We start from the raw sequence: 67,400 nt of genomic DNA, 5'->3' as shown, positions 1-67,400 counted from the left end.
GTTTCTGAGCAAATCCTAGAACCCCAAATCCTTTGTGCAAGCCTCTGCCATCTGACTCCTCGGCCCCATCAGAGCAGGCAGCCCAATCCTGCTCTCCTCCTTTTGAGTGACAGACGAACTGCTCATCTGCCAATCAGTTTCCCCTGGGCCTGGTGATGTGCTTGAGCATAAATCATTTTGGCCCCCCACCCCCTTTTTTCTCTCTCTCTCTTTCTCTTTCTGCCCCTCACTGACACATGCTTCTTGTAATTAAGAAGCACTGGGGGAGTTGGCCTCTCTGGTGATATGCTGGTTTCCACTAGCATATAAAATTAACTTATTAACTGACATTTAAAGGGCCCTTTCGAATGAGACATATCTCCCTCCACTACTGTGTTTCTTGTTCTCTGCGTGGCAGAACCAGCTGCCCACATTTTTCTGAGTCTTTCCCTTGTATTATTTTTAGCGGTTGCCAAGGAAGGGGGTGAGGAGTTGTAGGGAGGGTAGGGCTGGAGAGGTGAAGGCCAAGCAAAGCAGATCATCTGGCATTCAGCCTTTCAAGTGGAAAAAAGACAGTTTACCAAATCTATGGGCTGAAATGCCATTTCGTTTGGAGGGAGTTCCTAGAAGAGCCTGGTGAGACTAAAGAGAAGACAGGATAGGGTCAGGCAGACTCACTTATCCCAGCTGAGTCCAGTGGGATTTTGTTTTTTGTTTCTTTATGGTATTTTTTTAAGTGCTTACTATGTGCCAGGTACTGTTCTAATCCCTGAGGTAGATACAAGGTAATCAAGTTGGACACAGTCCATGTCCCACATGGGGCTCACAGTCTTAATCCCCATTTTACAGCTGTGGTAACTGAGGCACAGAGAAGTTAAGTGACTGGCTCATCATCACACAGCAGATAAGTGGCCGAGTCAGGATTAGAACTCAGGTCCTTCTGACTCCAAAGCCCGTGCTTTATCCCCTAGGCCATATTGCTTCTAGGTTGGGTTGGTGTGAGTCATAACCTGTTGCAGACAGCCACAGTTTTCATTTTCATTCTGCCCCTCAGTCGTTGGGTGATTAGGCGCTCTGGGCCTTGGTTTCCACCGCTGTACAGAGGGCAGCCCCATCTCTGCCCCCTACCCACTTCTCTGTGATCTGAGAATCATCAAGCAACTTTGAGAACATGTTGTCGAGCTCCTACCTCCGGGCAGGACCACACCTAAATTATCCCAGGCAATTGTCAATGGATTCTGTGAAAATATTCCCAAGAGGAATATTCCTCTGGTCACCTATTCTGGTGTCTATAACTCTCCCTGCTAGGAATCAATTAAAGGTATTTATTGAGCCCTTACTGTGTGCAGAGCACTGCTCTAAGCGCTTGGGAGTATGACAGAATTGGTAGACATATTCCCTGCCCACAAGGAGCTTGCAGTCTAGAGGGCGAGACACACCATTCGTATAAATACATTGCGGATATGAACAAAAGTGTTGTCAACACGTGGGTGGAGTGAATAAAGGGTGCAAATCCAAGTGCTAGGGTAATGCAGAAGGGAGTGGGAGAAAATGAGGGCTTAGTCGGGGAAGGCCTCATGAAGGAAATGTGTTTTTATTAAGGCCTTGAAGGTGGGGAGAGTGATTGACCATTGGCTATGAAGAGGGAGGATGTTCCAGGACAGGCAAGAGCTCTTAGGAAGTTCTTCGTGAAGATGTCTAACCTAGTCAATCTCTTATGCTGCAGCTGAAAGTCCATTTCCTCTGTTTCTGTCTTCAGAGGAGATAGAATGAATGAATTAGTTATGTTACTATGTATCAAGCACTGTTCTTTGTACTGGAATAGATTCAAGTTAATCAGTCCAGACACGGTCCCTGTCGCGTGTGGGGTTCACAGTCTAAGTAGGAGGGATAACAGGTACTGAAACCCCATTTTGCAATTGAGGAAACTGAGGCACAGAGAAATGAAGTGACTTGCCCAAGGTCACAAAGCAAACAAGTGGTGGAGCTGGGATTAGAGCCTAGATCCTCTGGCTCCGAGGCCCGGGTTCTTTCCGCTGGGCCACGGTGTTTAGAACACTACTGGTCCTCACACTCACAGACTTCTGATGTCCTCACCCCCACTGTACAGAGGATAAAGCAAGGGCCTGAAAGCAAGGACCCGACACACTCTTTCTCCAGGACACGGGATTCAGAGAGGAAGTTGGGTCCGGGCCTGACTTCAGTCTCCAGAAAACAACCACTCTCTCCTCCTTTCCGTCCCACTCTTCCTGTCTGTGGGGGCTGAGGCTGCAGGGAAGAGGCTTGGTTTTCCGCCTGAAGGAACCTGGCAGTCTCCGTGTTTTAAATCAAACGTCTCGGTTGTAAATTTAGACTCTGCACTTTGGGGGAGTGGGGAGACGAACCCGGGGATGTTTGAACACATTGCCAGCTCACAGTCTGCTGTTGTGATCTGACCTGCCCTATTATTTTGCCTCTCCCGCAGAGAGGAGGAGATAATCATGGATTCAGCTAGCGATAGCAGCACCGTGCCATTCTCTATCAAAGCCATCCGAGCACCTCGGCCCCCTTGACAGCTCTGCTATTACCTGATAGCGTGGAGCATGATTCATCCGCAGTGACATTTCAGTGACAGAGACAAGAGGATTTTTTTGGAGGGGATTGCATAGTTTCTGGTAGGCGGGGGTCTGTTTTCTGTTCGATGCTCTGTTGGTGTCTGTTTCACCGCCACCGCAGAATTAGGGGACATCTGAGGTCCTGCTTAGCAGCTGGGTTTCTGTCCTCTGCCCTTCTTCAGACTGTGAGCCACATGTGGGACAGGGGCTGTGTCTGAACTAGTTGTATCTACCTCAGTGCTTAGAACAGGGCTTGGCATATGGTAAGTGTTTAGCAGTGTGACCTAGTGGAAAGAACACGGGTCCAGGAGTCAGAGGATCTGGGTTCTAATTATGACTCTGCCACTTGTCTGCTGTGTGACCCTGGGTAAGTTACTTAGCTTTGCTGGACCTCAGTTCCTTCATCTGCAAAATGGGGATTCAATATCTGTTCTCCTGTTAATACCTGTTAATTAGACAGTGGGACTTGATTATCTTGTATCTCCTCCAGCACTTAGTACAGTGCTTGATACATAGTAAGCGCTTTAGAAATACCACAAGTATTAACAAATATAATAATAATAATAATAATGCAAGGCACAGGTCATATTTGATACCATTATCTCCTTAAGGGCTTCATATGATTGAGTTATCCAGAGGAAGGTGATAGACTATTCCTCCAGCTCTAAAGGGTGTTGAACGTGAGCAAACAGTCTAACAGCAGCAAGAAGGATCATGGTCAGACAGGAGGATGAACTTCCCCATTTTTTTATGGTACCTTTTGAGCACTTACTATGGACCAAGCAAAATAATAATAATAATAATTGTCAAGTGCTTACTATATACTAAGCACTGTACTAAGCCCTGGAGTAGATACAAGATAATCAAGTCCCTCATGGGGCTCACAGTCTTACTAGTGGGAAGAAGGGGATTGAATTCCCATTTTGCAGAAGAGGGAGCTGTCTTGGATCTCCTCCAGCTATGGGGGTAGCAAGGCCCAGCAATAGAGGTGGCTGAGAAAGAATCAGGCATAAGGAGAAGTCCTTTGTTCTCACTGAAACTACCAGACCGAGTAGCCGACAGAACACCAGCTGGAAATGAGGCCGGACCCTATTACAACCATCTGGGGCTTGATGGGGGCGGGCACAAGGATAGAGCATGAGCTTGGGAGTCACAAGTTCCTGGGCTCTAATCCTGCTCTGCCATACATCTGCAGGGCGACTTCAGGCAAGTCACTTTACTTCTCTGGGCCTCAATTACCTCATCTGTAAAATGGGGATTTTACATCACAGTGTGATGTAATGTAACCTGACTACTTTGTCTCTCCCCCAGAGCTTAAAACAGTTCTTAGCACATAGTAAGTGCTTAAAAAGTACCATACTTATTATTATTATTGTTATTACCCTCTTGTTGTTCTGTTAGGGCTGGGCTGGGCCAGGACTTATCTCATCCCTTATCTCAGAACTTGACCTGAGAGGCTGTAAGAGGTCCCTAAGGTAAGGGATGGGGCAGCACTGGGTCGCCTCAAGGATGGAACCCACAAAAGGCAGAGGGGAGATGGGCCAGGGAATTCAGAGGCTCAGGCCTACCTGCTTGTCTGCCAGCCTCTATGCCCACCTGCCCACCCTGGGGTTAGTGAGGCATGGTAGGCATGTTAGACCATAAGCTTGTTGTGGGCAGGGAATGTGCTTGTTAAATTTCTATATTGTACTCTCCCAAGCACAAGTACCGTGTTCTACACACAGTAAGCGCTCAATAAATATGATTGCCTGATTGGTCCTTCAGGAGCAGTCAGATGTGCTCTGATAACTTTTCCAGGCCACCCTGCAAACCACATACTAGGTAGAGAGAGTGAGAGGGACAGGTAGGGTGAATAATCTTTTTATAAGAATACTTACTGGATTAGACTGAAGTCTTAAATTCAAGGTGTTTTCTGAACGATGAAAGGAAGGAAGGAAACAAGCCCTAGAGAATCGGGGAACCTGGGGCTTAATGTTGTGCATGCCTTATAACAGGAAGGATTTAGGTTGGACTCAAGGAAGAACTACCTGATGGGAAGGGTGGTCGAGCACTAAAATGGATGACTCCCTCGAACTCCCTGGCTAGTGACAGGAATGATTCTTCCCTGAAAACCATACTTGCTCTGGCCCGCTTCTCCTGTAGGTCTATGTACAGCCAGGCATGGGGACAATAGGTGAGGAGGGGAGGTGGAGGTGGCTGTCGTTAAGCCGTGTTTTTTCTCGGTGAGCAATCAGTGTAAGGGTTCAAAGAGTTGTTAGGACAATGAGCATCATCCTGCAGGGAGAAATAACCATTAATCAGTCAATCATATTTATCAAGCACTTACTGTGTGCCGAGCACTGTACTAAGCGATTGGGAGACTACGATATAAAAGAGTTGGTAGACACATTATCTGCCCACAGAGAGCTTTCGGTCTAGGGCGGAGGACCTGGGGGAGGAGTTGGTGAGAGTCTTTGAAGAGCAGCCGAAGCAGGTTGGAGAGTTGGAACTGATGTGCCATTCAGGCTAAGGCACCTCCATTCCAATTCAGCCCTTGGAGTTCTGAGGAAGGTTCTCTCCGTGGGGAAAAGAAAGGATGGAAGGATACTCATCCTACCCCATATAAAATCCTCCCTACTTGATCTCCTCTAGTCAGACCCACCCCCTCACTTGGGAAGATTTGCTGTAAAATCTAGACAACTCTCAGGTATCCAGGACATTGTCATGGTCATCCCCATCACCAATGGTAAATCAATTGGTGGATTATCCAGCTGCTCCTGCTCCATATTTTGGCCTTTTTCTTGCCCACACCACAATATGTGGAAGGGGCAGAGAGAGTGGAAATAAAACTTTACAATCCCCAGACCCTTCTGAGTTTTCTTCCAATCTCCAGCAGGCCTGGGAGACATGGCATCTTCTGGCCCTGCTCCTGGCTTCAGGTCTCTGACTGTAGGTTTGATACCATTTGAAAACATCCCCAGGCATGCTCCTGGATTCACCAGGTCTGAAGAGAAGGACTCAGGAGGGTCTGTCTTCCCTCTTTCAGATGTTGTTGTCTTCATCTGAGGATTCTTATCCCAATTGGGTACAGACTACTAAGGAAGCAAATTTGGAGGTGAATCTTATCAATATTATTATTACTACTAATAATAATATTTTTTTCTTTCCCTCTACGCTGTAAGCTAGTTGTGGGCAGGGAAAGTACCTACCAACTCTTTCCCAAGTGCTTACAGTACAGTGCTCTGCATACAGTAAGCATTTAAGCATTTGCTCTGTGCCAAACACTGAACTGAGGACTGAGGTAGACAGAAGAAAATCAGTTTGAACACAGTCCCTGTCCCCCACGAGGACTCACAGCCTTGGGGGACGAAGGACAGGTATTTCATCCCCATTTTACAGGTGAGGAAACTGAGGCTCAGAGAAGTTAAGTAACTTGCCCAAGGTCAGCAGACTCAATCACCCATCTGGATGACTCAGGAAGGGAGGGTGGCTTGGGGGAAAAAAGAGCTGGGAATGGAGAATGGCTCCCTGGTGAGCAGGTGTGGTGTGGAAACTACCTAAGTGGACATAGGTTTTATTGTGTCCTTGTGTGAGTATGTGTGCGTCTGTTTGCATAACTGAGTATATAGTGTGTATATATCACATTATATGTATGTCTATGTATTAATTAATGATATTTATTGAGCAGTTTCCCCTCTCAGGGTCGCACCTGGAGAGTTTCCAGTACTCTACCAGTCTTGACTATGGGAGCGACAGTCAAGCAGAGGCATACCCATTCTATTCCTAGCTTGGGCAGTGGCTAATGAGAGCTAGTGGCTAGCTCGTTTACAAATCAAAACTCACCTGTGCTGGGCAGCAGCAGCATGGGAGAGAATCGAGGTGGAGATTCAAGTTGACTGAAAGGAAGGAGACAGTAGTAAATCACTTCCGTATTTTTACCAAGAAAACTCTATGGATCCACTACCAGAATGATTGCTGATGGACGTGGGATGGGAGAGATGTGTCCATGGCGTCGCTATGGGTCGGAGAGGACTCGGCATAAGACAAGACAAGAATTGAGCAGTTACTGTGTGCAGAGCACTGTACTAAATCCTTAGGAGAATAAAATACAACTAAGTTGGTAGACACAATCCCTGCCCACGAGGGGCTTACAGTCTACGGGAGTACATTAGTGTGTGGGTATGTAGTATTTCTGTGCTCGTGTTTTAGTTTATGTCATTTTGTGTATCAGAGTATGTCTTTGAGAGTGTAAGTGTCAATATGTAAGTGTCAGTGTGTGTCGTGTTGGGTATCGGTGAAAGTTAGAATGAGCTTGGGGAGCAGAAAGTGTCTGTCATGGGAGTATTAAAGGGTGTGAGGGAGAATGAGAAAGAGACTCATATAGAGCCTTGACATGTGGAAAATTACTCGTTTATTCAGTGAAGACAGGCAGTGAGGACCACTCATTTGGGAAATTCAGGCTCGAAACCCCTCTTTCTGTCAGTTTGCTGCTGCTCAACATGATGGGATGTCACATCTTGTGTTGAGGAGCCTGGTCCCCTTATCCTCTCTCTAAGAGTATGGGGTGATGGTTATGTAATGGGGTTAACTCTCCTTGTAGTGGATATTCTTGCAGTTATGCACAGGTGTGTGTACGTGTGTGTGTGCATTCCCTCTGCATCTATCTCCTTTCCGCTGTTCATTTATTCAGCTCATCTACATGTCTGAAAGAGGTTTGCAGAGTGGGAGAGAAGTGCAGACTCCCTCTTCAGTCGCCAAGCAGGGCTGGTGATTTCCACTCTCTAAATAGGCTGCTCTTTCCCCACCCTTCCCCATTCAGCAGAGGCTCTGGAAGAGAGAGGGAGAAAGAGAGAGAGTGTGTGTGTGTGTGTGTGTTTGTGTGTCTGTGCTGATGTGTGCAGGAGTGGGAAATGTCCTGGATTGCAGGGGAGAGGAAAAGAGACTCCTGGGATTTTAACCTCTCTCTTCCCAGGGAGAAGCCCAGGTGCTCGGAGAGGCAGTGAAGCTGAAAATAGCACCGATCAATGCTCTCCCTCTATATCCCTCCAACCCATCCCCCCACTCAGAAGGCAGCTGTCTGTGAATGTGACCCAACCTTGGGAACAAAATCCGGGGGGGAGGTTGAGGGGGTGGGGGGGGGGCGAGGAACCGTGCCAGGTGGTATTTCCAGCTTCTCGGTGGGTTAAATTAAACTTGGAGCCCGGGGAAGGAGCCTGCTCAGTGGACTGGTACCCTCGATCTTGGTTTATTCTTTGTTTCAGGGCCAAGTGGTGCACCGGATGTGAATGCTGCAGGATTGATGGAGCTCTGAGGGAAGGTAAAGAGCGGGCTCCCCCGGGAGCTTTCTCTGCATGGGGGTCGACCGGGTTGGGAGGGAGGTGCCAAGGAACATCCCCGGGGCAGGACGGTAATTTATAGGCCTCACCACATCCCTCCTCCTTAACTCCCCCAACTGTATTTATTTTAAAAGCTGCTACTCCCATCTTCTTCCTCTCTCGCCACATCTACCGCCGTCTAGCCTGCGTGACCCTCCTCCTCTACCTCGGCCTCCTTGAGGCCCGATGGGGGTGACAGAGCCCTAAAGCGGGTGGGGGGATGGACCACAGATGAGTCGGTGGGTCACTGGGCTCTGATTTCTCCTTCCTCCTTGCCGTTGCTGTTGCTCCTCTACTCTGTGTGTGGCTGATGGCCACTTCCCAGAAGAAGGCATCCCGGACCAGTGGGAGGCCCCGGAGATCCCACCATGGAAGTGCCCAGCATTAAAGACTTCCACTGGAAGACCCTCGCCCCCCTCCCCAGCCGGAGGGTCTACTCCTCCCTCGTCGAGGCCGGGGGAAAAGTGTACGCCATTGGGGGTTGCGATGACAATGGGTACCCCATAGACTGTTTTGAAGTCTACTCTCCCGAGGCAGATCAGTGGACTGCCCTGCCCCCTATGCCCACAGCCCGGGCTGGGGTGGCTGTCACAGCTCTGGGGAAACGGATCATGGTGATAGGGGGGGTGGGGGCCAACCAGCTGCCCCTGAGGATCGTGGAGATGTACAACATCGATGAAGGCAAATGGAAGAAGAGGAGCCTGCTGCGGGAAGCTGCCATGGGCATCTCAGTCACTGCCAAAGGCAAGGATTGGCCAAATGGCTCGGCGGGGGGGATCGTGGTCGGGGGGTGGGGGAGAAGAGGGAGGAATCGTGGAGGGAAAGAGATGGGAATAATCATGGTGGTAAGCACTGTACTTATTGCTGGATTTGACCCAAGACAACAAGTCGGATACAGTCTCTGTATTTCGTCAGGCTCATAATCAAAGAAGGAGGAGAACAGGCAATGAATCCCCACTTTACAGATGAGGAAACTGAGGTACAGTGAAGTAACTGGCCCAAGGTCACACAGCAGACAAGTAGCGCAGCAGGAATTAGACCCCAGATCCTCTGACTCCCAGGCCTGTGCTCTTTCCACTAGGCCACTCTGGAAGGGGCTAATGAAGGGACCAATAAATCAGTGCTATTTATTGAGTGCTTACTATGTGCAGAGCATTCAGGTTTTTCCTATACTAAGAGCAGGGAAGACCTGAATGAAGACAGGAAGAAGTATTAGCACGGCAGCCTCCACCCAGAATGCAGCCAATTCCACCACCAGGATTTTCGGAGTTTGGAAAATCAATCAGTGGTATTCATTGAGCGCTTACTATGTGCAAAGCACTGTTCTAAGTGCTCGGTAAAGTACAGTACAGCAGAAGTAGCAGACATCTTGCCTGCCCATAATGAATTTACAGTCTAGAGGATAAGGTGGGTTTCCATTCTCCTGTGGCTTTCTCTGGTTCTCCCCTTTGCCTGCTAGGCCTGGGGGAGAATCTCAGGGTAGAGGTCCCTGAGAACCTTCTTCTCGACTACAGTAGCCCCACTTCAGGGCTGACCCAGACCATTTTGACATCCTAGACTAACGGAAGGGACAGGGAAGGCATCTGAACTGGAAGACAAGGAGCTGAAGTTGGGAAGAGGAAAAAGGAGGACCCTAGTGGAAGAGCCCCTTAGGCAACCCCCTGTTTTTCTGATGGGATACTGAGGGCCCTGCCCACCTTGAAAGACACTGGGAAATTCCAACTAGGATAACATCTCAGCACCAAATCCAAATCTATGGAGTTTGGGCTTGGGGCTCTCAGTCTGGAGTTTGTCTTCAAGATTTGAGGAGCCATGAACTTCTCTAAGCCTGCTTCTTCAAGGGTCACACAGATGACGGCCTGCCCTTCTCCAAATCGGGCTATGTGCCCTCCAGGGGGAAGGGAATCCTGCTCCTGGAGTTGCCCTAAGCCTTAGAAGCAAACCACTCTCCCGGGTGGTAGAGGTGAAAGAGGAACACCTGGGCAAGAGCTGATGGGGGCAGAGAAGCAGAAGGAGGAGGAAGAAAAAGAGGAGACAGAGGAGGAGAAGCGGCATTGCCTAGTAGACAGGGCATGGGCCTGGGAGTCAGAAGAACCTGGATTCTAAACCCGGCTTCACCACTTCTCTGTTTTGTGACCTTGAGCAAGTCATTTCCCTTCTCTGGGCCTCAGTTATCTCATCTGTAAAATGAGGATTAAGATTGTAAGCCCCATGTGGGACAAGGACTGTATCCAACCTAAATAGCTTGTGTCTTCCCCAGCACTTAGAACAGTGTCTGGCATATAGTAAGAACTATAAAAACAACCATAAAAAGGAGGAGGTGGAGGTGGAGTCATTCTGAGACTTGGTCCTATAACTAATTAGATTCCCCCAGGTTTTACAAAACCCTGAGACAAGTGAGCAGAGCACTGCAAAGAATGGCTCTCTCATTACACAGCCTGCCCCTGGGATTCATTACCCAAAGTAATCCAGCCAGGGTAAAGGGAGAAGGAATTCCAGATATCAGTCAATGGTATTTATTGAGTATTTACGGTGTGCAAAGCACTGTATTTGGCACTTGGGGGAGTACATTGTAATAGAGTTGCTAGACATGTTTCCTACCCGTAAAGCACAGAAGAGCTCAGAAGTTTTCTGGCAGGAATCATTCAGCTCTGGGCCTGGACAAGGAGCCACTAAAGTTTTTGGATCCTGATTTAAATGGGATTGGAGCGGGAGGGATGGAGGTTAGACTTGAAGAGGCACCTCTCTTCCCATCTGTCCTGCAGGGAGCCTCAGGAATGGAACCAGTTCCACTTAGGGAAGCCACGTAGACATAAGGTGCTGGAAAATTTTAGTCTGAGGTACTGAGGATTAGAGGAATTCCCTCTGAGGGCAGAGACAGTCTCATTAACCCAGAAGGCCCTGGGGTAGTGGGTGTGCCCTTACCGCAGAACCGACAGCATGACCTAGTGGAAAGAGCACGAGCCTAGGAGTCAGAGGAACAGGGTTCTAATCCCAGCTCCCCTATTTATTTGCTGTGTGACCTTGGGCAAGTCATTTAACTTCTCCTGGCCTCAGTTTCTTCATCTGGATAGATTAAGTCCATGAGCCCCATGTGAGACATGGACTTTGTCCAACCCGATTAGCTAGTATCTATCCCAGCGATTAGTTCATTTGACAGATAACAAGAACTTAACAAACACCATTAAAAAAAACCAGTCTGTGGGGCAGCAGGCTTATTTATTTCAAAGCACTGAGGTCTGGCTTGTTTACACTCCAGGCTTCCCTCAGGGGCAGGGAAATGACCCTGTGTCTTGTAGCAAAAAGCGATGTCATTTCTGCTTTGCCAAACTGCTCTTCAAGGGGCACCCACTTGCCACAGGCCTAGATTGTGCCCCCAAGGACTTGCCTGAACTGCTGAGCCCCTACTTAACCCTCCCATCAATGGCCACCCCAGCTGTGTCCCCAGGAGCTAGATAAGACTGGGCAGCAAGGCAGCTATAAAGCTCTCTTTCTTTCTCTCTCTCTGTGTCTTTCTCTTCCCTCCGCCAGATTACCGTGTGTACGCAGCCGGTGGGATGGGACTGGATCTCCGTCCACATAACTACCTGCAGCACTATGACATGCTCAAAGACATGTGGGTGTCTCTGGCGCCCATGCCCACGCCGAGGTATGCTGCCACCTCCTTCCTCCGTGGAACCAAGATCTATGTGCTGGGTAAGAAAGGGCTGCCCTACCTGTCCACCCCTCCTGCCAGGAGGAGAGGCTGCCTGCAGGAAAGGGGCAGGGGGTGTATGGTGGTGTGGGGGGAGGCACGCAGGAGGAGTACAGCCACTTCTGTTATAATACACTCTTGTACAGTCATATTTATTATAATGAGCTGTTGTAATTGTATTTTTGAAGAACCTCTGAGGAAAAATGGGTTATAGTAAACATTGATTCGAATGAGAATTAACGGGTTGGGGGTCGCGTGACTAGATGATACCTCCAAGACTAACATTTTCAGTACAACTCTGCATATGATTTCTTATGTCCATCACTAGCAGAGGGCTTTATGCCTTTGCCACTCAATGTTCTTCACAGGCTATCATTCAGTAGTGTTTACTGAGCAACTACTTTGTGCAGAGCGCTGTGCTGAGTGCTTAGGCGAGGGCATTAAAATTATAAAACCAGCTTCCTGCTCTTAAGGAGCTTACAGTCAAGGGAGGCAAGTAGAAAATAATTACAGGTAGAAGAAAAAAATAGGGTACAAACATATCTACCCCAGCACTTAGCATAGAGCTGACAGTAAATGTTTAGCAAATACCATTTCCTCTAGGCTGAAAACTTGTTGTGGGCAGGGAACATGTCTACCAACTCTGTTATATTGTACTCTCCCAAGTGCCTAGTACAATGCTCTGCACACAGGAAGCACTCAATAAATACAGTTGACTGATGGCTGGATGAGTTGCTGCTTAAATAGTAGTTAGAAGTGTTACAAGTGAGGTTAAGTGTATAGTTGTTATATAGAGTGTTGAGGGGGTAGTCTTAGGGTTATAACCTAGGGAGAAGAAAAGTTGATCAGGGAAAGTCTCTTGTAGGAGGTGTGATTCTGGAAGATCTTTGAAGATCAGAACTGTGGTCTGGTGGATTTGAAAGAGGAGGGAGTTACAGGAAGGAGGAAGGGTGTGTACAAGGGGCCAGAGAAGGGCAAGATGAGAATGAGGCACAGAGAGGTTAGCTGAAAGGAAAAAAAAAGTGAGCCAGGACCTAGTGGGCGAAGAGAATGGAGAAGTAAGAGGGAGAGAGTCAATGGAACGCTTTAAAGCCAGTGGTCAGGAGTTTCTGCTTGAGGCCAGGAGGATGAAAGCTTTTGAACCAAGGAGTCGTGTGCAGAATCTCTAATTAATTGATTTTTAGAGGTTCTGATTGGTGGGAGCTTTTGCAGCTTTACATATTTAATAAATGTTGTATTCGTTAAGTGCTGACTATGTGCCAAGCACTGTTCTAAGTTCTGAGTAGATACAAGGTAATCTGGTTGGACCCAGTCCAGGTCCCACATGAGGCTCCACAGTCTTAATCCCCATTTTAGAGATGAGGTAACTGCGAGCCCCATGTGGGATGTGGACTGTGACTAATCAATATCAATCTTATATCTACCCCACAACGAAGTACAATTCCTGGCACATAGTAAGCACTTAACAAATACCATTTTTAAAAAGTCTTTGAATTGTGCTTCCCAACCACTCACTACAGTGCCTTGCACCCAGTAGGTACACAATAATACCATTATCGCCATTGGTATTTATTGATCACTTACTGTGTGCAGAGCACTTGGGAGAGTACAATACAACAGATTTGGTAGACACATTTCCTGCCCACAATGAACTTGCAGTCTAGAGTCTATTACCACATTTGAGTTAAATAAGCACGAGATTCCTGGCAGGGAGAGTTGCGTGCGGCAGTAATGGTGAAATGTCTTCCTATGTGGACCTGGGAGGACGGGAGAGATTCTCGTTCAGTCCATGCTGGGCTACGGTGGGGTCGACTTTGAGGGAAGGGAAGGTGGGTCCAACCTGCAGAAGAGCTAAAGGGGTCTGGGTTTCTGGCCATCAGGGGGAAGACAGTCAAAATATGCTGTGAATGCTTTTGAAGTCTTTGACATCGAGACTCGTTCCTGGACCAAGTTTCCCAATATCCCTTGCAAGAGGGCCTTCTCCAGTTTCGTCACTCTCGACAACCACCTATATAGCCTGGGAGGCCTGAGGCAGGGAAGGCTCTACCGACAGCCCAAGTTCATGAAGACAGTGGATGTGTTTGACATGGAACAGGGTGAGTCTCCTGGCCCCAGGGCTCTCGTTTTTCCACAGATCCTCTCCCAGTATCTCCCTGGGAGATTCTAATGCCATTTATCAGCAATCCTCAGTGAACCTGTGGTCCACACTGCCAATCTGAGTTTCCTGAACCCCATCTGGGGCCTGGTCAGTTCCCTCACCAACTGGAGTGACAAGTTAATTATCAGAGAATCAGTCGGTCAATCGGTTAATGGTATTTATTAAGCATTTACTTTGTGCAGAGCACTGGACTTAGCACTTGGGAGAGAACGATACAATAGAGTTGGTAGACTCTTTCCCTGCCCACAAGAAGCAGCAGCACAGTCTAATGGAAAGAGCAAGGGCCTGGGAGTCCCATGACTTGGATTCTAATCCTGGCTCTGCCACTTGTCTGCCGTGTGACCTTGGGCAAATCACTTCACTTCTTTGTGCCTCAGTTACCTCATCTGTAAATTGGGAGTTAAGACCGCGAGCCCCATCTGGGACAGGGACTGTGTCCAATCTGGGTATCTCTATCTACTCCAATCCTTAGTGCAGAGCCTGTACATAGTAAGTGCTTAACAAAAACCATTAAAAAAAGGAGCTTACAGTTTAGAGGAAGGAGCTTATTTAGGCTCTTAATAAGATGTCAAGTGGATTTTTCTGGCCTGAGCTGTCAGTTACATTGACCACATGGTTAACCAATTAAATGCTATTTCCCCCCTTAACTTGGTACTGTGTAGCCTGACGTCCTGAGTTAAACAGAAAGTGGTTTAGACAAACACAATTAGCTCGGCAATCATACCATCAGACTTTCTCAATGTCTACCCAAAGCCAAATTTTTTTTAATTTTTGATTTGTTCTTTTAAAAGAAAATATGGAGGGTACAATTTGTTTTTGGCCTAGGCATACATGACAAATTTAAAACTAAGTACCAAAGTAACAATAACGGGGATGGCATAGATCTGCAGCGATCCATGCTTTTGCTGCCAATAACTTACTAGCAATCAAATGATCAGTGGTACTTACTGACTGCTTACTGTTTGCAGAGCACTGTGGGCAGAGAATGTGTGTGTTTACTGTTATATTGTACTCTCCCAAACACTTAGTATAGTGTTCTGCACACATTAAGGGCTTAATAAATGTGACTGAATGACTGTCCTAAGTGCTTGGGAGAGTCCAGTGCAATAGAGTTGGTAGACCTGATCCTTGCCCACAGGGACCTCACAGTCTAGAACGGGAAACAGACATTAAAATAAATTTACTAGCTCTGCCTCTGAGCCTGCCTAAAGATTGTCCCACATCCTCCCTCTGACCAGGAACTCTCTCCCCCTCCATATACTCCAGATCACCAATCTTCTCACCTTCAAAGCCTTATTCATTAATTCATTCATGCAATAGTATTTACTGAGCGCTTACTATGTGCAGAGCACTGTACTAAGCGCTTGGAATGTACAATTCGTCAGCAGATAGAGACAATCCCTGCCCAGTGACAGGCTCACAGTCTAATTAAGATCACATCTCCTCCCAGAGACCTTCACCAATTAAGCCCTCTTTTACCTGCCTCCCTCTCCCTTCTACACCATCTGTGCACTTGGATCTGTGACCTTTGAACTTTTGATATTCACCCTACCTTCAGCCCCGCAGCATTTATGTACGTATTCTAAATTATATATTATAAATTACTTATGTATAATAATATCTGTCTCTCCCTCTAGATTCTAAGCTCATTGTGGTTAGGGAAAGGGCCTACCAACTCTGTTGCAGTGTGGGCAGGAAATTTATCTAGTAACTCTGTTATATTGTGCTCTCCCAAGTGCTTCTTATTATGAGCACCTCTAGACCGTGAGTTCGTTGCGTGCAGGGAATGTGTCTGTTTATTGTTGTATTCTACTTTCCCAGTGGCTTAGTACAGTGCTCTGCACACAGTAAGCACTCAATAAATATGACTGAATGAATTAATGTTCTGCACACAGTAAGTGCTCAACCAACCTCTGAGGACAGTTCTCTGCAGACAATGAGTGCTCAATAAATACCGTTGATTGATTGACTCATCAGGATTTCTTCTTGATTGACTGATGAGGATCCTGATTGCCAGTTGACATTTAGGGCTTTTTTTCCTCCACCTCCTGACTCTCGCAGTCGTATCCCCTCACGCCTTTGCTGGCCGGAGGGGTTCTTGGGCAGGCTGGTGGTGAGATGCGGGAAGAAAACAGGTCACCGGAACACTTGTCGCTGAAGTCAATTGAGAATTCTCCTGGACCATTCAGAAAGCATGCATCCGTCCAAACTGCTTCCATGCTGATCCAAGCACTTCCCCTATCCTGCCTTAACTATTGCATCAGCCCTCTCGCTGACCGCCCGGCCTCCTGTCTCTCCCCACTCATCCATATTTCACTCTGCTGCACGGATCATTTTTCAACCAAAACGTTCAGTTCACGTCTTCCCACTCCTCAAGAATCTCCAAAGGCTGCTCATCCAACTCCACATCCATGTGTCCACTACTTCTGTTGTATTATACTTTCCCAAACACTTAATACAGTGCTCTGTACTAAGTACTCGGTGAATAATATTGTTCGATAGAGTGATTGATGAAGACACAATCCGGTGACCAAAATTCTTTCTGCCCCAGTTCACCTGAGTGTTTCAAAACCTTCCCTGCTCAAATTTAAGAAAAGTCGTTTGTTTCAAGCCTTCCTACCTCTAACTGGCAAAGGCCTGGAATATCCCTGAGTCGGAAAGAAAAGCACAAATTATGTAAAAACGTTTTCAACCTGCTGTTGAGTTCATCCCATTCAAACACTGTGGATGTTATGCCAATGGCCAAAACTGTGTGGGCTGCCATAATGGAATGAGAAGCCAAATGGACTTGGGGAAAGAGAATGGGCCTGAGAGTCAGAGGAACTGGGATTTTAGCCATTTGTCTGCTGTATGACCTTGGGCAAGTCACTTCACATCTCTGAATCTCAGTTACCTCAACTGTAAAATGGGGATTAAGAGTGAGAGTCCCACAATCTGCCTATGGCATATCTACCCTAGCGCTTAGTACAGTGCCTGGCAAATACCACTTTTTTAAAAAGATCCTTATCAAAACACTGTATAGGACAGCTGAATTCCATTTTATTTCTAAATCACTCTTAGTCCTGAGCCTCCCTTTCCTGTTTCTCTGTTCCCGCTCCCTCTGCCCACTCAGCCCTCTCTTGGGCCCAAGACAGGTTCCTTCTCCCAGGAGGAAAGAGTGTTTGGGTGGGGGTAGCATTTTGTGCCCCTTTCAGAGTCTCACCTGGAGAGTTTCCCTTACTCTTCCAGTCACGACTACAGGAGGGAGAGTCAAGCAGAGGCCTACCCATTCCATTCCTAGCTTGTACAGAAGCTAGTGAGTGGCAGGCAATCCGCTACAAATCAAAACTCACCTGTGCTGGGCAGCAGGGGCAAGGGAGAGACTCGAGGGCATAAACTCTTTTACTGCGTGGAACCATTAAACCATTTTAAACCATTTCCATATTTTTACCAAGAAAACTCTATGGATACTCTACCAGAAGGATTGCAGATGGAAGTGGGGTGTTCTGGGAGAGATGTGTCTATGGCATCACTGTGGGTCAGTCACGACTCTATAGCATAAGACGACAACAAGCATTTTTTGATGGTGGGGAGAGTCCTCCCAACCAGAGACAGACCAGAGAGTATGAAGGGATTCATGTCTCAGAATTGTTGCTTTATGGCTCTTTTCTCCTCCATGGACCCACAGGAGGCTGGATGAAGATGGAACGCTCCTTCTTCCTAAAGAAGCGTAGAGCGGACTTTGTGGCCGGCTCCCTGAAAGGAAGAGTCATCGTGGCTGGGGGGCTAGGTGAGCAGACACGCCACGGACATTTCTGTGTGCTTAAGAGTTTTCAGAGGACCCTTGGAAGGGTGAGCAGAGAAAGGTGGTGGGGCACAACTGGAGCTCACTGCCTTTTCTTCTAAAGATTCCTGGCACCCTTCATCCTTTCAACAATTCAGGGAGATTGGAGGGGGCAGGGGGGTCCCATCTTGGGGAAGGGTCATCCCATAGGTCTCACTCGTCCCCAGGGACAAAGCCAGAATTGGGAATCCCTGGATCCCGGGGCCGCACTTTTGCTCACTGTATGACAAATGCTGGGCAGGCCAGGAATCCCAAACATATAGTAAGCATAAAATGCAAATGACAGAAAATTAAACTATAAGGAAAACACATATGCCCATGGGCTAAAGAGATGACTGAAGTGTTGGGAAGGCAGAGGGATTATCTGAGAAGGCTGCTTGGAGAAGTTGGGTTTTGAATAACGTGTCAAATGAAGGATGGAATATGGTTTAGTGGAAAAGGAGGACATTCCAAGAAAGGGGAATGACAAAGTTTGGGAAGCGTGTGGGCAGAACTAGGTGAATTGAAGGGGAGTGGGGGGTAGCATTGTCCTATAGGTGAGCATTCTCTCTCATCCATCTTCTAGGCAACCAACCTACGGTCCTGGAGACGGCAGAAGCATTCCACCCTGGCAAGAACAAGTGGGAGAGCCTGCCAGCCATGCCCACCCCACGCTGCGCCTGCTCCAGCATCGTCATCAAGGACTGCCTCCTGGCAGTGGGAGGGGTGAACCAGGGCCTGAGCGATGCCGTGGAAGCCCTGTGCCTCTCGGACTCCTAGCCGGGCCTCGCCACAGGCCCCCGGTCCTCCCCCTCCTTCTGCATCTGCCCCCTCGACTCCCTTGAGACAGTTCTCCTGCTGTTCAGTCTGCCTCTGGGGGAGGCTCAGCCCTGGAGAGCTGGGCATTGCTGCCCTCCTTCCCTCCTTCCCAGAGCGTGGGCAGGGTCCTGGCCCCGTTGACCCAAAGGAATCTCTTCCCCTGGCCTCTTCCTGGCCCTGAGGTCCCCTCCTCCTCTTCTCCCCATCCTATTGCCAGCCTAAGACCCCTCTTTTTCGTCACCTCTGGGAGCAGAGCTTGGAAATGACCGCAGCCAAATCTGGGGAGAGGGTGGTCTCCTCGGGCAGGGGAGAGAGCATCTCTGCCAGTTCTGGGTCACTCTTACCAGAGAGTGGCCCAGCCTCTTTCAAGCTCTTGTCACCCTAATCAGAACCTCCAAACCAGCTTCCGGGGTTCATTATCCATGCTCCCTGCCCTCTCGTCCACCTCTCACCCACCAGAGGGGCTCTGTGAGGGTGTGGATTTGGGGTGGAAAGTTTCCATTTACACTGTGGCTTCAGAATCCTCTCTGGATGGATTTATTGCACTCTGGTTACTAGCAGCAGCACAATTAATAAAATCTATATTCCTATCTCCTCTTAATCCTCAGTGTGGGAGCAAGGCAGGGTCTAAGGGAAAGAGCACAGGCCTGGGAGGTCAGAGGCCCTGGGTTCTAATCCTGAGTTTGCCACCTGCCTGCTGTGTGATCTTGGAAAGTCACTTCACTTCTCTGTGCCTCAGTTTACTCATCTATAAAATGGGATTCAATAACTGTTCGCCCCCCTACCCCTTAGACTGTGAGCCCTATGTAGGGCAGGGGACTCTATCCAATCTGATTATCCTGCATCCACCCCAGCACTTAGTTCAAGGTTGGTGCAGAGTAAATGCTTAATAAATGCTATAATTATTGTTATTATAAGGCATTCATCTTGGCCAGCAACACGACCTGAAATAAATCTCTCCCGCAAGATCACCAATGGTCCTTGAGTTAGAAGGGGGTTGGTGCTCCACGAGAGCAGGGCTCATGTCCACCAACTACTCCCCCAAGCACTTACAACAGTCTTCTGCAAAAAGTAAGTGCTCGATAAATACCACTGATTAAAAGATTGATCCCTCTGCCTCCAGATAGAGTCTTCCCAGAATGGAGCAGTGTGCCTAGTGGAAAGAGCCCGGGCCTGCTGCGTGACCTTTGACCAAATCACTTCTCTTTTCTGTGCCTCGGTCATCTCATCTGTCAAATGGGGATTCATTTTAGGTTGTGAGCCGTATGCGGGGTCAGGACTGTGTCTGACCTGATTATCTTATATCTTCCCTAGTGCTTAGAATAGTACTTAACACGCACACCCCCCTTCTAGACTCTGAGCCCATTGTGGGCAGGGATTAACTGTATTTGTTGCTGAATTGTACTTCCCAAGCGCTTAGTACAGTGCTCTGCACACAGTAGGCGGCAATAAATACGATTGAATGAATGAATGAATGAATGAATGAATATAGTCAGTGCTTAACCAATACCACAATTGAATATAATTACTATCATCTTCCCTTATCTTATCTTGAAATCTCCAGGGGAAATGACTCCAAGGGGTGATTTGATAACGTGTCTCTCCTGCCTAATAGCCCTGTCAATCAGGAAGTTCCTCTTAAAGTCTAACCTAAATCACTGTAGCTGCAGTTTAGGCCTATTCAAGTCATTCATGCATTCATTCAGTCGTATTTACTAAGTGCTTTCCGTGAGCTCAGCATTGTACTAAGTGCTTGGGAAAGAACAATGCAACAATAAAAAGTGACAATCCCTGCCCATAGTGAGCTCACAGTCTGAGCCGGGGAAGACAGACATCAATACAAATAAACAAAATAAGAGATATAGACATAAGTGCTGCGGGGCCTTCAATAAGGCTTTGAAGGGGTTGCTGAGTAATTGTCTATCGGATTTGAGGAGGGAGGGCGTTCCAGGCCAGAGGCAGGACGGGGGCTAGGGGTCAGGGGTGGGACAGGTGACATGGAGGCACAGGAAGAAGGTTAGCACTAGAGGAGTGAAATATGCAGGCAGGGTCGTAGAAAGAGAGAAGCGAGGTGAGGTAGGAGGGGGCAAGGTGACTCTGTGCTTTAAAGCCAATGGTGAGGAGTTTTTGTGTGATACAGAGGTGGATACCCAACCACTGGAGATGTTTGAGGAGGGGGATGTCATGTCCTTCGTGTTTTTGTAGAAAGATGATCCAGGCAGGGGAGTGAAGTATGGACTGGAATAGGGAGAGACAGGAGGTCGAGAGGTCAGCCAGGAGGCAATAATCTAGGCAGGAAAGGACGAGTGATTGTATTAACGCGGTAGCACTTTGGATGGAGGGGAAAGGGCAGATCTGAGAGCGGTTGTGAAGGTGGGACAGGCAGGATTTGGTGACGGATTGAATATGTGGACTGAAGGAGAGAGAGGAGTCAAGGAGAACGCCAAGGTTACGGGTTTGTGAGACGGGAAGGGTGGTGGTGCCATCTACGGTGATGGCAAAGTCAGAGAGAGGACAGGGTTTGGGGGGTGGGGTAGATAAGGCGTTCTGTTATTCCCTCTTGTTCTCGGTAGAAACGCCCATTTCCCCATCATTTACATCTTCCTTTTGTCATCTGTCTTTCCAGCCTAGGTTCTTTCTGATTCTAAGTCACGTGAGAAGTAGCGTGGCTTAGTGGAAAGAGTCTTGGCTTGGGAGTCAGAGGTCGTGGGTTCTAATCTCGGCTCTGCCGCTTGCCAACTGTGCGACTTTGGGCAAGTCACTTCACTTCTCTGGGCCTCAGTTACCTCATCTGTAAAAAGGGGGTTAAAACTGTGAGCCCCACGTGGGGCAACCTGATCACCTTCTATCCCCCAGTGCTTTGCGCATAGTAAGCGCTTAACAAGTACCACCGTTTTTTTCTCTGTGCCTCAGTTCCCTCACCTGCAGAAAAGGGGATTAAGTCTGTGAGCCCCACGTTGGACAACCTGATAATAATAATGTTGGTATTTGTTAAGCGCTTACTATGTGCAGAGCACTGTTCTAAGCGCTGCGGCAGATCCAGGTTGTCCCACGTGAGGCTCCCAGTTAACCCCCATTTTACAGATGAGGTAACTGAGGCACAGAGAAGTTAAGTGACACAGTCACACAGCTGACAAGTGGCAGAGCTGGAATTGCGGCTCAGTGGCAAGAGCCCGGGCTTGGGAGTCAGAGGTCGTGGGTTCTAATCCCGGCTCTGCCGCTTGCCAGCTGTGTGACCTTGGGCAGGTCACTTAACTCCTCTATGCCTCACTAACCTCATCTGTAAAATGGGGATTAAAACTGTGAGCCCCACGTGGGACAACCTGATCACCTCGTATCCCCCAGCGTTTAGAACAGTGCTTTGCACATAGTAAACGCTTAACAAATACTACCATTTATTTATTTCATTTATTTTATGACCTCTGACTCCCAAGCCCGGGCTCTTTCCACCAAGCCACGCTGCTTCTCGATGACCTGATGACCTTGTCTGTACCCCAGCGCTTCGAACAGCGCTTGGCACATAGTAGGGGTTTAACAAATACCATCATTGGGATTATTATTATTCAACCTTATGCGGTGGCGACTGGTTTCTGCCACGGGGCTTCGCTCGGAGTGTGTCAGGCTGCCCAGCACTGCCACCTGCTGGCCACGCCTCTTCTCTGCCCCTCTCGCTTGGGAAGCCTCGGGCTCGTCCCCGGGCTGCGCGCGAGAGCCCCCTGGCGTCGACACAGCACACTGCAAGGGCTCAGTCAGCCTCCCTCGCTTGCCGTTAGGACACTTTTGGACTGCCCTGGGGTAATAATAATGTTGGTATTTGTCAAGCGCTTCCTTTGTACAGAGCACTGTTCTAAGCGCTGGGGGGAGATACAGGGTCATCAGATTGTCCCACGCGAGGCTCACGGTCTTCATCCCCATTTTACAGATGGGGTAACTGAGGCCCAGAGAAGTGAAGTGACTGGCCCACGGTCACACCGATGACAAGTGGCAGAGCTGGGATAATAATGTTGGTATTTGTGAAGCGCTTACTATGTGCACAGCACTGTTCTAAGCGCTGGGGGAGATACAGGGTCATCAGATTGCCCCACTCGAAGCTCACAGTCTTCATCCCCATTTTACAGATGGGGAAACTGAGGCCCAGAGAATAATGATAATAATAATATTGGTATTTGTTAAGTGCTTACTATGTGCAGAGCACTTTCTAAGCGCTGGGGGAGATACAGGGTCATCAGAGTGTCCCACTTGAAGCTCACAGTCTTCATCCCCATTTTACAGATGGGGTAACTGAGGTCCAGAGAATAATAATAATAATAATAATAATAATAATAATCTCGGTATTTGTTAAGCACTTACTCTGTGCAGAGCACTAAGCACTGGGGTAGATACAAGGTTATCAGGTTGTCCCACGCGAGGCTCACATTCTTAATCCCCATTTTACAGATGGGGTAACTGAGGCCCAGAGAAGTGAAGTTACTTGCCCACGGTCACACAGCTAACAAGTGGCAGAGCCGGGATTCGAACCCATGACCTCTGACTCCCAAGCCCGGGCTCTTTCCACTGAGTCACACTCCTTCCCCTAAAATAAGGTGATCAGGTTGTCCCACGTGAGGCTCATAGTCTTAATTTCCATTTTACAGATGGGGTAACTGAGGCCCAGAGAAGTGAAGTGACTGGCCCAAAGTCATACAGCTGATAAGCGGCAGAGCCGGGATTAGAACCCATGTCCTCTGATTCTCAAGCCCGGGCTCTTGCCACTAAGCCACACTGCTGGAGGGGGGAGAGCCCGGGAAATAGTGCCAATCAAGCCATCAAGTCACAAGAAGCAGCGTGGCCTGACTGATGGAATATGGGTCTGGTAGTCAGAAGGATTGTGAGCCCCTCAATGGGCAGGGATTGTCTCTATCTGTTGCCGAATTGTACAATCCAAGCGCTTAGTCCAGTGCTCTGCACATAGTAAGTGCTCAATAAATGCTATTGTATTAAATGAACGAAGGAAGGACGTGGCTTAGTGGATAGAGTACGGACCTGAAAGGCGGGAGACCTGGGTTCTAATCCCCGCTCTGCCACATGCCCGCTCTGTGACTGAGCACGTCGCAACTTCTCTATCTTTTCTCATCTGGGAATATCTATTCTCTCTTCCCCTTCGGCTGTATGCCCTGTGTGGGACAGGGACCTTGTCCAATTGTATCCAAGTACAGTGCTTGGCACATTGTCAGCCTTCGACAAGTATCATCATCACCACCACTGCTTGAAGCAGCGGTCGCTCATGTCTCAGCCTCCCAATCCACCAATCAATCAATCGGTTGAATTTATTGAGCATCTACCGTGCGCAGAACAAAGTACTAAGCACTTGGGCGAGTACAATATAACAGAGCAGATAGACGTGTTCCCTGCCCGCAACAAGCTCGTAGTCTAGAGATGATCTTACAGTCTAGCTGAGCTGATTCTCTGGCAACCTGTACCCACTTCCCGATCAATCAGTGGGGTTTATTGAGGATTTACATTTGCAGAGCAGTGTCCTGAACACATGGAGAAGGAGTGTGGCTATGGAGAAGCGGCGTGGCTCAGTGGAAAGAGCCGGGACTTGGGAGTCAATGGTCTTGGGTTCGAATCCCAGCTCTGCCACTTGTCAGCTGGGTGACTGTGGGCAAGTCACTTCACTTCTCTGGGCCTCGGTTACCTCATCTGTAAAATGGGGATTAACTGTGAGCCTCACATGGGACAACCTGATTACCCTGTATCTACCCCAGCGCTTAGAGCAGTGCTCTGCACATAGTAAGCACTTAACAAATACCAACATTATTATTATTATTAAATGAGACGTGTTCATGTATGAGACACGGCATAGTAGATGCAGCACGGGCCTGTGACTCTGAAGGTCATGGGTTCTATTCCCAGTCCACCGCTTGTCTGCTGTGTAACCTTGGGCAAATCACTTCATTTCTCTGCATCTCAATTACCTCTTCTATAAAATGGGGATTGAAACTGTGAGCCCCATATGGTACATGGACTATAAACAATTCAATTTGTTTGTATTCACCCCAGGGCTTGGTACAGTGACTAGTATATAGGAAGCTCTTATTAATAATAATAATAATGATGCTATTTGTTAAGCGCTTACTATGTGCGAAGCACTGCTCTAAGCTCTGGGGGGATACAGGGTGATCAGATTGTCCCACGTGGGGCTCACAGTTTTAATCCCCATTTTACAGATGAGGTATCTGAGGCACAGAGAAGTGAAGTGACTTGCCCACAGTCACACAGCTGACAAGCAGCAGAGCTGGGACGTTACTGTGGCTGGAGCTGTGACTCACTAGAGTCTGAGCCTGGGAAGCCGGACACTCTGCTCCCCTAGTACCTAAGGCTTTTTTTTTTTTTTGGTATCAATCAATTTTATTTACTGAGTGCTTACTAGGTACACAGCATTCATTCATTCACTCAATCGTATTTATTGAGTGCTTACTGTGTGTGGAGCACTGTACTAAGCGTTTGGGAGAGAACAGTACTGTACTAAACGCTTGGGGGTGTACAATACAACAGCATTAGCAGATACATTCCCTGCTCATAATGAATTTACAGGCTATAGGACTGAAAATAGATGACTCTTTATTCCAGTTCTCACCTTTTATATTCTTATATATTTTTTTTAATTTGCCTGCACCAGTCTCTTCTCCCCTTGAGTTCCAGGGACGGGGTCTAATTCTCACCCAGCTTTCAGTATTCTTTCCCAGCACCAAGTACAGTTCTGTGCACAGTGTTTTTGGTAAGTTCCATTGTTACTATTTGATTAAGAAAGGTCCTCAAAGCCAACTTCTTGTGGATCAGGGAAAATGTCTAACAACTCTATTATATTGCATTTTCCCAAGTGTTCAGTACTGTGCTCTGCACGTGGTAAACATTCAATTGAGAAGCAGAAAAACCTGGTGGAAAGCGCACTGGCCTAGAGTCAGTGGACTTGGGTTCTAATCCTGGCTCTGCCACTCGTCTGCTTTGTGACCTTGAACAAATCAGTTAACTTCTCTGTGCCTCGGTTACCTCAATGGAGATTAAATCCATCTCCCTCTGACTTAGACTGTGAGCCCTCTGTGGAACAGAGTCTGTGTCCAACCTGATTATCTTCTGTCTATCCCAACGCTTAAAACATTGTTCGAAACATAGTAAGCACTTAACAAATAACATAAAAAATAAATACCACAGATTGGTGGAGAAAGCAAGGTAGAAAAGAGGTGCAGGGATAGAGAGGAAAGATTCCCACAAGAATTTGCCTGAAAGGTAAGTGGGTTGGTGCATGAGGGTTTTTTTTGTTTTTGTTTTTTTCTCTGACCAAACTTTCTTCCCCAGGGTTGGTGGAGGAATTTGTCAAAGGGGAAAGCTAATGGACAAGCGGGAGAGATAGGTTTGCTAATTGCGATGAGAAAGGTGCTAACATCACCTCTCCCACCCCTCCCTCTCTCAGCTCTCCCCAGCTGGTCCTGCTTCCCCTGAGGGAGCAGGGGGTTTCCAGGAATGAAGCTGTTGCTACTTCATCTAATTAGAATCTCATAGCCAATAATTATGGCTCTTTAAAAGCCGCCTCAAAAGGGAGCGTAGGAGAAGCGAAGGGTGGGAGAGAAAGCAGAGGTTATTGGTGGGTGGAGGAGTGATAGGGTTTGTTAAGTGTCTATTGTGTGGAAAGCTTTAACGTTGGGAAAAGCATGCAGGTAAAATTTAGGCAAGAGTCTGTGGTTCTCCAAGGGATTCTAGATCTAAAGGGAAGAGGGGGGTGGGGTTTTCTATTGTTTCCAAGATTGGGGCTAGGGGCTCTCCTCTTCAGCAGCCCTCATTATGTTCCCTGAAATGTACTTGAGCAGGTAAGTTTTTTTCTTTTGAGCTGTCCATGCAGATGGGGAACTGGGAAAGGGGCATAAGCTTTATTGGCCTGCTCGGGGATCCCTGGAAGTGTGTTGTGACTTCGCATAGCCACTCTGAAGTGACTAAGCAGGTGGGTAACTGCACGTTTCAATTAATGGTCAGTCAATGGTATTTGAGTATGCAGGGCGCCTAGAAGCAGTATGGTCCAGTGGAAAGAACCCGGGTTTGGGAGTCACAGGTCATGGGTTTGAATCCTGGCTCTGCCACTTGTTAGCTGTGTGACTGTGGGCAAGTCGCTTCACTTCTCTGTGCTTCAGCTTCCTCATCTGTAAAATGGGGATTAACTGTGAGCCTCATGTGGGACAACCTGACTACCCTGTATCTACCCTAGCGCTGAGAACAGTGCTCTGCACATAGTAAGTGTTTAACAAATACTAACACTATTAATCCTGGCTCTCCCATTTACCTGCTGTGGCCTTGGGCAAGTCACTTAACTTCAGTGTGCCTCGAGTTTCCTCAATGGTAAAATAAGGATTCAACACTTCTTCTCCCTCCTACTTCAGAAAGTGAGCCCCATGCGGGACTTAAACATCTTGTATCTACCCCAAAGCTAAATACGGGGCTTTTTGCATAGACAGTGCTTAACAAATACCACCAATTGTTGTTGTTATTGTTGGTACTAAGCCCTTATTTCCTCCTCTTCTATTCTTTTCTCTATTGCCCTGATTTGTTCCCTTTCTCACCCTCCTCCCCACTCAGCATTTATATCCAAATCTGTAATTTATATTGTCTGTCTCCGTCTCTAGTAAGCTTGTGGGCAGGGAATGTGCCTACCAACACTACTATATTATATTATTATATTCTATTCTTCCAAGTCCCCTCTCAGGGTAGCACCTGGAGAGTTTCTAGTATTCTACCAGTCCTGACTGCGGGAGGGAATGTCAGGCGAAGACATCTATTTCATTCTCAGCTTGGGCAGCGGCTAGCGAGTATAAGGCGATCTGCTACAGGTCAAAGCTCACCTGTGCCAGGTAGCAGCGGCACGGGAGAGAGTCAAGGGTGGATACAAGTTTACTGCGTGGAAGGAGGCAATGGTAAACCACTTTCATATTTTTCCCAAGAAAACTATGGATCCACTACCAGAATGGTTGCAGATGGAGGTGGGGGCGTTCTGGGAGAGATGTGTCCATAACAGTCGCTATGCATAAGTCAACAATTCTTCAAAGTACCTAGTACAGTGCTCTGCACTTAATAAGCATTCAATAAATAACATTGGTGGTGTCATCATATGGGAAATGCCTTGGAAGATGCCTCTCAGGGAAGAAAGTAACTGGGACTCACCCACTGCTAAAAAAAAAAAAAAAAAACAAACCGACCTCCTTCTTGGACTTGCCTTAGGCCTGACACACCTACACCTAACAGTAATAATAGTGACTGGTGATTGGTAAGCACCTATTATGTGCCAGGTACTGTACTAAGTGCTGGGGGTGGATACAGGCAAATAGGGTTGGACACAGTCCTTGTCCCACGTGGGGCTTATGGTCTCAATCTCCATTTTACAGCTGAGGTAACTGAGGCACAGTAAAATGACTTACCCAAGGTCACACAGCAGACAAGTGGCAGAGACTGGATTAGAACCCAGGTCCTTTGACTCCACTAGGTCGTGATACTTCTCATTTCCTTTGGTTCCTTTTAGGGCATTTATGTTGGGAGATGTTGTGCCCCCCTTCCCCTGGTGGAAAGGATCAGAGTAGCCTCTTGGGACAGCAGCAGTGGCTTATTGGGGATACCGAGATAAAGCTCCAAGGTCACAGGATCCAACCCACCCTTCCACCTCCTTTCGAGAGGGAGGTTCTCACCCACCTCCCTATTTGCCCCTCAGGGGCAACAGCACCGACCTGCTCTGGCTCCGTGACTGGCTCCCACGGTGTGACAATTGGTCCAGAGGAATTTGCTTTGCGTCCTACATTTCGTATCAGAGCAGTAGGCCCCGAGGCAACTAGTCAGGGGCAAGAGAGCATTGGGCAAGTTACCTCGCGCCACCCAACTCTGACGAGTCTTGCCCCACCCCATCCCTGCTCTACCAGTCTCCGAGGCCCTGTTCAGTCATGCCAGAGCTGCAAACTAGCTATTTCTCAGGCCTGAGCCTCTGATGTTGAAGCACACCCCTCTGATGTTGCAGGAAGGGACATTTAGCTGGATTGAAAAGATCAGCTCAGTTGCATTTCAATTGGAGCTACATTGGGGGCTAGAGAGTGATTTGGGGTAAATCACTTCACTGAGCTTCAGTGACCTCAACTGTAAAATGGGGATTAAGACTGTGAGCTCCACGAGGACAACCTGATCACCTTGTATCTACTCCAGTGCTTAGAAAAGTGCTTTGCACATAGTAAGTGCTTAACAAATGCCATTATTAGCAACAATGCATGGAACCTAGTGCCCCAAGTCCTTCAAGTAGAACTTAAGCTATGTTGATCATGGATCAGACCAGTGGTCCACTCAATGAGGCACTTGAAGAAACAATTTGATGTTTGGCCTCCTTGTCATTCATCCTCCTAGAATGGATGTACCAACTAACAGTCCTAACTTTAATAAGAATTATGGTATTTAAGTGCTTACTATGTGCCAAGCACTGTGTTCAGGGGAGCAGCATGGCCTAGTGGAAAGAGCACTGGCCTGGAAGTCACAGGACTTGGGTATGAATCATGGCTTTGTCATGTATGCACTGTGTGACCGGGTGAGTCAGATAACTTTGCTGTACCTCAACTGCCTCATCTGCAAAATAGGGATTCAATATACATCATCTTCTTCCTACTTAGATTGTGAGCCCCATTTGGAACTTGATCAATCAATCAGTGGTATTTACTGAGCCCTTATGTGCTGAGCACGTAGTATTAGGAGAGTACTATACAGTGGAAGTAGCCTACATGTTCCCTGCCCATAAGCTGACAGTCTAAATCATCAAGACCTATAAAAATCTTAAATAATTCATTATAGAGGCAAGCCACCACATAAGTGCTTTGATAAAACAAATCTTACAAAGTCAATAAAAAATCAGCAGCATAAAAGTAAAGCAAATATGCAAAATTGAAACACCATGACAAAATGATAAGGCTTATATTATACAGTTAATCACAGCTAAAAAAAAAATACATTTTTGTGGCTGCTTTTTCAACACAACTTATATTTTAAATTACTGCACTTGAAACCACAATAACCAAAAAACCCCTACTTTTCCACAAAATGAATTCTACAATTATTCTTTGAAAAAAGACAAAAAAAAAAAAACAAGCCAAAAACCCCAAAACAAAACAAAAAACCCACTCAGTTGTTTTTAAAGTCATTCTGTCAGTGACTTAAATGACCCTCAAACCCAACCTCCCAACCAAGGACCAAGTGGTCATTGAAAGTAGGCCAGGAGGCCAGCAGATGTTTCCAGGCTGCTGTCTGTATCAGAGGCCAAGGTGGGTTGTTGTATCCACCCCAGTGTTTAGTACAGTACTTGATGCAGATTAAGTATTTAACATTAATATTAAACTCTTGTAATTATTATTACAATCAGATCAGACATGGGGTCTGCCCAACATGGGGCTCAATCCCTCAAGTAGCCTAGTGTAGATCTCTCTTCTGTGAATTTATTGAAATCTCCTATTCTGTTTGCCCCTCTCTGGCCTAGGCAGCCCCTGAAGGAGGAAAGGAGACTTCAGAACAGGCATCCATCTTCTCCAACGTCTGGACTTATCTGTTTCCTAGCTATGTGAGCAAGGGCAAATTGCTTCATCAATGGACCTGGGTTCTAATCCAGGCTCTGCCACTTGTCTGCTGTGTGGCTTGTCACAACATAATATGTCTCAACTTCCCAAGGCCTCCGTTTCCTCATCTATAAAATGGGGATTTAAAACCTGTTCTTGATAGCTAGACTGTGAGACCCATGTGGGCCAGGGACTGGGACAACCTGATAACCTTGCATCCACACTGGTGTTTAAAACAGTGCTTGGAATATAGAGCTTATCGAATACCACAATAATAACTATGTGCAAGCCCTGTATTAAGCACTGAGGTAGAAACAAGATAATCAGATTCCATGGGGTTCACAGTCTAAGTAGGAGGGAGAACGGATATTGAATCCCAGCTCCGGCCACTTGTCTGCTGTGTGACCTTGGGCAATTCACTTCTCTTCTCTGGGCCTCAGTTGCTTCATCTGTAAAATGGGGAACGAGACTGTCAGCCCCACATGGGACTGGGACTATGTCCAACCCTATTTTTCAAGCACTTAGTACAGTGCTCTGCACACAGTAAGTGCTCAATAAATACGATTGAATAAATGAATCCCCATTTTGCAGATGAGGGAAACAAGGCACAGAAAAATAAAATGACTTGCCCAAGGTAACACAGTAGGTATGGAACCCAGGTCCTCTGACTTCCAGGCCAATGTTTTTTCCACTAGGCCATGCTGTTTAATTATTATTATAAAATTTATTATTATTACGTAGGCTGTGAATCCATGTGGGTCAGGGATCATGTCCCACCTGATTATCTTGCATCTATCCCAGCACTTAGTACAGTGCTTGTCACACATAGTAACACCTTAAATTCCACTATTTTTAGAAGCAGCGTGGCTCAGTGGAAAGAGCCCGGGCTTGGGAGTCAGAGGTCATGGGTTAGAATCCCCACTCCACCACTTGTCAGCTGTGTGACTGTGAGCAAGTCACTTAACTTCTCTGTGCCTGTTACCTCATCTGTAAAATGGGGATTAAGACTGTGAGCCCCACGTGGGACAAGCTGATTACCCTGCATCTACCCCAGCGCTTAGAACAGTGCTCGGCACATAGTAAGTGCTTAACAAATACCAACATTATTATTATTGTTATTATCATAATCAATTTTCTAATGAGCATCGTTATTAGACCCCAATGTTGTCTTCAGGAAGGACATTGCAGCAGGTTATTGTGCTGAAGAATTCAGGCTTTTATTCAAAATGAAAGAGGGCAGTATGGAAGTTCTTCCCACCTCAAGGGCAAAAAGCAACCTCTTCTTTCTCTCCCGTTCTTTTTTTCTCTCTCCCCTCCCTAGCCCTGAGGTAGTTTCAATGGCTCTTTTCCGGACACTTCCCTTATCTTAACTTTTCCCTTGTCCAGATCAGTTTGATCACTTACAGTCAATAGGACCCTTCCGGTTCTGAGCCCCAGAGCTCCTAGAGGAGTTGGGGGAAGGACTCTCCTAAAACTGGGAAAGGATTTGAGGGAATGGGGAAACCCTGATCCCAACTCCCCCTCTCTCCTTTTATTCCCATCCTCCTTCCCCCTTCTCTCCTCCTCCGTCAATTCAGTCTGCAAGGTGTGGCTCTTCACTGAGGGAGGGATTTGTAGGGTGAAGGTTACCTTTTGGGAAATGCAAATGGTCTGGGAAAAAGAGTACAGGCCTCTCCCAGCTGGGCTTGCCTCACGGGCAGGCTGAAGCCTCTTAAATGCCTAGGAATCCCGGAGTGGGACAACTCTTGGCTTCATCTGGTCATTCATTCAATCGTATTTATTGAGCGCTTACTATGTGCAGAGCGCTGTTCTAAGCCCTTGGAACGGACAGTTCGGCAACAGAGACAATCCCTGCCCAATATCGGGCTCACAGTCTAAACGGGGGAGACAGACAGCAAAGCAAAACAACAAAACAAGCAGTCTGGCATAGATATCATCAAGATAAATAAAATCATAGAAATGTACACATCATTAGCAAAATTGAGTAATAAATAATATAAATATGCACAGTGCTGAGGGGAAGGGGGAAGAGCAGAGGGCGGGAGAAGGGGGGGATGGGTTCTAATCCTGACTCTCTGCTTGCTGTGCAACCTTGGGCAGGTCACTTAACTTCTCTATGCCTCAGTTTCCTCAACTGTAAAATAATGTTGGTATTTAAGTGCTTACTATGTGCAGAACACTGTTCTAAGCGCTGGGCTAGATCCAGGATAAGCAGGTTGTCCCACATGAGGGTCACAGTTAACCCCCATTTTACAGATGAGGTAACTGAGGCACAGAGAAGTTGTGACTTGCCCACAGTCCCACAGCTGACAAGTGGCAGAGCTGGGATTTGCACCCATGACCTCTGACTCCCAAGCCCGGGCAATTTCCACTGAGCCACATTGCTTCTCGTAGCCATGCTGCTTCTCCTATGGAGATTCCATACCTGTTTCCCTCTTCCTTAAACTGTGAGCCCCGTGTGGAACAGGAACATTCGGTAGTATTTTTTTCAATAGAATTTATTGAGCGCTATGTGCAGAGCATTGTACTAAGCACTTGGAATATACAATTCAGCAACAGATAGAGATAATCCCTGCCCATTGACGGGTTTACAGTCTAATCGTGTTGCACTAATTTACCATGTACCTTCCCAGCCCTTAGAACAGTGATGGCCCATAGTAAGCACTTGGGCACTATACTAAGCATTGGGATAGATACAAGAATGAGGTTGGATGCAGTCCCTGACCCATACAGGGCTAACCAGTCTTAATCTCCACTTTACAGATGAGGGAACTGAGGCACAGAGAAGTGGTGACCACACTGCTACTCTTCAACAGAAGCTAGCAGGAAAGTCAAAGGTTTTGGACAGGGTGGCAGAGAGTGGGGTAGTAATCAGGCCAGGGGGACCAAGTGGTTCCAGGCTGCAGACCACCTCCCACATTCCCTGAGACTCCTAAATTCTGTTTATTCCGAATCCTGTCCCCTCTGCGTTTCATCAAAACAGGAGATGGAGCCCGTGAGTCAGCTTTCCTGCTTGTGCAGCTCTCACTGACTTACTGTTTCATTCCAGATTTCCGCCACCACTGCTGACTCTGGTCTCCCCAAATCAAGTCGTATTTAGTGAGCACTTACTATGTCCAGAGCACTGCACTAAGTTCTTGGGAGAGTACAGTACAACAGTCAGCTGTGTGACTTTGGGCAAGTCACTTAACTTCTCTGGGCTGAGTTACCCCATCTGTAAAATGGGGATTAAGATTGTAAACCCCACGTGGGACAACCTGACCACCTTGTATCCTCCCCAGCGCTTAGAATAGTGCTTTGCACATAGTAAGCGCTTAACAAATGCTATTATTATTATTATTATTAACAGAATTAGCCGACACGTTCCCTGCTCATATCGAGTTTACAGTCGAGAGTGGGAGGCCGACATTAATATGAATAAAAACCAATTTGGATTATATAATTTGAAAATATGTACATAAGCGTTGGGGATGGGGAGAATATCAAGTGTCCAAAGAATATAGAATCAAAGGATCTGAGAACTAGAAGGGAGCTTCAGAGATCCCCTGCCTCAATCAATGGTACACACTTTAAGCTGTGTTGGGGGAAGAGCACCGTATTAAGCACTTGCGATTGGAAAACAAAAGGCCACCAGTTTTATTCAGTCAGCCTTAATCAGTGAGAAGCAGTGCAATTTAAGTGAAAAGAGCAGGGCCTGGGAGTCAGAGGACCTGATTTTTAATCCCAGCTCTGCCATGTACCTTCTGTGGGACCGTGGGTAAATCATTTCACCTCTCTGAGTCTCAATTCCCTAATCTGCAAAATAGGGATTCAAAACCTGTTCTCCCTCCTACTAAGATTGTGAACTCCATGTTTGACTTTATCTTATATCTACCCCTCCACTAAGTACTGTGCTTGACACACAGTAAAGACTTAACAAATACTACAATTATTATGATTAGTATTCACTGAGTGCTACTGTAGAGCACTGTATTAAGCACTGTTCTAAATTTTAGGACTTACTATTGCCTTAGACCCCTGCTTAAGAGAAAAATTCCCCAGAAAGGAAAGCATGAAGCATGAAGCATAAACTGGGCAGTGTCCTTGGCCCTCTGGCTCACATGCAAGGACATTCACCAACACTTTAACACACGTTCACATTTCATGCCTACAATTTCACGTACATGTACACTATTCATCCCTTAGGGATGAATCACCTGTTTCATAGACATCTAAGGGGCTCAAAGACAATGACTTAAGACATGGGTGAGAAGTCAGGGAAGGGATGGGGGAAAGCTGCCTGTGAAGTTGCCATCCCCAACTTGAACCTCCCAGGGACCAGATAATTTTTGCTCCTGCAGAGCGGTCTGAGCGATGATGTCTCAAAATTCCCATTTCAACGCTCCTAATAGTCCAAATCATTCCTTCCCCAAGCAGGACTGTTCAGAGCCCAGCCCGGAAGCACAGTATGCTGGAGTCTCCAAGAAAGAGACTGTGCCATCTTACAGCACAATAGCTGAAAATTCTGGGTCGTCTGTCGGTGTGGTGAACACTATCACTCCTTGGGCTGAGGTGGAGTCTGGTAGTTGTGCTTTGCAATTCTACTCTACCCAAATTATCCCAGGAGTCTGTATAGGTTCTTTCAGACTTTGCCCCTGGGTTTTTCACATAACTTTCTCATCATCCTCCCAACCCAAACCGGTTTCATTTGGGAAAACTTTATACTGTCAAGTGGCTAAGATGAAAGTGGAAACAGAAGAGAAAAATCAGAGTAATGGTGATCTGGTCAAACTGGGAAGCAGACTAATGGTTAGAGCACGGACCTGGGAGTCAGAAGGACCCGAGTTCAATTCCTGTTCCTCCACTTATCTGTTGTGTGACCTTGGGCAAGTCCCTTCACTGATATGGGCCTCAGTTACCTCATCTGTTAAAATAGGGTTTACGACTGAGGACCCAATCTGGGTCAGGGACTGGGTCCAACCTGATTAACTTGTATCTACTCCACCACTTCGTGCAGCACCTGACACACTGTAAGCACTTAACAAATACCATAAAAAAGGGAGGGTATCTTTGAACAGTCTATGCATTTCTCCTTCCAACTCTGCTACTCAGACAACAGAGAAGAACCCAGCTCTCTTGCGTGTGTGATAAGGAGAGTGTACGTGAAGTTGTAGGCATGAAGTGTGAACGTGTGTTAAAGTGTTGGTGAATGTCCGTGCATGTGAGTGTGTGCCTGTGTATGTGAGATTACATTTGCGTGTATTTACCTATCCCCCCTCTAGACTGTGAGCTTGTTTTGGGCCGGGTTTGTCACTCTTTACTGGAGTATGGTACTTTTCCAAGTGCATAGTAGACCGTGAGCCCGTCGTTTAGACTGTGAGCCCTTTATTGGGCAGGGATTGTCTCTATCTGTTGCCGAACTGTACATTCCAAGCGCTTAGTACAGTGCTCTGTGCATAATAATCGCTCAATAAATACTATTGAATGAATGAATGCTCTGCACACAGAAAACCCTTAATAAATACGATCGGATGAATGAATCTATGGGCTGGTAAATTTGGGGGACATTCTTTGCCCAGTCTCCTTATGTTGTGGAAAACCACCTGCAGGAGCCTCCAAGAGCAGGAACAGTCCCTGGGCCCCTCCCACCCCCACCCTCCGTCTTCCTGTCTGACCAAGCAAGATCCAGATGGGCCTGTCCACCTGTCTGCCTGCCTACGTGTCTGATGGTCAGAGCTGGGTTTTGTCACTTCCCAGCCCTGGCTGCCTCTTCTCCCCTATCACGGGAGAACCTACAGAAAACTGCCTTGAGGCAGCAATGCTTACTTTAAGCTTCCTGGAGTCTGGGCCCGCAGCCCCATTATATCCTAGGGAATTTCCACTCCACCTGAGACTGTCCTCCCCAGCACATGATGTAGGAATTCCATTGAAATCGGCTCAAGGCTGGGTGATGTAAGCAGATTCCATAGTCCGGAACTTTCACTGGATTGTTCAGTCTCCCTTTATCCAGGGTGAGTTGGGTTTCAGCGATTAAGATCGGCTCCCGCTCGTACAACTTTCCGGTCCTCAAGAGTCCGTCTGTGTGACCATCTCCTTCTCTGGGCAGAGAGCCAAGAAATAGCTTTTCACTGGGCAGGCAATGTGGCCTAGAGCACAGATCTGGGAGCCAGGAGACCTAGATTTTAGCCTCAGCTCCATCATTTTTCTTCTGTGTGATACTGGGCAAGTCACTTCACTTCTTTCTGCCTCAAGTTTCTTCCTCTGTAAAAATGGGGATTCAAATACTTGCTCTCCCCACTCTCCCCTCCCCCCAGATGAGGCAGGGACTGTGTCTGATTTGATTACCTTAGCTCTACCCCAGTACTTAGGACAGTGGTTGGCACATAGAGGATTAAGAAATATTATCATTAGTGTCTTGAGCTGGGTGAGATCCTACAATAGATGTCCTGTTGGCACCTCAAGCTCACCATCTCCAAATCTAAACTCATCTTCCCTCACAATCCTCTCTGCCACTTCACTTTCCCATTACAGGTTAACAAAACCATCATCCACCCCATCTCTCTAGACTGAAACTGTGGCATTATCCTTCCCTTTGTCTTTCAACCTCCATATTCAGTCAGTCACTAAATCATGTCAATTCTTCCTCCTTATAGTTTCCTCCCCTTCCTCTCCATCCACATGCCCACCATGCTGGTGTAGGCACTTGTCACATCCTGTTTGACTACTGCATTGGCCACCTCCTTCCCACCTCCTTCACTCAGCTGCCCAGATCATCTTTCTAAAACATTGTTCAACATACATTTCCCCATGCCTCAAAATCCTTCACTGGTTGTCCATTCCTCTCTGCCTCTAACAGAACTTCCATCACCATCCACTTTAAGACTCTCACTCAGCTCTCTCTACCACTTACCTACTCTCTTCTTCCACTAAACCCCAGCTTGCACAACTTGCATGCCTCACAGGGCCTCATTCTTATTTTCCCTTACCTCTTGTTCAGTCCCTCTCTTTTGCCTGAAATTCCTTTCCCATTTTACAGACCACTGTTCTCCTATTTTCAAAGCTCTCCTGAAATTACATCCCCTCCAGTAATCCTTTCCTGATTGAATTCTAATAGCCCCACCTTATATCTCATTAGTTCATTGGGTTCTCACCACGCCCTGCGCCACCATAGCACTTATGTACAGATCTTGATATCAATCAATCAATTGTACTTATTGAGCACCTGTTGTGTGCAGAGCACTGTACTCAGTGCTTGGGAGAGTATAACAGAGTTGATAAACACATTCTCTGCTCCTAGAGGGGGAAGACTTTAAAATCCTGTTACTCCCTCCTATCTGTAATTTATTTTAGAAAGCTCATTGTGGGCAGGGAATGTATTTGTTGTATTGTTATATTGTCTTCTTCCAAGCACTTATCACCCTGCTCTGTACAAAGTAAACACTTAATAAATACAGTTGACTGCCTGCCTGCCTGTTCACCCTCCACCCTAATACCAGATGGTAATTTCTAGAGGCCAGAGATCATGCCTATTAATTCTATTTTACTCTCCTGAGCACTTAGTACAGTGCTCTGCCCATGGTAAGAGCTCAATAAATGTTACAGATTGATCTTCAAAAATGGATTTGGGGTGGAGGAGAGTTAGGTCAGGGACAGGAAGTTTGGAAGTTGGGATCATGAGGGTTGAATCTTTTTCCCCATAGCATTTTCAGGCATCAGTCTCTCCATCAGGGGAAGCTGAAGGCCTAGAGTGGCTGGGGGACTTGCCTTAGCATGTCAGTGGCAGAGCCTGTGCTAGAACTCAGGATTCCTCACCCTCTCAATTCAGTATCCTTTCTAGTAGATCAAACTGCCTTTCATCCACTTTTTATTCAGAAGAATTGATGACTTAAAGCCTTTAATCCTCAGCTTACCAGAAAGAGTAGTATTCTATTTTACTATACATTTTAAAATTTTGAAGATCCAATCTTGTTCCAAGGAAGGAGGTGTTCCAAGAGGGAACCGCCAGGAAAATGGATTCTCTTCCTTATGTTGGTTGGGAGAACTTGGATCAGAGCCTTCCCTGCAGTCTCCATGTGTGAGACTCCCTCCCATCCCCTTCCTTCTGGCCGCCAATAGTGAGCTGAGGTTAGGAGAAAGGATGAGAAATGATGAGCACATGTCTTCCTCTTCGAGTCCAAACCTTCCCCAAATCCTGACCCCCGAAAACAACATCCATTTAAGGAATCTCACCTAGAAGTCTAAGTGCTGGACTTTCAGGTCCCCCCCCCACATCCCCCCCCCAAACTGAGAAATCAGGGTTTGGGGGAGGTCGAGGTGGGAAGAGAAGATGCCTGGGAATGTCGAAATGACACAGTTCCCGGCCCCAAGGAGGGTCTGACTTTAGAAGTTTGATTAGTCACCTCCCCCCCCACTGTTGCCCCTCTGAACTAAATGGAGGATAAAAGCTGGGGGGGAGGCCCTGGCAGAAGCTTCTCTCTAAAGAAAAGAGAAGCAGCATGGTCTAAAAGAGCATGGGTCCGAGAATTAGGAGGACCTGGGTTCTAATCCCAGCTCTGCCAATTTTCTGCAACCTTGGGCAAACCACATAACTTCTCTGCACCCCAGTACCTCATCTGCAAAATGGGTGTTAAGACTGGGAGCTCCATGTGGGGCATAGGCTGGGTCCAATCTGATTAGCTTGTATCTCTCACAGTGCTTGGTACACAGTAGTTTTGGTTGGTTCCAGTGATCGGATTCATCTGCTTTGTGGGGTGTGCGGACCAGCTCTGGGCCGGACTCTTTATAGAAATAAACTGAAACTACCCCACCGTCCTACTTCCGGAATCATTTTGTAAAGAGAGAATAGAGACGTGATCAGGCAGAGACTTAAGTGAAGTATTTTCCTTTCTCCCCGTTGCCTGGGGAGAGAGGTGAAAATCCAGAATCAGTCTCTCTGATCTTAATGGAATAACTGGGAATTCTCTCAACATCAAACTCGGGATTTCAACCGTCAGAAAACGATTAATTGAATCGTGGAGGGTGATTGTTTAGTACGGTTCAGAAAGGCGGGCTGTCTGAATTATGCTCCTCTCCCCTTCATAATAATATTAATTACGTTATTTGTGAAGCATTATAGTATGTGCGAAGAGTTGGAATAAATATAATCTAAACCCATCAGGCCCAATCCTGTTCCACCGTGGACTCTCAGTCTAAAAGGGTGGGCGGGGAGAACGTGTATTGAATCTCCATTTTATAGATGAAGAAGCTGAGGCCCAGAATAGTCAAATCACTTGCCCCAGGTCACCCAGCAGGCGATTGCTGGGGCCAGGATTACAACCCAGGTCCTCTGACTCCCAGGCCTGTCCTTCCCCCTTCTTCATCTTTCCCATCAGAAACCTTTTGACGATCCCAGTTCTCCGGCATGCCTTTCTGAGCTCAGGTAAAGAAAACTGGTCCTTTCTTATTCAAACCGCTTATTCTCCGGAGACACCCCAGCGGAAACCTTTAGCCGCTGAGATCTCCTCCCTCCTTATCTCCGAAGAAAACATCACAATGGGGACGGAGCCCGGGGCTTTCTCGGGGCAGGGGCCGAGCCCGATCTCTGGGTGGAAGCCCCCGGCCCCGCCAACCTCCACCTCCGACGCGGGCCTTGACGCCCCGGGCCCGACGACTGAGCCCCACGCGGGACAAGGGACCGGGTTCAACCCGATCTGCTTGTATCCACCCACAGCGCTTAGCTCAGTGTCAGGCGCATAGCTGAGCGCTTGACTATGCTGCTTAGAGAAGCAGCGTGGCTGGGAGTCAGAGGTCATGGGTTCAAATCCCAGCTCTGCCGCTCGTCAGCTGTGTGACTTGGGGGAGTCACTTCACTTCTCTGGGCCTCAGTTACCTCATCTGGAAAATGGGAATTAAAACTGTGAGCCCCACGTGGGACAACCAGATCGCCCTGTATCCTCCCCAGCGCTTAGAACAGCGCTTTGCACATAATAAGTGCTTAGCAAATGCCGTTATTATTATTATTATTATTATTATTATTAACGAATACCGTCAATCGGCGTGGCTCAGTGGAAAGAGCCCGGGCTTGGGAGTCAGAGGTCGTGGGTTCTAATCCCGGGTCCGCCACTTATCAGCTGTGTGACTTTGGGCAAGTCATTTCTCTGCGCCTCAGTGACCTCATCTGGAAAATGGGGATTACGACTGTGAGCCCCACGTGGGACAACCTGATCGCCCTGTATCCTCCCCAGCGCTTAGAACTGTGCTTTGCACACAGTAAGCGCTTAACAAATGCCATCATTATTATTGCTATTATTAACGAATTCCGTCAATCAGCGTGGCTCAGTGGAAAGAGCCCGGGCTTTGGGGGTCCGAGGTGGTGGGTTCTAATCCCGGGCCACTTATCAGATGTGTGACTTTGGGCAAGTCACTTCACTTCTCCGGGCCTCGGTGACCTCCTCTGCAAAATGGGGAGCAACACTGTGAGCCCCACGTGGGACACCTTGTGCCCCCCCAGCGCACATAGTAAGCGCTTAACAAATGCCATCATCATTATTATTATTATGAACGAATACAGTCAATATTATGATTATTCATCGCTACTGCGAATAGCAGCCAATCCGGGGCGTCGTAGTCACGAGGTCCCCGGCCTCGACCAATGGGGGGCGAGGGGGGCGTGGGCCGGGCGGGGAGGGTTTATAAGGCGGGTGGGCAGGGCCGGGGCGGAGTGGTCGGGTGGCACTGCCCGGCCGGGGACCCTCGCCCACCTTGGCAGCTGCAGATCGGGCATCGTCGGGCTTCCTGACCCTCCCTGCCTCCATGGAGCCTTTGCCCGGGTGCCCTCGCCGGGCCTCCAGCCCCAGCGCCGAGCTTCGCCTGCAGCCGGCCGAGGCCTTGCCCCTGGCACCGCCCCTGGCACCGCCCCTGCCCCTCTCCCCCAGACCCCCGATGAAGAAGCAGGCGGTGAAGAGGCACCATCACAAGCACAACTTGCGCCACCGCTACGAGTTCCTGGAGACCCTGGGCAAGGGCACGTATGGGAAGGTGAAGAAGGCGCGGGAGCAGTCTGGAAAGCTGGTAAGGGCTCACCCACCCCTTTTCTCCTGCAACTGGGATAATAATAATAAGGGTGGTGGTATTTGCTAAGCACTCACTATGTGCAGAGCGCTGGGGTAGAAGCAGGGTAATCAGATTGTCCCACTTGAAGCTCACAGTCTTAATCCCCATTTTACAGATGAGGTCGTTGAGGCACAGAGACGTTAAGTGACTTGCCCACAGTCACACAGCTGACAAGTGGCAGAGCCGGGTTTAAAAACCTTAGTTACTAGGGGGTAAACTCCCGTCTGCAGGGAGGGTAGTGACTGGGGGGCGATGAAAGATGCTTGAATGATAATGTTGGTATCTGTTAAGCGCTTAGTATGTGCAGAGCACTGTTCTAAGCACTGATACAGGGTCATCAGGTTGTCCCACTTGGGGCTCACAGTCTTATTCCCCATTTTACAGATGAGGTCACTGAGGCACAGAGAAGTTAAGTGACTTGCCCACAGTCACACAGCTGACAAGTGGCAGAGTCGGGATCCCGGATGCCCTTTCTTCAAAGGGCAGGGGGTCCGGGGGCGGTGTGTGTGGCATCTTCGGGGGTCCCGTCTGCAAGGAGGGTGGTGGCTGGGGGCGATGAAAGATGCTTGAATGATAATGTTGGTATCTTAAGCGCTTAGTATGTGCAGAGCACTGTTCTAAGCACTGATACAGAGTAATCAGGTTGTCTCACTTGGGGCTCACAGTCTTAATCCCCATTTTGCAGATGAGGTAACTGAGGCACCGTGAAGTTAAGTGACTTGCCCATAGTCATAATAACGATGCTATCTGTTAAGCCCTCGCTATGTGCCAAGCACTCTTCTAAACACTGGGGTGGATACAAGGTAATCGGGTTGTCCCATGTGGGGCTCTCAGTCTTAATCCCCATTTTACAGATGAGGTAATTGAGGCACAGAGAAGTTAAGTAATAATAATGATGATGGTATTCGCTAAGCCCTTACTATGCGCCAAGCACTGTTCTAGCGCTGGGGTGAATAGAAGGCAATCAGGTTGTCCCACGTGGGGCTCACAGTCTTAATCCCCATTTTACAGATGAGGTAACTGAGGCACAGAGAAGTTAATAATAATAATGGTATTCGTTAAACCCTTACTATGTGCCAACCACTGTTCTAAGTGCTGGGGTGAATACAAGGTAATCAGGTTGTCCCACGTGGGGCTCACAGTCAATCCCCATTTTACAGATGAGGTAACTGAGGCACAGAGAAGTTAAAAGTTTGGGTTGCTCAGGGTCACACGGAAGACAAGTGGCGGAGTCGGGATTAGAACTCACGTCCTCTGATTCCCAAGACCGTGCTCTTTACACTAAATCACGCCGCTTCCACGATGCAGCCTTGACTGTGACAAGGCCGAAGCCCCGGGGACAGGAAAGGTGGGCTTGAATGTGACAAGGGGGATGTCTTGTGGAAGGGCTGGAGACCTTAGAGATGCCAGGTTTGTGGTGAAAAAAGCGGGCAAGCAGGGCAGTCGCCTTTTATCTGGCCGAGGAGATCCGGGTTAAGGACGGGGAGGTGTCCCGTGAATTGAAGACGGGAAAGCAAGCGTGATGGAAAGAGACTCATAAATAAAAGCACATTGAGGTACCCCTTTGCTAATTCTGATCCTTTGCGTTTGGTGAGATTTAAGTGCCATCCGGAGGATCTCAATGGGTTTGAGGTGTGTGGGCAGATCAGTTCCCATGTGCGGAAATTGGTAGCCCTTTCTTTCGATTGGGCCCCAGGGAAAACTATATGGCATCTCAAAAGTGTTGATTCTAATGCCTCAGCTCCTGTTCTGCAGAGGGGGAAACGGAGGCCTTCTTTCCCCGCAAGTCCCTCTGGTTCTGGACCGCCGTCTTCCATTTAAAACCCTCAGGAGGGGGCAGAATCAGCGTTAACCTGGCCTGCAGAAGGGGAACAAGGGACGACCCTGGGCGAGGAAAGGGCGCAACCTGCCAATCCCCTCCCACTCTCCCCCTGCCAGCATGCCCAGGATTCAGGAGCGCCTTCGGGGCTCGACCCGCGGCGGGTGGGTGGGAGAGAGGGGGCACGGACACAATCGGCCAAGGGGAGGAGAGGACTGGGCCCCTGAAGAGGCAGAGTGAATGGAGCAGGGGGTTTTTGAGTGGCGGTCTGCCATGGGCTGAGAAGGGAGAATGTTTGGATAGGGGGTTTCTTTGTATCCCTGGAGGCTAGTTTCCCGAATTGCTCTCACATCAGTCTTTACCCAGCCAGTGTTTGCTTTTGCGTCCTGTGCTGATTTGAAATTCAAAAAGTCATCTCATTGGTGCAGGGAGGTGCGGGGAGGGGGAGGGGAGGGACCGGGGCAGAGGCTGGTGAAGAGATTGTCCCATCAATAGGAGAGAGAGAAAGAGAGAGAGAGAGTGTGTGTGTGTGTGTGTTTTCCCTGCTAGTGTTTGTGCCAGGTCCTGGCAGAATCCCCAGCCGCCTGCTGCCAAGGGACAGTTGTTGGGTAATACTGTACTTTCCTACTTAACTTCTCATTCTGATCTTTAAAGCACTAGAGCTGGCCCCAGAACCTGAAGCCCCGCGATCAGGATGAACAGGTCTGGGGATTTGGTCTGTGGCTCTGGATTCTAATGAGCAGCTCCGCCTCTTGGAGCCCATGTGGAAACAAGCTCTGCCCCCTCGCCATGGGGAAATTTGGGCTGGGCTGTGACAGTTGGGAACCAGCCAGGCTTCTGGGTCACTACTGGACTGACTCTGCTCATATCACCCAAGGTCCTCTGGGCATCTGTTCTTACATTGAATGGCCCAGGAACCAGCTTCTCTTAACCTCAGTTTTGCCTTCTAGGGTAGTTTTGCGGGTTTCCTGTTCTAACTGTATTAGAACAGTGAGAGAAGCCCCTTCAGCTATCTGCAAAAGCCTACTCTGCTCAGGAAGCAAAGCTGAGGTGGCAAGGAGACCTGTGCCTGGGAATTGTGCCCTAGTGAAAAGAGCACAGGCCTGGGAGGCGGAGCACCTGGGTTTTAATTCTAGCTCCATCACCTACCGGCTCTATGACCATGAGCAAGTCAATTAGTTCTGTGCCTCAGTTCTCTCATCTGTCCCTTCATAGATTTTGAGTCCCAAGTGGGACCCAATTATCTTGTATCTGCCCCAAAGCTTAGTACAGTGTATGGCACATAGTGCTTAACAAATACCACAATTATTGCTCAATTGAAATCCCCTCATCCAATGGCAGGGAGAAGAGGGTCCTTAGATGACCAGTAGCCAGGCCTTCCTGTCTTGGACATATATACGGGACTCTGATCCCCTTCACTGTAACCCAGGAAAGGTGATAATGGCGGGTGAATAAAACACTCTAGATGCCCGTGGTTCCATGAAAGGACAGCAGCCCAGGTCTGCCTGGATGTGGCTATTCCTTAACTGGCTTGTCTGCTTGGAAAGATGGGAGAGTGACACAGAGATAGGGTCCCCATTAAACATGCTTTCTTTCTCCTTCCCCTCCACCATTTAGGGCAAGACAGATGAAACCAAGGGCCTCCTCCTGCCAGAGAGGAGGTAGGAGGGTAATGGATGTCCCAGAAGGCCATCAAAGGGAAGACAAATATTTGTTCTTGATCCTTTGGGCTGTCTTGCCCCCAAATGACATTTCCTCCTGCCTGGGCTCCCTGCTTCCCAGCCCACTTCCCAGGGTTAGCCTAGCCACGGCTCACCAGGCACTGACCAGGCCCCGCTGGGCCACACCTGGAGGTGAATGGTTGGGTGTCGCATTTTCATCTGGCTGGCAGCTGGGGAATGGATTAAGGGACTGGTATGTGCCTGGCCCCCTCAGCTCCCCTGTGGTTCCTTCAGAACACTACCCAGGGTGGCTACATGGAGATCTCTAGGATGGACGGAAGTCTGCTGACCTGAATTCTTAAGGGTCCAGGGGTCAGCCTCTCCTGGGAACATGGGAGCAGAGAGAGCAAAGCAGAGTCTAGCCTATCCACTGCCCCATTTCAGGACAAATAAGCAAACTGGTTCCTGTGAATCACCACTCCATTTTCTGGCTTTCTCTCGTCATTCTCATGTTTCAGCTTCCTCATGCCCAGCTTTCATTCTGCCTCATACTAAACTCCACACCCCCGAGTGTTCCTTGTGGTTTGACTGTCTTCTGTCTCCTGCCCACTGACCTTCTTCCTTCCTTTCTTTCCATATTTCTTCCCCTCTTCCAGTGTCTCTCCCACCTCTGGCCCTTAAGACCACTCTTGATTTTCTGGATTTCCAGCTATGAAGCTTTAGAAAATGGGGTATGTCCCCTTACACTCTCCACCCACCCTAATTCCCTCTCGATCCAATGATGGGTTTTATCCACAGGCCCCTGGGGAAGTGAGGGTAGCTCAGGCCTGAGCTGCAGTGGGTTTTTTTCCTCTTGCTCCAGCAGATGGGTGGGTGGAGCATGGCTAGATGGGGTAGTCTATCCCTGATTCCCAGCCCCCGAGCCGCCTCCGGTGGAACCGACTTCTAAACCCCAGCGCCCCCCAGTTGTGTGACCAGTCCCGGGCCGGGGGCTGGGTGTCTCCATTGCAAACATGCCTCGGTGGTGTTTTGATCTCTCCCCAGCTCCCGTTGCCAAGAGCTGGGCCCCAACCGGCCGTTTCACTTCCTTGTGTGGATCTCTGCCGCTGCACGTCCCAAAGCCCGGCCCGGGGCCCGGCCTAGAGCCCGCCTGGCCCTCCCATGCACCTGTCGGTGTGGTGGCTGCCTCGGCGTCTGTCCGTGGGCTTGGGTGGGAGGCTGACTGCCGGCAGGGCTTGTTCCTGGGCCTCGGCCAAGCCAAACGGCAGAGCTGGGCTGGGACGCTGCTCGCCTCGGGGTGACGACTCCACGAGCCCTGTGAACAGGGAGAGGAGGGGACTCCTACCACCATGGGTGGTTTTTGAATAAGGCAGTGGTCTTTTCTCATGTAAGCCCATCCCTTCTGCTTGGGTATTGAAGACAGGAGCAAGAGTTGCAGCAGCTATGTGATGGCCCAGAGTTGTCTCCTCTTCCTTATCCAAGTGGGCCATCTTTGCCATCTCTTTCCCTTCTCCACCTCCTCCTCCACAGCCATCAGCTCTGTGGAATTCTCCCTTTGCAGAAACATTCTCCTCTAGTGGCCCCTTTCTCTCTCACCTGGCCCTGGACCCATCACCCCCGGCCTGCTTTGTCTTTTGAACCTCCTGATGGTGCCTGAGAGTGGAGGTGAGCCGAGGTGAACCGGGCCTGCCCACAGCCGGACTTTGGACCCAGCTGGGCACCTGGGGATTCCAGGAATTCCCCCTGTGTGGTGTAAGGGCTGAGGGGGCAGGAGAGGGGAGGCCCAGATTGCCAGATGGGGCTTCTGAGAGTCAGTGCCCCAAGGCGGTAGACTCAGCCCTCACTCAGAAGTACCAGGGTTAGAGCTCAACCTGAACTTGTCTTTTGGGGCTAGGTTTACCCCAGGTCCCACCTCTGCCTCTGCCAGGGGGCTAAAGAGAGGGGGAATCATTCCTGACCCATGTAGGAGATGATGCAGAAACCATGAAGAAGAGCTGGGAGATGGTCGTTTCTGATCCTCTGGAGCTGTTGCAGAGATGCCGGCCTCCCGACTCTAATATGAGGGCACCTGCCAAGAGGCAGGAGCACTGCTCCCACTCTCTGGAACTGGCCTCCAGGCGAACTGTGTTTGTTCAACCACTCTCCCCAGGGAGAGGGCAGAGTTCCCCTGGGCGGAGTTGGTGCGCCATTGATCTCCCCGGCAGCCCTCCCTCTGATAAGCAGCTGCAGATGGACCTGACCCAATGGGTGGGTGAGGAATAGAGTGAGGAAACTGAGGCTTCTGGCCCGCTGGAGGAGCAGCCATGCCTGAGGATCTGCCTCCCTTGGAGAGGAGAGGCTGGCTCCATCTGTCCACTGTTAAGGGGCCAGGAAATGGCCCTGACAACACTTGTTTCGTGCTAGGAAACACACTGAGTTCTCTGGTGCTTGAGCAGAGAAAGCGACCTGGCCACCAAAAATAAGGTTTTCCCGTGTGGCCTTGGGAAGGCTTGGGGCTTGAAGAGGGAACCGGGGCTGGGGACAGACTTTCCATTTGCTTAAGTCCTACTTCCCTGCTGCCTGCTTTTGTTTAGGCCTGGCCCAACTTATTTCAGACTCTGGAACTGTAGACCCTTGTTATTTGTGAGGCAGTCACATCTCCTTACTGGATGTGGATTTAATTTGTATTATAGAAGAATGATGATTTGGCTTTCAGTTTAGGTTTTCTCCCAGTGAAATCAGAAGGCTTCCATTCCATTTGTTCTCCCGACATCCCTGAGAGGCAGAGAGGGACATAACTCTCCTCCCTGGTTTACAGATGGGGTCCAGAAAAGTGAAGTGACTCATCAGTAATCACCAAGGTCTCATCACATCAGGGGCAGAGCTAGGGCTAGCACTCAGATCTCTCTCCACTTGATTCAAATCTCAGGTTGTTCAGGTGGGGTCGAGGGAGATGTGTTAGAAGGAATAGATGGGTAGATCCCAGCGCTGCCATCTCATGGCTTCGGACAAGTCCTCAGCTTCCCCTGGCCAGTGGGATCTCTCAGCTATGCCAGCCCATAGTCCTCCCAGCTTTACGCACCTGCTCCTGATTAACTTGGGAGCAAGACTCTGAGAGAATCCTGCTGCCTCTCCTTACCATTGTCCCGTCTCTAACATCGGTGGGGGGGGGGGGGGTGGGCTTGGGGGGGCAGCTCTGCTCCCCCGAGGTCATGGAGGGCTCTAACCCAAGAGTGTGGGGCCGGTCCGTTGCTGGGAGACTAGGCAGCTGCATTGTGAGCAGACTCCGCTTACAGGATCAGGGCTGTTCCGCATTCTTGTCTGGGGGGCGGCAGGGGGAGGCAGGGGGAGACGGCGGGTTCTGGTGGATTCAGTTGTAAATGCCCTCCCTGGGCTGCATTGTCTGGCTTTTGAGTCTTTTGAAAGAGAGGATTAGAGGCACCTCCTCTCCTGTACCCCCTTCCTCTCCTCCCGTGCCCCCATCCCTCCCCCACCTCCTCCCATTCTGGATCTCCTCCAGAAGAAGCATTTGGGGCTATGGTGGAGCAACCCCAAGCAAGTGATAACTGTTTCCTGGCAGCCCGTGTGGATTTCCCAGGTCCAGGCTGCAGGAGAAAGTCTGGTGTTTGCTGTTTTCTCTCCCAGAAGATGTTGTTTGGGAGTCTAATGCCAGTGGTTTTGGGTTTTCTGCGAATAGCCTAGGATGTGAACCTTAAGATCCCCCTTTCTAGACACCACCCCCTCACCTGGCCTACTTGTCACCTGTGCCCTGCCTTTTGCCCTCAGACAGCTCTTGCTCTCATGGAGCTGAGGGTTCTGTGGTCTTCCTAGAAAGATTTAGCCTCTTTGGCTTTTATATCCACTTAACCTCTTTCCAATAACTCATTACTTAGTTCCCCTCGAGGCCCCGACTGTATTGCTCGCTCCTTATTTGCAGTTGAGAAGGCTGATGCTCAGAGTGGGTCAGCAATCTGCTTGGCACATAGCATCGCCTACGTGGGATTAGAATTTCTGTCCCTGCTGCTCATATCATGTAGGGGCTAAATCATCACCAGAGCATGTGAGATGCAACAGGGCTCCTGCCTCAGTTTCCCCAGCTGTGAAATGGGGGTCACTGGGCTGAACATGAATCCTGTGTGAAGTACTGATGGATGAGTTCTTTTGGCAAGGGCTTGTGGGAATCAAGAGAGTTGGAATCCAGCGGGAAAAAAGAGTGCAATTCAGCGACACTGTTGGTGAAAGGAGTTGGAGGGGGATAGAGGTTACGAGGGAAGATTTGCACAAGTGTTTTGAAGCTGCTTGAGAACTAGAGCTCTCAAAGTGGGTTGCGTGTCTGTATAATGGTTTCTCCAGGGAAAATGTTGCTTTAAAATAAACAAAATACTAAACCCTTATGTTTCTTCTTTCTTTCTCTCTTTGCTAGGTGGCTATCAAGTTAATCCGAAAAGATAAAATCAAGGATGAGCAGGATTTGATGCATATCCGGAGGGAAATCGAGATCATGTCCTCTCTCAATCACCCACATATCATCTCCATCCATGAAGGTAGGGTTGGGGGAAGGTGGTGGTGGAAGGACAGGGGGATCCAGGATTCTTTGGTAATGCAGCTCAGAGCTCTGCCCATCTTCCAGTCTATTTAAGCACAGAGCCTCTTCCCCTCCCCAAGCATAAAACTCTTTGATTCCCAAGTGATCTACTAAACAATCTATCCAGAGTCCCAACTGAGTATGCCCCTCCCACACTTCTTCCTTCCTCCTTGCCCTCTCATCTCCCCCGCCCCCTCCCCAGCTGGAGCTTGATTCAACTTGTGCTCCGGCTTAGTTTGCTCCCCAGCTTTCCTCTTCTCTGCTCCCTCCTGACCTCTCACCCTGCCGGCTCCTCCAAAATTCCAGACACCCTCTCCTGTGCTCCAAACAATTGAAGGCCAGGGAGGGCAGAGGAGGAGGAGGAGTTGCAGGGTGGATCAGGCTCCCACTTGCACCTGCAGCATCACTGGGCCTGGATGGGGTTGGGGTTGGGGGTTGGGGAGCTGGGGACATCTTCTTCCTTCACCCCTCCTAGGGGCAGGGGTCCCAGAGTTCTCTGCTCTTTGATTGTACCCCCTCAATCCTTTGTCTGCAGATTCTGTGTTTCCCTTTCCCAGTGCAGCTGTTGGACATTTGGGACCCACACTGCCTGAGAGAGAAAAACAAAAAGAATCAATATCCCCCATGGAAGCTGTTGACTGGGGGACTAGGAGTGGGGTGAGGGGGTTATTGGGGAACTAATTGGAGTTTTCCCCTCTACCCACCCCCCCAACTCCCCAGTAAATGGTTTTTGGCAGCGTGAGAGGACCAAGGGTGATGACAACAACTGTCAGTGCCAACCAATTGCCCCTGAGGAAGCCCTAGTGGATGGCAGGGACTTCATTAGTCTCTGGGGCTCCTAAAGGGGCACAGTTGACACCGGAAATTGGATTTTGGGTGTGTTTGTGCCTCCCCCCGAGGGGTCTCTAGAGAGAGGGGTATGTGCTGCTTCCCTCCCGCCCAAGACTCTGCCCGGGCTCATGCCCAGCTCCCTCTCTGAGTTGGACGTGCCACGGCTGGCTCCCTGGGCGTGGGACAAACATGCCTTTTATGTGCCAGGTGATGGGCAGATTTCCTCCACCCACCTAGGCAGAAATGCCAGAGACTCTGAGGGTGTGGGCTTTTGCTCCCACCCCATCAACGCCTTGGCAGCAATGGCTGGGCCGTGAGCGGGGGTGGGCCCTGGGCTGAACCTACAGGAGGCATTCCAGGTGGCTGGACGGGCCTTTTCGGTCCTCTGGGTCTTTGGCCTTTAGTGGCCGGTGGGAAGGGAATGGAGGGAGAGCAGCCGCTGAGGGCTTCCTAAGAGCACGCCGCTAGCTAAGGGCTGAGCACAACAGGAGGGCAAGAGAGGAAGCCATGGGTGTCACCAGCTGGCTCTATCAAGGTCCCCAAACTGGTCCTTCTGTCTGAGCGCATTGGACCGCAGCCTTGAGCTGCGGTGCGAGAGGAGATGTGTGTTTGTATGAAGTGTGACACACTCTGTTGGTATCAAGAAACAGTTTGCTTCTGCGGTGCTCTCCCAAACACTTAGTCTATTACACCACCCTCAGTAAATGCTCAGTAAACGCCACTGGCTGAGAGAGTTCTGTGGTTTCACCTGCCTGGGGGAGTGCTCTCATGACCTAATGTCAGTTTCTTCTCTGGGGATCCCCAGCCCAGGGGAGAACACAGCTGGGATTCCCTCCTTGGCCCTGACCCCCGCCCCTGCTCTGTCTACCCCAGTGTTCGAGAACAGCACCAAAATCGTGATCGCCATGGAATATGCCAGCCGCGGGGACCTGTACGACTACATCAACGAGCGCCAGCGGCTCAGCGAACGGGAGGCCCGCCATTTCTTCCGCCAGATTGTCTCGGCCGTCTACTACTGCCACAGGGTGAGTAGCTCCCCGACAGCTGGAGACCCTGGCTCCCGCCAGGGTTCCCAAAGCCTTTCCCTGCTCAGCTAATTCTAGTGATTATAATAATGACTTTTATTAAGCTCACTTAAGCTCACAGTGCAGTCAGATCATAGACCCTGAGAGGAAACTGTGGTACAGAACAGTTAAGCGACTTGCCCTAGTGGAAAGAGGACAGACCTGGGTTCTAATTTTGACTGCCACTTGTCTTCTGGCCTGCATCGAGCACACCTCCTCCAAGGGGCCTTCCCTGATGAAACCCTCTTTTTCTCCTCTCCCTTCTTTGTCTCCCTGACTTGACTCTTTTATTCATCATCCCTCTCCCAGCCCCCAACACTTATGTAAATATCCATAATTTATTTTATTAGTATCCGTCTCCCTTTCTAAGACCCTAAATTCGTTATGGGAAGGGAATGTGTCTGTTGTACTCTCCCAGGTGCTTAGTACAGTGCCCTGCACAAAGTAAGTGCTCAATAAATATGACTGACTTCTGTGTAAGTCACTTAACTTCTTGGCCTCACGTTTCCCTATCTGAAAAATGGGGATTTAGGATTAAATACTTCTCCCTCCATGTGGGACAGGGACTAAATACAGCTTGAAAGTGGGCCTGATCTAGGGGATAGAGCATGGGCCTGGGAGTCAAGGACCTGGATTCTAATCCAGGCTCCGCCACTTGTCTACTTTGTGACCTTGGGCAAGTCACTTCACTTTTCTGGGCCTCAGTTACCTCATCTGTAAATGGGGATCAAGAGAGTGAGCCACTTGTTTTGGTTGTCTGTCTTCCCCCCCCCCCGCCCGACTGTGAGCCCATTGGGTAGGGATTGTCTCTATCTGTTGCCGAACTGTACTTTCCAAGCGCTTAGTACAGTGCTCCGCACACAGTAAGTGCTCAATAAATGCAACTGAATGAAATGACTGAATGAATGAAGGGGACTGGGGCCACTTGATTTAACTTGTATCTACCCCGGTGCTTAGAACAGTGCTTGGCGCATAGTGAGCGCTTAACAAATACCGTAATGATTATTATCTTCTATTTACCCCACCACTTAGTGCCGTGTTTTTCACATATGGAGTAAGAGCTTAACAATGCCACTTGCCCAAAGTTACCAGGCAGACAAATGATGGAGTCGGGTTCAAAAGCCGGAACTCCCGACTCCCAGTGCTGTGCTCTTTCCACAAATTAGGCCATCCTCTCCTTGCTCATTTCTTCTCACAGCAGCCCTGGGAAGCAGGGGTGGGTCTCCTCATTGTAGAGATGGGGAAACTGGTCCAGAATTGTTAAATAATAAAGTCAGAGCATCAAGGGGGACTCAAAATCAGGGTTAGAACCCAGAATTCCCCCCACCCCCTTCCCCCAGATTGCGTATTACCCGAGGAACCCCTTACCACTGTGAGCCTTGGAAGAAAACCTGCGACTTGATTACATTTGGGCCAATAGGGGCAATTATCTCCTGCTCCCCCTTGGATGGATCCAAGCAGGACTGGCTCCAGCTGGGACTCTCCTCCCCCTCACCCTGGCTGTCCTCTCTTTCAGAATGGTGTCGTCCACCGGGATCTCAAGCTGGAAAACATTCTCCTGGACTCCAATGGCAACATCAAGGTGAGAGTCTCACTGGGCCCTCAGCTACTTCTTGTACTCCTGGGAAACTTCAGGTCCTCAGGATGGGCTCAAATGGAGAACCCCCTTTTCCCCCAGACTGAATCTCTGCCCCCACTGGGGATGCCACTGGGATATCCAGGGTGTCTGTGGACTACTACTCTGTCACTGAGTCCCTTGTCCTGCTCCTGGTGCCTCTCTGCAGAGGGCAGGCAGAGTGTGGTCGGGCCCTGCCTGCCACCTGACATCCAAGGGCACTGTCCAGGATTCTGGACTGTCCAGGCCAGTGAACTAAGCCAAGAGGCAGTTCTGGGCTGTTCTAAGGGGTCGTGACCTGGAGCCTTGAGGCATAGCCATTGGGTCGAGTCCACCCCGGCCTAGGGCCATCACCACCTGCCCAGATAAGGAGAACGTGCCGCTGCCAGGTGCATGCCTTAGCCCCTGGTAGCCACGGGCAATGTCCACAGATCCATCTAGACTAGAAAAGGCGGGTCCTTTCTTGCCACTAAGTCAATAAGCCTAGGGTGACTTAGATGGTCACGGGCTTTGCTAGAGCCTGGTTGTTTGTTCTCAGGCCCGATAAGGGACCAATAAACCAGTAAACTGGTGGCACGAGGGCATCAGTTGTGAGTAACCTTGGCTCAAAGGGCTGGACCTCTCCTGCTTTATCCAGTAAGGGGTCTTTGCCCTCTACACGAGCATTGACCTGGGAAGTCATTCATTCATTCCATAGTATTTATTGAGCGCTTACTACATGAAGAGCACTGTACTGAGCGTTTGGAAGGTACAATTCAGCAACAGATAGAGACAATCCCTGCCCATTGACGGGCTCACAGTCTAATCGGGGGAGACAGCTGGCAGAGTAAAACAGAACGAAACAAAAACAAGACAATATCGAGTCCTGCCGCCACCCAGCCTGCCCCAACTCCAGGGTGCCCAGAGAACCAGATGTGGTGGGGAGTCCAGCCTGCACCCCTCCAGGCCCCCAAAATGCCCCTCTTCCTGCCTGCCAGTGTATGGGGATTTTGTGGACGGGGGTGTTTTGTGGATGTGCTCACCTGAACCGGAGACCATGACCTGGTAATCTGGGTTCTGGCCCCACCCGTGTGGTGAGATCACACCTTTATCAGGGAGGAGCCAGAACAGGCAATCCATTTCATCAGCAATTTGGCGGTGGCTCCCTGAGCCAGAGCCAGCCTACTGTTCTTTCTGACTGGCAATGGAGTCTGGCTCTCCTGTAGAGCAGCTGCTGTATCCAATGGTTTTTTCCTGGGCTGGCATGAGGACACAGTCACAGCCTCCACCTCCCAAGCCTTCCCTTTGCCCACCACTCTCCACACCTCTATCAGGAATAAGCTCTTCTGGTCTCTGCTTTGGCTCCATATCCAGAGGCAAATTAGGGGAATCTAGTAAGCCTGACACTGCCTCCCGTTGTGGGATCATTGTCGGGCCCAGGGATGGGAAGAAGGGAGAAGGCAGGCATTGGTGTCACGAGTGAGAGACGGGGAGACTCCTCAATGCCTCCATCCCACAGAGTAACCATTTCTCCCACCCCACCCCCACACTCACCCATCTCCCTCCTGCCTCCTCAGATTGCAGATTTCGGCCTCTCCAACCTGTACGAGCGAGACAAGTGCCTTCAGACATTCTGCGGGAGCCCCCTCTACGCCTCGCCTGAAATAGTCAACGGGAAACCCTACACAGGCCCTGAGGTGAGAACACTGGAGACCCACCCCTGCTCGTCTCTGGGGTTCCCTTGGGAATATCCGCCTCCGTCCAAGTGCTTCGTGATCCAACCCTGGACTGCTTCTGGTTCAGGCAATCCAATAGTGACTCCTGCTTGTAGCCAGACTGCTGTGACCAGCATTCCCACTCACTTTCTCTTTAAATACTCCCTGTGATTGGCCCAGAGCCTCAAACTCTGACTGTGAAGGGATGCCTCCCTCTAATTACCAGGCCTGAGCCTCTCCATCCTTATAGGTATGGGTCCCTTAGGCTCCTGGTTCGACCTAACCCTCAAACCCTCCAGGCCCCATGCTTTTTGTCTCACTGCCAAATGGTCACTCTGGGTTTGGAAAATTTTTCTTTTAGGTGTGACTCAGTCTTCTACTGGCCAGTGCTGACCTCTCTCTGTGTTTCTAGGTGGACAGTTGGTCCCTCGGTGTCCTCCTCTATATCCTAGTGCATGGTATGATGCCCTTTGATGGGCAGGACTACAAGACCTTGGTTAAGCAGATCAGTAATGGGGAGTACAGAGAGCCCACCAAGCCCTCAGGTAAGTAAGCCAAGTGGGAAGGACTTTGGGCTACTGGTGTTAGGGGGCTATGGTGGCCATAGATTCTAATCCTGCCTTCAAGGTGCTGCATGTCTTGGTGAGTCTCTTTCCCTCTCTGGTTGGCCCACACTGCAAACAGCTAGGTACACTGAGATTTGACCTGACCAAGGAGAACAAGCATGAAGCAATCAATCGGTGGTGTTTATTGAGTGTTTCCTCTATAGGAGTGTCTCTGCACTTAGGGGTTAGACAGTCCCTGCCCTCAAGGAGTTTACAATCTAGTTGGCAGGGCAGATATTAAAACAAATAACAGTTAGGAGCAGCATGAAGCATATAGACGTAAGTGCTATGAGGGCGGGAAGCAGAGCAGAGGTGCAGAGAATTTTAGTCAAAGATCCTCTGGGCGGAAATGAATCCTAGGATGAAAAGCCCTCCAGAAGTCACACAGTGCAAACTTCTGGCCTCCGTTCATCTTCTGCAGAAATTTGGGAGTTTCTCATTGATCTCCAAGGGAGAAATTGTCTTGGCCTCCCTTTGTCTCCCTTTTGCTGTCGAGGGAGGTACTTCCTGATGTCTAAGCAGAGTCTCTCCTGCTGCAGTGTCAACCTGCTCCCTCTTATGGCATTTGTTAAGCACTTACTATATGTCAAGTATAATTGGTTGATTGGATTGGTGTCCTTGTTTTTGTGCTTTTTTTTTTAGTATCATGTAAGCGTTTACTGTGTCAAACACCATTCTAAGCGCTGGGGTGGATACAAATGAATTAGGTTGAACGCAGACCCTGTCCCACGAGGCTGACAGTAGGAGGGAGAACAGGAGAACTGAGGCACAGAGAAGTTAAGTGGCTTGCTCAGGGTCATGCAGCGAACAACTGGCAGGCAGAGTTGGGATTAGAACCCAGGTCATCTGTATCCCAGGCCCTTGCTCTTTCCACTAGGCCATGCTGCTTCTGTTGTCTGGTCTTGATGGAGGGGGGAACGACAAGGCCCTCTTCCCTCTGGAGGTTTTGTACCTTGTGAGAGGACATGGGTGCAGAGGCAGGGAGAAGGAAGGAAGGGGTATCCGAGATCCTAATCCGATCGCTTGGTTTTGTCTTTGACAGACGCCTGTGGCTTGATCCGCTGGATGCTGATGGTGAACCCCACACGCCGGGCCACCCTTGAGGACGTAGCCAGCCACTGGTGGGTCAACTGGGGCTACCCAACCCCACTAGGGGAGCAGGCCCTGGGCGAGGGCAACATCGGGGGCGGTGGCAGCAGCGAGTCACCACTGGCCTCTGTGGCCGACTGGCTGAGGCGTTCTTCCCGTCCCCTCCTGGAGAACGGCGCCAAAGTCCGCAGCTTCTTCAGACACGGAGCGGGGGCTGGCGGGCCGGGAGGCGGGGGCCTGGAGCGCCAGTGCTCCCTCAAGAAGTCCCGCAAGGAACACGACGTGACCCACACCCTCCTGGAATGGCCGGCCGGGGAGGCGGCCCCAGGACCTGGCAAGGGCATCCTGAAGCTGCCCAAGGGCATTCTCAAAAAGAAGACTTCACCCCCAGCCGATGGGCAGAAGGAGGAGACTGAGGTGCCCGCCGTGCCCCTTCCCGAACTCCCTGCCCTCCCAGAGCCCCCCACCCCGTTAGCCCCCAAAAAAGGCATCTTGAAGAAGCCCCGGCAGAGGGAATCGGGCTATTATTCCTCCCCGGAACCCAGCGAGTCCGGGGACCTCTTAGATGCGGATGCTGGTGATGTGTTTTCCAGCAGCCCCTCCCCCCAGGAAGACCCCCCACAGCCTCCGGGGCTTCCCTTCCACCGCAAAGGGATTCTGAAGCACAATGGCAAGTACTCTCAGGGGAGGGCTCTTCCCACCTCGGCCTTTGGTTCTTTGGACGAGCTGGCCCGGCCCTTGGCAGCCCCCTCCCGGTCCAGCCGCCCCTCCAGCGCCATCAGCGAGGACAGCATCTTGTCCACCGAGTCCTTCGATCGGCTGGACCTCCCGGAGCGGCTGCCGGAGCCGGCCCTGCGGGGCTGCGTCTCGGCGGACGACCTGCTGGGACTTGAGGAGGAGGAAGAGGTAGCCCCGGCTGCGGGGTCGGAGACGGGGTCAGGACAGCGGCCCCTTAGGCGCTGGGCCGCGAGCCGGGGCCGGGAGCCCCTGCGGGACAGCTGCTTCTCCCTGACGGACTGCCAGGATGTCACCGAGGTGTACCAGCGGGCCCTGGCCATCGGCATGAAACTCAGCTGAGGGACTGGAGATGGCCGGAAGGGCCGCTGGCCACAACTCCTGGGGGGGAGAGAGAGAGACACATGTTTCCTCCCCTGCATGGATCACTTCCTCTGGCAGGCAGTGAGGCCCACTCCTCTGGCTTGAACCTCCCAGAGGTGTGGCTCGAAGGAGAGGGAAGGATGTCTCCCCATTCCTGGGAATTTATAAAAAAAGGTATAAGCATGTTTGAGGCAGCAGGGCCAAGGGTGAGGAGGGGTGGCCAGAGAGAGGGCTAGGAGGGAGGCAAGGAGGCATCCATCATGAAGGGAGACAGCTTCATCAGGAAATGGAAGGAGAATCTGCCTCTCGCTATCTCCAGTTGGGATCTGGGCCCGGAGCAGGCCTGGGCAGAAGATGAGTACTAGGGAAATGTTGGGAGAGAGCCAGAGTTGTGTTTCAGGGGTCACCTGCATATTTGGGAGAGAAGGTTGATGGCAGGGGCATACACACCCCTCCCCACCCAGCAACAACCTATGTGTATGCCCCCAGACAGTGCCCTAGACCTAGCCCTATGGCCAAACTCCCAGCTCTAAGACTCCCCAGTGAAACTGGAAAAGTGTCAGGGGTTTAATAGCTATGTAGGATTGATCTCCCCGGGGAGGGAGAGGACCTGGGTTCTAATCCCAGCTCTGCCACTTGAAACCTTGCACAGAGCATGGCTGGTGAGAAGAGTCCGTACTTTACTGTCTTCTTCCTTCTGATGCCTGAGCATGAGGACCCAAACAGACTCCCCCTTGTCCCCTTGTCATTTCCCCCTGCCCCACCCACTCCCCTGGGGCAGTTGCCCCTTGACCACTGGAATAGAAAGAACTAGGTTTTGCTGCTGTCCCTCCCCTCAGCTTGCTCACTCAGGACTTGTGCTGGTCACTCATCTCACTCTGGGCCCCTGATGGTGGACAGAACCTGGAGCCTCCTCCATCCCCCCCATCCGAAGTTCTACCAGCCACATCCAGACCCGGTCTTAGGCTCTTGGCTACTGGCCTTTACAAAGGGTCAGCATGTCACCAGGGCAGGGGTCCTCCCACTCCCCGACTGGCCAGGTGGGATCTTCTGATTATCAATTTGCCTTGCAAAGACAAAAAAAGAAGGGCCTTATTTATTTTTTTATTTTCAGTATTTTTTTTATGAATTGTTGATTTTGTTGTAGTGTTCAAGTGTTCTGGGGTGAATTTGTGAGATTACTGTAGTATATATTTTTTTATGCCCTCCTGATGTTCATGAGAAACATCCTGTTTCAGATGCTGCTGTTCATTGCACTGTCTCCTGGTGATTTCTGACCCCCCTCACCCCTCTACCTTCCCTCCTACCTCCTCCTTGGATGTTGTGGATTCTTCCCTTTTCTGGGCTCCAGAAAGATCCACTGTATTAAAAGCAGAATGGAGGTCTGAGTATAGTATCTGGGTGGTCTATCTTGGCTTGGGGAGGGGAAGAGGGAGGAGGAGGGAGAAGGTTACCCTAGATTCCTGCCCAGGCAGGGTCAGACCAGTTCAAAGCCCCAAGCCTAGTGAGTCTGCAGTGCCCCCTCCCCAGCTCTCAGGATTTGAGGGCAAGGGGTCAGTAGGGGAATGATGCTTTTGCAGGGACACAATAATTGTGGTATTAAGCACTTACTAAGTCTTAAGTACTGTACTAAGGGGATGTAAGATCATCAGGTCTCACATGGGACTTGCAGTCTAAGAGGGAAAACAGGTATTGAATCCCCATTTTGCAGATGAGAGAACTGAGGCACAGAGCAATGAGATGACTTGCCCAGGGTCACACAGCAGGTATTAGAACCCAGGTTCATGCTCTTTCCACTAGATCACACTGCTTCTCAAGATGGAGAACAAGAGGGAGGGGTGGGGAACATTTTTCCAAGAGCAGCAACCCTAAAGTAGTGACACCCCAGCCGCTGAGGGTTCTTGGCCCCAAATGAGAAGCAGGAAGTCCTTGACGTATAGAGGCCTGGGAGCTCATCTGACTCAGGCCCCCTGCCCTCTTGACAGGTGAACCCAGCCTGGCCAGAACAAATGGGTGTGCTCAATGTTTGACATTTCCACAGACAGGAATGCCATATACCACCCTATTTCACTCAATCGTTCATTCAACTGTATTGAGTGATTTACTCTGTGCAGAGCACAGTACTAAGCCCTTGGAAAGTATAATTCAGCAACAAATACGAGAATCCCTGCCCACAACGGGCTCATAGTCTAGAAGGGAGGAGACATATCAAAAAGTAAACAGGCAGTGATAGCATCATAATAAATAGCATTACACATCGTAAAATAGAATTACATGTACATACATACACTCCACCTAATGGGAAAGCCACCAACTCTATGACCTGCTTTGCTCTCCGGAAAGGTTAGGTCTAGGGGGGAATTGACCAGGCGGCCCTCCCCACCCCTCCTTCCACCTTCACTCTCTCCCCAGTCAATCCATGGTATTGAGCGCTTACTGTGTGCACAGCCCTGGACTAAGAGCTTGGGAAAGTACACTAGCATTGGTAGACGATCCTCAAGAGCCACAAGGCCCCTCGAGGCAGCGAGGGGGTCCCTCCACCCCCAGGGGAAAGAGACAAAACGGCCGGAAAGGATGGGAATGTCTGGAATGTCCCCCCTCCCCCCTCTGCCTCTCGTTAGCCGGCCTGAGGGCAGTCGGCCCCCTGCGGTGCATTCCCCGCGTGCTTCCCGCTCCATTAAGAAACTCCATCTGAGGACACAACAGGCCACGAGGACAAAATCCCCTCCAGCCTCTGAAAAGGGACTTGCCCTCATCCCTGGGGTCGCCTGGCACTGCCGGTCACTTGCTCCCGCTTGGCATTACCGGTCGCTCACTCCTGGGCCCACATCCTTGGAACGCCCCCCAATCACAGGTCACACCAAGGCTAGGATCTCCCACCTCCACCATGCCCCGAGGTACCCCGCTGCTTTCACAACCTCTCCCAAAGGGCAGGGGAGTGATTCGGTGGTTAGCTTAATAGTCCAGCAGCAAGTTAGGGCCGGGCTGCGTTTTAACCCCCCATCTCTGGACTCCCCCGTCCCTCTTCTCGATGGAACCAGATTCCTCCTTGTTCTGCACGGCCTCTGTCTCTGAGGAGCAAGCATGAGGCGTATTCTGTTAATGTATGTATTAATAGAATGTATTAATGTATTAATATGTAATGTATTCTATTAATACATTAATAGAAATAATGGTATTTACTGAGCACCTACTGAAAGCTAAGCACTATGGAAAGTTCCACAGATGTACACAACACATCCCCCCCCCCCCACCACGAGAGCAAACAGGTGACAGACCCAAGAATATTTAAAGCCCGTGGAATCAGAATAAATTAAATATACAGTGCACACAAGTGCTGAGGGGAGGGTAGAAATAAATTCTCGAGGGTTCAGGGGGTTGGTAGGTTTATACAAGTTGGGGAATTGGAAATTCATCAGGGAAGGCTTGGAGAAAGTGATATTTGAGTAGGGCTTCGGAGGAGAGGATTGAGGTCTGGAGGATTTGCAGAGACGGGATGACTAGGGAGTGGTAAACTGGGGAGTAGCCAGTGAACAGCACTAATTATTTGTTTTTATTTTTTATTTAATGGATATTTACTAAGCATTTATGATGTGCCAGGCACTGTACTAGGCAGTGAGGAAGATACAAGATAATCAGGTTGGGCACAGTCCATGTCCCAGATGAGGCTCGCAATCTCAATTGCCATTTTACAGATAAGGTCGCTGAGGCACAGAGAAGTGAAGTGACTTGCCCAAGTTGACACAGCAGACAAGTGGCGAAGCAAGGTTTCAAATCCTCTGACTCCCAGCCCTGTGCTCTTTCCACTAGACCACACTGCTTCTCATTTGTAAGATGGAGAGAGCTCCTGGAGAGCCTTAAGATGACATTTAATATAGAAGGAGCTGAGTTATCATTAGAAGGTTCTGAGGAGGAGATTGACCTGGTGCTGAGCAATATTTCAGGAAGGTGAACTGGGCAATAGTGAGAAGTGTGGACTGAAGTGAAGAGAGAGTGGAGGCAGGGAGACCAGAAAGGACGTTCCTAAAGCAATCTTACTGAACTGTGGTAAGATCTTGCTAGGGTCTTGGGCTGGATGGAGAGGAAGGGATAAAATAAGATAGAGGAGTCAATCCATTTTATATGGCATTTTAGAGGATGATGATGATGGTATTTGTTAAGCACTTATTATGTGTCAAGCACTGTAGTATTAATTCAATCATTTATTGAGCACTTACTGTGTGTAGAGCACTGTACTAAACACCTGGGAGAGTAAAATACAACAATAAACAGACACAATCCCTGCCCACAATGAGGGTAATGTAGATACAGATAACTACCTTCGACATAGTTCCTGTCCCATGTCAGATGGAGAGAAAACAAGTATTGAATACCCATTTTTTAGGTGATGAAACTGAGGCACGGAGAAGTTAAGTGACTTGCCCAAGGCAAGTGACAGAGCCAAGATTAAAACCCAGGTCCTTTGATTCCCAGGCCTGGGCTCTTTCCACTCAGCAATCAGCAACGCTGCTTCTCATCAATGAGATGAGAGGGAAAAGGGGAGCTAGAGAAAGAGAAAAGGAGCCAAGGGGTAGAAGAACCAGGAGATTGTTTTGATTGTTGGGGAACCCTGAGAACAGGCGGCGGAGGGCCTTGTGGATTCTCTGGGGATTCCTGAGAAAGGGGTAAAATGACAATCTGTCCTTGGTGGTTGGGGAGGGTAGAGAGAAGGAAAGGAGGGCAACACCCTGATTGAAGGATTAAGGTAGCTCCTTGGCTATATTCTTTCCTTGGCACTTTGGTAGGAGCTCACTGGTTTTGGAGCCAGCAGGCTGTCAGACTGGTGGAGGGTAAACTGACTCTTCACCCCTTTTTACCCTGGATGACCCTGTTCAGCAGGGTGAGGACATCTGGGATTTCAATGGGAGCAGGGCTCAGGGTGGCATCCGGAGACCTTTGCTCTTTTTTTTTTCAGCTGTTTGTTTCACTCTTTTCGCCCTACTGTTTATCGTGCTTAAACCTTGGGTAAAGCCAGGTGGTTAGTTGGAGGAAGCCGGAGCAGGGGAAGGATGGGATGGGATGGGATGGGATGGGATGGAATGGGATGGGATGGGATGGGGTGGGATGGGGTGGGATTGGATAGGGTCTAGCACAATTCCCCTAACATTCAAGCCCCAAGATAACCCCTGAGCTCAGAATGGGACCCAGGCATTGCTGTAGACTGTAAACTCCTTGTGGGCAGGGATTGTGACTAGCAATTCTACAGATGGCCAAGAGAAGCAGCTTGGCCTATCAAAAAGAGCACAGGTCTGGAAATCAGAGGACATGGGTTCTAATCCCAGCTCTGCCCATTTCTTGCTGTGTGACCTTGGGCAGATCATTTAATTTCTCTGTGTCTCCAGGCCTTCATCTGTAAAATGGGGATTCAATACCTGTTCTCCCTCCTACTTGGACTGAGAGCCCCATGTGGAAAAGGGGCCTTGTCCAAGCTGATAAACTTGTTATTTATCCCAGGGCTTGGAAGAGTACGAGACCCTTAGTAAACTCTTAAGGAATACCGTTACCGTTATTATTATTATAACTTTCCCAAGCAGAGCAGTAAGGTGTTCCAAACACAGTAAATGCTCACGAAATGCCATTGATTAATTGATTGATTGGCCCTTGTCTTTCCAAATGGAAACTGGGTCCTTAGGAGAAGAGAACTGGAGTATTAGAGGTATGGAGTGGCAGGAATGTTGATTGCTGGACCAGTGAGTTTCCATGGAAAGGTGAATTCCCTAAGGAGGGCAGGAGGTCGGTGGTGGAAGGGAGGTCGGCAGGCTACTTCCGTCCTGTGCAGGAATGTGGCCAACCAGAACCGTGACCTTGCTTGACCTTGGAGTCTCAGAACAACTTGTTCTCAGCAAGGGGTAGGGAGGCAGCCTCCCTGAACCTCCTCTCAGGGGAAGTTCTGGCCTGCAATGCTCCCCACACCCTCCCAGTCTACCCTGCTGAACCTCTTCCTTGGTCTCCTGCTCTTTCACTTCCACTTTTCATGAGCAGGAGCATGGAGGGCTTTTCTAGGGAGCATGCTGACCTGTTGTTTCCCTGTCCACAGGAGAATGAATGTGAGGAACTGGGCTTACCAAGAAACAAGAGATAGTGAAGTGGAGTGGAGTGGATAAGGAAGAACTTCCTGACCTTATAGGGGAATTGGACAAGGGATTAGATTTATGAGGTTGGGAAGTTCCCATTCCTAGGAAACTCTAAAAACCAAGATAAGACACTCTTCTGTCCTAGACGGTTTAAGAATCAATCAATCAATCACTTGTAATTATCGAGCAAGTACTTTGTGCAGAGCACTGTACTAAGTGCTTGGGGGAGTACAACACGACAATATAACAGACACATTCCCTGCCCACAAGGAGCTTACAGTTTACTGGGGGAGGCAGACATTAATATAAGTAAATAAATTATGATTGTATACATAAGTGCTGTGGGGCTGGGGGCGGGAGGGGATAAAGGGAGCAAGTCAAGGTGATGCAGAAGGAAATGAGAAAAGAGGAAATGAGGGCTCTCCAAGGCCTCTTGGAGGAGATGTGCCTTCAATAAGGCTTTGAAAGTGGGGAGAGTAATGGTCAGATATGAAAAGGGAGAGCATTCAACTTTATGGAGGAAGGGAACTGGACTAGATAAAGTTTAGGACCCATAAGGGCTGGTAATTCATCCTGGTGGTTGAGGTTAAGGCCAAAGTGTATTTTAATTAATAAATTAATTAAGTAAGCTTAATCATTTGGGTGATACAATCCCAACTATTGAAAAGGTTTGGGGCAGTGTACAGGCTAGGAGGGTTTAAAATGTCAAGTCGGGGGTAGAACTGGTTGGAGACAGGTTCTATTCTGTGCCCCTCCCCCTGCATTCATCAATCAATCAAGCAATCAATCAATCACTCAATAGTATTCATTGAGCATTTACTCTGTGCAGAGCTCCATACCAAGTGTTCAGAAGAGTGCAATAGAATTAGTAACCAGGCCCCCTGCCCTCAAAGAATTTATAATCTATTGACCGGAGGAGACAGACATTAAAGTAAATTATAGAAGGGAAGCAGTGGAGTATAAAGACAATGTACCCTTTGGTGGTGGGCTTAGAGGGGTAAGGACTCAAGGGTGAGGGAGAGGGGAGGGAGAATAGGGTGAGGTGATGAGAATTTAGTCAGGGAAGGCTTCTTGAAGGAGACGTGACTGTAGTAGGGCTATGAAGATGGGGAGAGTGGTGGTCTGCCGGATGTGAAGTGGGAGGGAATTTCAGGCAGGAAAGAGGATGTGAGCAAGAGGGATTCCAAGCCCTGCTACACCACTTACCAAATGTATAACCTTGAGCAAGTCACTTAATTTCTCTATGCCTCCTTATGAGAAGCAGCGTGGCTCACTGGAAAGAGCACGGGCTTTGGAGTCAGAGGTCATGGGTTCGACTCTCTGCTCTGCCACTTGTCAGCTGTGTGACAGTGGGCAAGTCACTTCACTTCTCTGTGCCTCAGTTCCCTCATTTGTAAAATGAGGATTAAGACTGTGAGCCCCACGTGGGACAACCTGATTCCCCTGTGTCTACCCCAGCGCTTAGAACAGTGCTCGGCACATAGTAAGCGCTTAACAAATACCAACATTATTATTTCCTCATCTTTAAATGGGAGTGTAATACTTGTTCTCCCTTCTATTTGGATTGGGAGTTCCACGTGGGACAAGGATTGGGTCTGACCTGACAAACTTGTATCTACCCAGCATGTAGTACAGTGCTCGGCACATAGTAAGCCCTTAACAAATACCACAATTATTAAGGGATTGGTGACAAAAAGCACAGTGAGTAGGCTGGTATCAGAAGAGTGAAGTGTGCAGGCCTCATTATAGGGCAGAGGAGGAAGGCACTAGAAGATTGCAGGCACTCTTTTCCTTATCTGACGGGTATTCCAGCCTTGCAAATAAATACCCAACAGTGACCTGCCCCCACAGGCCCTTCATAATGACTCCAGTGATAAAAATAAACAACTCTGGCCTCTTTCCCACCTCTCCCAGGATAAATTGTTCCTCCGATGACTCTAACAGAGTGGACTCCTGGGTAGAAAACACCATCTGGAGAGAAGTGGGGTTGGGGAAAGGCAGTGGTTTCCTCTCTCACATCATATTGTTCTTGGAACTGAGTCCTCGTATCTGTTTTTGTTTCTCTAGACCATAAACCCTGTGCTCCCTCTTTCTTAGAATACGAGTCCCAGGAGGGATCTGATTTTCTTGTATCCGTCCCAGCGCTTAGTACAGTGTTTGGCACATAGTAAGTGCTTTTAACAAATTCCATAATTATTATTGTGAGCAGGGAATGTATCTACCAACATTTTTTTTAGTGTATTTGTTAATCAATCAATAGGTGGCATTTATTGAGTGCTTACTATGTGCTGAGAGGTTGGGAGAATACAGCACAACAGAATTAGCAGTTACTGTGTGCAGAGCATTGTACTAAGCTCTTGGAAAGTACAATTCGGCAACAGACAGTGACAATCCCTAACCAACAGTGGGCTCACAGTCTAGAACGGGGAGACAGACAACAAAACAAAACAAGTAGACAGGCATCAATAGCATGAAAATAGATAAATAGAATTATAGATATATATACTTCATTAATAAAATAAATAGAATAATTAATTTGTACAAATATACACAAGTGCTGTGGGGCAGGGTAGGGGGTACAGCAGATGGAGGGAGTAGGGGAGGAGGAGCAGAGAAAGGGGGGGCTCAGTCTAGGAAGGCCTCCCGGAATAGGTGAGCGCTCTGTAGGGCTTTGAATTGAAAGGGGGAAGAGAGCTAGTTTGGTGGATGTGAGGAGGGAGGGCATTCCAGGCCAGAGGTAAGATGTAGGCCAGGGGTCGACAGTGGAACAGGCGAGAACAAGGCCCAGTGAGGAGGTTCGTGACAGAGGAGTAGAGTGTGCGGGCTGGGAAGCAGAAGGAGAGAAAGGAGGTGAGGTAGGAGGGGGCAAGGTGATGGAGACCTTTGAAGCCAATAGTGAGGAGTTTTTGCTTCGTGTAAATGTTGATAGGCAGCCACTGGAAATTTTTGAGGAGGGGGGTGACATGCACAGAGTGGATTCTTTCCTCTCTCGGAGAGAAACTCATCAGCTCTGACCTTCTGGCAACATCCCACCTAGTGACAGCTGAGCGTTCCTAGATTGGTCCAGGTCTTTTTGCAAAAATTTTTTTAAAAAATCTCCCATCTAACAGGAAATGTTTATCCGCTTCCTTGGCTTTTCCTTCCAGAACTCGGCATCTACGACCATTCCGCTGGAGCAGACAGAGGCCCAGAGGTAGAGAGCGTTTTAGAACGGACAAGAATCCCCTCCCCTCTCACACACTCCCCTCGGCCCCCAATTTTGGGTCACGTTCAGGGTGATCCTGTCCATAGGCAGGGAGCTGGGCAAGATCTCCTTTGAGGAGCCTTTTTGATATCCCAAGGCAGTTGGCAATCTGGACAGAGGAAATAGAGGAAGAGTTCTCTTTCTCTAGACAATGATGGGGGAAGATCCCAGAGCATTAATTCAATAGTATTTCAGCACTAAATAGGCTTCTTGTTTCCTACTTTATGGCTATTCTGCTTGGGGAAGGTTGGCAGCTCTTATAGCTTATTCTGGTCCAGACATCTCTACATGCTGGACATTGTGAATCCACCACGGCTGCTACCGTCCCACCATGACATGCAGGGTGCCTCCACTATACTAGACTGCCACGCAATCTCCCCAGGATCCCACCCCAGCTCTCTTCTAAGTCACCAGAGAGCCTCCTTCCTCACCGGCCTTCCAACACCCCGGTGGTCGCAGAGAAGCGGCCGTGGCCTGAAGCCAATGCCACAAAACTTCAGGAAGACCAGGCGGCTACTGGTGTAGTGGTCACCGTGACCATGGTTGTGACTGTTGACTCTGAGGCGTGAGGAGCCTGAAATTCTGCTCCTTCTGCCGCAACATCCTGCTGAGTTTCGTTTATGTCTTCATGTTGTCTTTGTGCTTTGTTTTATATCTCTGTGTGTCTGCTCCCAGTCTCCTCCTGTCCTTTTTATTTTTAGATTGAGAGGCCCACAAGGGACAGGGACCATGTTTATTTCTCATCTGTGTATTATTTCCAAGAGCTTGGTACAGTGCTCTGCACAAGGTAAGTGCTTAGTAAACACCATTTCTATATTTACAATATGACCTTCTTTGGTTCTATTGATTCAAAACACCTGCCTACTCTAGGCTTCCTCTCTCTGTCTCTGTCTCTGTCTCCCCAACATCCCACTCCAACCCTCCCAAGTGTGT

The 67,400-nt window shown here is 49.2% G+C and overlaps 2 protein-coding genes and 1 non-coding gene across 5 annotated transcripts in view; all 3 read left to right on the top strand.

Annotated features, from left to right (window-relative positions):
* KLHDC8A (kelch domain containing 8A) overlaps positions 1 to 18,990 on the top strand; it is a 19,944-nt gene extending 954 nt beyond the window's left edge. Inside the window, exons 2-7 of one of the 2 annotated variants that reach the window (XM_029068277.2) lie at positions 7,814 to 7,869; positions 8,253 to 8,671; positions 11,459 to 11,623; positions 13,502 to 13,717; positions 17,447 to 17,548; positions 18,168 to 18,990. In XM_029068277.2, the coding sequence (XP_028924110.1) occupies positions 8,296 to 8,671; positions 11,459 to 11,623; positions 13,502 to 13,717; positions 17,447 to 17,548; positions 18,168 to 18,361 (1,053 nt within the window). In that variant the 5' untranslated portion in view covers positions 7,814 to 7,869; positions 8,253 to 8,295 and the 3' untranslated portion in view covers positions 18,362 to 18,990. The remainder of the gene's footprint in view (positions 1 to 7,813; positions 7,870 to 8,252; positions 8,672 to 11,458; positions 11,624 to 13,501; positions 13,718 to 17,446; positions 17,549 to 18,167) is intronic. The other variant, XM_029068278.2, reaches the window with a different exon arrangement.
* On the top strand, positions 16,964 to 17,101 carry LOC114813563. The gene has a single exon (XR_003761280.1). It is a non-coding gene; the product is annotated as a small nucleolar RNA SNORA7 (small nucleolar RNA).
* Positions 18,991 to 26,166: 7,176 nt separating the features above from the next.
* NUAK2 (NUAK family kinase 2) lies at positions 26,167 to 58,499 on the top strand. Of its 2 annotated transcripts, XM_029069919.2 has the most exons (8): positions 26,167 to 26,247; positions 40,893 to 41,028; positions 48,953 to 49,073; positions 50,819 to 50,970; positions 52,526 to 52,591; positions 54,181 to 54,300; positions 54,731 to 54,863; positions 55,966 to 58,499. In XM_029069919.2, the coding sequence occupies exons 1-8, from the start codon at positions 26,222 to 26,224 to the stop codon at positions 57,087 to 57,089; spliced, it is 1,878 nt and encodes a 625-aa protein (XP_028925752.1). In that variant the 5' UTR covers positions 26,167 to 26,221; the 3' UTR covers positions 57,090 to 58,499. The 2 variants fall into 2 exon arrangements, with proteins under 2 accessions (XP_028925752.1, XP_007654273.2); XM_007656083.3 differs by lacking the exon at positions 26,167 to 26,247 and having other exon boundaries at positions 40,685 to 41,028.
* Positions 58,500 to 67,400: the final 8,901 nt, after the last annotated feature.

The sequence above is a fragment of the Ornithorhynchus anatinus genome, chromosome 7 (genome assembly GCF_004115215.2).
Source record: "Ornithorhynchus anatinus isolate Pmale09 chromosome 7, mOrnAna1.pri.v4, whole genome shotgun sequence".
Lineage (NCBI taxonomy): Eukaryota > Metazoa > Chordata > Mammalia > Monotremata > Ornithorhynchidae > Ornithorhynchus > Ornithorhynchus anatinus.
This window is presented reverse-complemented; position numbering and strand designations above follow the sequence as displayed.

Bases quoted from the DNA above. Each gene is read 5' to 3' on its own strand.
- NUAK2 (XM_007656083.3), top strand. From the start codon at position 40,771: ATGGAGCCTTTGCCCGGGTGCCCTCGCCGGGCCTCCAGCCCCAGCGCC. The intron at 50,971-52,525 runs GTGAGTAGCTCC...CCTCTCTTTCAG, and splicing joins CCGTCTACTACTGCCACAGG to AATGGTGTCGTCCACCGGGA. The intron at 54,301-54,730 runs GTGAGAACACTG...CTGTGTTTCTAG, and splicing joins AACCCTACACAGGCCCTGAG to GTGGACAGTTGGTCCCTCGG.